Here is a 72,089-nt window from a genome sequence, read left to right on the forward strand (position 1 = left end):
ACTGGAGAAATGCCGGAGTACCTACCAGAAAAAGGAATCTTTTTTTTATTCATATAATTAAAAGATATTTAGTAATTAATCTGAGACTTAATACAGGTAATATGTTTTTAGAGAACCACCCATTGGTACGTTTTCTAATTTATGAAAATATTAAGAACGAATCAACCGTGGAACCAGTGAAAGAACACTGAGGGTTCGGTCTGTGCGCGATTATGTTGGGTTTTTCTGTGGTAGTTGGATGTGATTGTTTATTTTTATGGTTGTGTTTGTTTTGTTTATTCCTGGTGTTAGGTATAATGTAGATTTAAGTTAGTAGGCGGCCCAGTGGTCGCGATATCGGTTAGAACGTGCGCTGGTTCGATTCCCACTACCGCCATAGCCCGGCATCAGGCAACTGTGATGTCTCAAGTGAAAATTGCCTCTCGTGGGTATAGTTGCATATATATATAGTAATATACATAGCATAATACTTGTACAGATAATTGGTCATAATTGGATTGGACAACTACTGGGTTGCCATCCATTCAAGATCCATATAATAAAAAATCAAAACAATTACTGAATGCCCTAAGTGTGACAGATTGTAATTATAAAAAAGGTAAGTAGGTACACACAAATACTTGTATTTCTAGGCTTTTAGGCTGAAATAAATATATAATAATAATTTAAAGTAAAAGTAAAAAACCGTAAGTACTTTTTAACGGATTTGAGATATAAAATGCTTGAACGCGCCATCTTGAAGTGCTCAAGACCCATATTTAAATTTTTATAGTTGTTGAAACTAAACTTTAAAATTAGTACATCAGAATAAAAAAGTTTTTACTATAATATGTATAATTATAAAGTCAATATTTATATTATCGAATGATGATATTCTACTTGATATGATATGAATAAGAACTATTACGCGTGACCGTTAAGTGGTTGAATTGTAGGATTCTGCTAGGCTTTTCCACAATTAAGTATTCAATGTATTTATAGTTAAGATTACATTCCAATTATTTGCTTATTCTTACTCAACTCTATATAACATTTTGGATATTATATTATAAATCAATTAAAAAAAATTTTAGTGACACAAATGTGGCAAATTGACTATTTCATTTTGTAAAGTTTTTGACATCCTGTTGACTATAGTTTGGAAAACTGTGGTATATTATGTCCTCATCCTCCTCATTATATAAATTTTGCCGTAGTTGATTAAGAATGTTTGTTATTGCTTGTCACAAATTTTGATTGTTGCATTTTTCAGATTGTTTTTACAATGAACTATAATTAACTTTATGATTAATTGCACGACTCATGACGAAGAAGTTGAAAATCGTGATTGTGACATATGTTAAAAATTAGTTAATATCAAATGTGCACATTGATTTTATATAATGTTTTATAACTATGTGAATTTTTTAAATAAATTTTAATTAAAACATGGGTTGTTGGGAAAATAAAACATATCCATGCGCAGAACCCTCTGCTGCAAAATTTTGTACGGATATTTTTTGGTTATGTTTATATGTTTTGTTTTGGTGTTTAATGGTTTGTTTAATTTGGGTTATTTAATTTTCGATACTATTAGCTGAAACTTGTTAAATGACAATTTTCTATTTCAGATAATAATTGCCGCATTTGCTTTAGTATATGGAAATCCATTAAGGTTAATGAATGGTTATGATTCATTTGGAAATACTTGTGGTCAATTAAATAATTTAAAACTGTCAGGATCTTCCCTATCTGGAATATCAACTATTAATAAGCCTTATTTGTTTTATTTGGATCTTTTACATTTTGACAAAACTCTGAAAATTTGTGTAGAAAAATGCCCTGATCGTTTAATTGAGAATGTATATGATTTGATATCATTTTACGAAGATACAAATTCAAATTTATGTCGATATGATTTCAACATTAGTGCGTTGACTAATGATACAGTTATAAATTTTGGAGACAATGAACATGCCATGCAGTTAGACAACATTTTTAATGTGTTCGGCCCATGTCCAAATTTTCCTATTTATGAAAGTGAGCCTGTGTTACATAGATGTGTGCCAACTTCTAAATATGCGACTGAACAAATGATGGGATATGCTTACTCGGGTACACTTAACAATTGGGCTTTAACTGAACACTTACTAGGGGATTTGTACACAACATGGCATTATTTATTGGGATGTGTTATTTTAGCACTTGGTAAGTTCACCTGAATTTTTACTGCAATTATTAGTCCAGTCATTATAGTAAGTTAGAGATACCCAGCTGTAAGTCTGTAAATACTTGTATATTGAAACCTAAAAGTTGTCTCAAAACTTACATATGTTGCATACACCCTACCATATGTAGGTTTTGAGAAAACTTTTAGGTGTCAATATACAAGTATTTACAGACTTACAGCTGGGTATCTCGAATTCCGAGATTCTTACCTAATTTACGCTTAAATGACTGGACTAATAAAGAATATAGTGTGAAATTTGATGGTTGTTTTAATATATATCTTATAGACTATTTTAATATATAATTTAGAATACACTATATAAATAAAATAAGCTTCTTTAATCAGATTAATATGCATATATTTTCATTTTTTTTATAAGCATTTAAATTTATAAGCCTGTTTTTACTGGCTTGTTCTTGTTGTTGCATATAACTTTTGGAAGAAAAGTATACATTATATCTCACATGTTTTTGAAAGATATATATATATATATATATATTTTGTATGATTCTGAATTTGATGTTGACATATGTATTAACAAAGTCTAATAATCGGGCATAACATCAATAAAAAACATGAATTTCTTTCAAAAATTTATTTTAAATCCATACGTTTCGGCTATAATCCTAGCCTTCATTCAGTGGAAACTAAAAATAAAATTAAAAACTAAAACAATTGAATTGGAGTGAAAAGAAAAAAATAAAATAGTAATAGTTGGAGACAATATATATATATATATATATATATATATATATATATTGAATGGTAGAGTCTTGGATTTGTGTATATTTTGTAGAGTTTCGAACAAGAATCCAAAAATAATACAAAATAAAAAACAAGAAAAGTTTTTAAAAAACAATTTCTTAATTTAATTATTTGTTTATTGTCAACGTTTCGGAACTAGGTACGTTCCATCTTCAGGACATCTGTCAAGAAACATGATCTTGATGAGATTTAAGCAAACAATATGTTTAGGAATAGAAAATAGATTTTTCTTAAATAATAAATTAATTGTAACAAGTAATAATGTACAGAAATATGATAATATGATCAAAAAGAAAATGATAAAAATAAATGAGTGGATTATCAGAACAGGATATTAAAAATGATAGAAATTTTTTGAAAGTTATAGAAAATTTTTTTTTAAGAAAGACTTAATGATAAAGTTGAATTAATTACCTGTATGTTTGAATATACACCCTAACATGAAAAAACACACACATACAATCTCACAGTTCTCGTTTCAAGTGTTTACACGTGTTACATAAGAAACAGCAAATACAATTTAGTTCGTTTCCAAAAGCCAATAGTACAACATCGAATACAATATTATTTGTTTTCAAATAATAATTTTAAAAAAAGACAACACTTTTAGTAATTTTGATTTACAAAAGTTAACTATTCGGCGGAAAAATAACTCACAAATTCATTTTTTGTCAAAAATTCTTGTTTAGTGAAAAAGTGCTAACGTATATTTAAACATACAGGTAATTAATTCAATTTTATCTTAAGTCTTTCTTAAAAAAAAAATTTTCTATAACTTTCAAAAAATTTCTATCATTTTTAATATCCTGTTCTGATAATCCACTCATTTATTTTTATCATTTTCTTTTTGATCATATTATCATATTTCTGTACATTATTACTTGTTACAATTAATTTATTATTTAAGAAAAATCTATTTTCTATTCCTAAACATATTGTTTGCTTAAATCTCATCAAGATCATGTTTCTTGACAGATGTCCTGAAGATGGAACGTACCTAGTTCCAAAACGTTGACAGTAAACAAATAATTAAATAAAGAAATTGTTTTTTAAAAACTTTTCTTGTTTTTTATTTTGTATTATTTTTGGATCCTTGTTCGAAACTCTACAAAATATATATATATATATATATATATATAATAATATATATATATATATATATATATATATATATATATATATATATATATTACAATTGTAGTTTGTAACAATAATTTGTATATTTCAGTTTTATCTTTGATCATTATTAGTATACTGCATGTATTAACTTCCGTTATGTCTTGGTTCATATTAATACTGTTTGCTGCTTCGTGTGTGGCTGCTTCATTAGTGCTGTGGTCTACCTATTTTAAAATTAAGTAAATATTTTTATTTTAATTTATATATTTATTTAATTTTTATTATTAATAATATATATTTTTTATTACCCAACATTTTCTTTAACATAAAAATTAAAAAGTAAAAATCTCGCTTTAGAGTATTTGCAATCTGCAAGAATATATTGATAAGTTCAATTTTTTTCAATATTCTATTATTATTATTTCTAATTTTATATAACATATGTATTAATATATATTTTTATTCCATTGCAAGTAATTGAAATGAAATAAATTAAAAGTTACGCATTACAAATTTCTTAACAGTTACTATCAATAAAATTGCTTGATTATTAAATTAGTTCATTATTTATAAAATTACTAGCTTTACTCCATGGAAAATATCGTTAACATTTAATTAGAATTAAGAGACTTTATTAATCAATAATTGAATTTGATTATTAAGTTACCAATAGTAAATTTGGATTTTTTTTAGATTTTGTTTTACTTATGCTTTTTTCAATATATTGCTATTATTATTTTCTGTCTCTTAATGTTTTATTTTTTTCAGATATTTGTGTTATATCTGCAATATGTTTGTCATATTTAACAAATCTTTCTTATAGGTTTAATTTAGATACAATTCCCAAATTTCAATTGCTCTTGGAAAATATTCAAAATGAAATAGCAATCCTAGTGCTTGCAATAATGGCATCTTTAATTACAATAATGGTATTTATAATAATATGGAATTTGAAAGAAAAATTAAATGCGTTATTGACAGTGTTCAAGGAAACAGCCCTATGTCTCTCATCGTTACCAAGTTAGTAGATTATTATTTTCATTACATATCTTATTAACTGGTAATTGATCCTTTTGATCAATTAAATCAAAAATCATGAATTGATTGATTCAATTTCATAACCTAAATTTGTAATACATGTAATATAAAAAAATATTACTTTCATAGATTACTTTACTCAAAACTAGGAATCTAATATGTGCATTAGACTTATATAATGAGAATGTAGTTTTAATATTGTTTCTCTGATTCCTATAAAAAAACACATTTTAAAACATATACATATATATATATATATATATATATATATATATATATATATATATATATATATATATATGTAAAGGCAATTCACAATATGAACATTACTACAAAACTTTATTACAATTTTATTTTTTCTATTTATATACTATTTTCATATCTCAGTCAGACAGAGGTGCCTGGTATGTGAGATTAAGAAAAAAGTTTTCATATTTTATATATATATTTTATTTGACTATTTCATTATACATTAATATACTATTTATTATAATTAAAATATCTTTAAGTGTCTTTTTAATCTTTTTTGTCTACAATTTTTTTTATAATATTTCTTCATTTTCCTTTTAAAGTTTTAATTTATTTTATAACTGTAATTATTTATAAGATCTTTTTTAAAATCATGTTGAGTAATATCCGTTTAGTTATTATTTCAAAAAATTATTTGATTTTAGCTCTCTTTGGACCTTTAATTTTGGCTTGTCTTATTTTGATTGGATTTTTAACATTTTGGGTTGCTGTTGTTGTAAGTAATTTATTTTGTCATTCTTATTTTATGATTCTGTTTAATTTGATTTTAAAATATTGATTTTTAAAGAATATATTATATAAAACTAATCATGATTTTAGTTTTAGAATCTAATAAAGGCAATTTTTGTTCTTTGTTTTACTGTAATTTTTAAATTTTTAGTATTATACATTTATTTGGAATATTTTGTTTTATGTTTGTTGATCTCAAATATGATTAGATGATTTGAGTAATGTGTATATGATGATTTAACAGGTTTGCTTGGCCACTGCAAATTATCCTGGAATTAAGCCATTGCTTACAATTAACAAAAATATGATGATGGGTCATACCAAAATTAATAAATCCGATACTATGTTTAATTTTCCATATAATTATAATACCAGTGAGTACTTTTTAATTGAAATAATAAAATTTCATATTTTTAAAAATTAATAAAAACAATAATTACTAATTTCAGCATACATACTTGTAGAATATATAAAGACTGAATGGTTACATTATATGTGGTGGGTTTATCTTTTTGGTTTAATTTGGACATCAGAATTTATACTTGCTTGTCTAAATATGACAATAGCTGGAACTGTTGCCTTTTGGTATTTCAGGTCAGAATTTTATGTACTTATATGCAAAATTGTACTTACATATTTTTAATTTTTTGAGAACCTTATATGGATAGAGTTTATCAATATTTATAATATTTTAAAGTCACAAATTTTAAACATTAATATTCTATATTTATTTCAGAATGCCAAATTCGCGACAGTCTCCAGTTTTATATACCATTTCCAAAGTAGTTAAGTATCATTTGGGCTCCGTAGCTTTGGGTTCTCTGCTCATTGTCACATTCAAGATTCCTCGTTTAATTCTAACATATTTGTATACAAAGTATAAAAATTTATTATTTATACTGAAAAACAACTTACAAAGTGGTATCGCAATTTTTATTTTGCCAACAATATATAAGACAGAGTGAAATATGTGTTGAATTTAATATTCATCCATAAATTTTTTGTTAATTGAACTTAAGTACTTGTGCACATATTTGTGAATATATATTATTCATATATGCTTGTGGGTCTTTACAACTTTTTTAATCTTTATAAATGGTTGATTTAATCACTTGCATTTTATTTTTCATAATCTGTTAGAAAATGCTTTGTAAGTTGTGTCATATTATTATATTATATTCTATATTCTATATTAGAGATTTCTGAATATATGTGCTATTAACAGGCTAAAACAAAATGAAGCATCTTCAAAATGTGCAAGTTGCTGTTTGAAATGTGCAGTATGCTATTTTTGGGCATTAGAGAAATTTATTAGATTTTTGAATACGAATGCATACACTGTTGTAGTTATAGAGACTGTCGATTTCTGTGCAGCATCAACAATAGTAAGTTGCTCTTGCATTATAGAATATGTTCTAAGCTATGAAAAACATTTGGTAATTTACTTAATCCTAAATTTTACTGGTAATATTGCAAACACATCTTAATAGCAGCAATAACAGTATATGGTTTATGATCATAATTTTTTTTTCTTGATTATAATTTGATTTTTGAATTACAGGCATGGAATGCTTTAATGTCTAATACAATTCAAGTTGCAAATATGAATTGTTTGGGGAACTTGATGTTATTTATAGCAAAAGTAAGTAAATAATTTGATAGTAAACATTTTTTTCAAAATTTATCATTTATGTTTGTGATATAAAGTGAAAAATAATTTTGTATTAGAGCTACCAATTAGGATTTTTATTTATTTCATCCTTGAATAAAATTATTAAACATATTGAACAATTTACATATTATAAAGTCGAACTATAAATTGTTTTATACTCACTTAAAATGATACCATGTTTTTAAATATGTGTCTTATTTGATATTAAATATTAAACATGAATGTCAGTTTATAATTAAAAAAGCTAATTTTTGCACTACTTATCTTAAACTTGTTTTAGTTATGAAATTATCATAATATAAAATATTAAGATTGCAGTTACCGCAATATGTGGAATGGTTGGACTGCTTTTGCTTAGTCAACGGGATGATATTCATTTATATGCAATACCAGTTCTAGTAATAGCAGTGTTTGCATTTTTAATTGCCCATTGTGTTATTTCTTTGTACGAGGTTAGTGGAATTTTAATATCGATTTGCATATTAATTTGTTAGTTAAGTATTTATATTATATTATGTAATAAATATAATTATAAATGCATGCCAGAAATTTATATATATATATATATATATATATATATATTGAATGGTAGAGTCTTGGATTTGTGTATATTTTTTGTAGAGCTTCGAACAAGAATCCAAAAATAATACAAAATAAAAAAACAAGAAAAGTTTTTAATAAACAATTTCTTTATTTAATTATTTGTTTACTGTCAACGTTTCGGAACTAGGTACGTTCCATCTTCAGGACATCTGTCAAGAAACATGATCTTGATAAGATTTAAGCAAACAATATGTTTAAGAATATTAAGAAAATAGATTTTTCTTAAATAATAAATTAATTGTAACAAATAATAATGTACAGAAATATGATAATATGATCAAAATGAAAATGATAAAAATAAATGAGTGGATTATTAGAACAGGATATTAAAAATGATAGAAATTTTTTGAAAGTTATGGAAAAATTTTTTAAGAAAGGATTAATGATAAAATTGAATTAATTACCTGTATGTTTGAATATACGTTAGCACTTTTTCACTAAACAAGAATTTTTGACAAAAAATGAATTTGTGAGTTATTTTTCCGCCGAATAGTTAACTTTTGTAAATCAAAATTACTAAAAGTGTTGTCTTTTTAAAATTATTATTTGAAAACAAATAATATTGTATTCGAAGTTATACTATTGGCTTTTGGAAGCGAACTAAACTGTATTTGATGGATTCATATGTAACACGTGTAAACACTTGAAACGAGAACTGTGAGATTGTATGTGTGTGTTTTTTTCTCATGTTAGGGTGTAAATACTTAAATTATTGAACTTAAAATGAAGTCGATATTAATTGTTTGTCAAAAAGTGTAAAAAATTTAAATATGAATCATGTAATAGGTTGTGATCTGATCTAATGTTGACACTGTTAGAAACATTCAAGAGAATAAGACAACTCTCCGCGAATAATCTCCTAAAAATGCAACTTTCATGATATAAAATCTTTGGAGTGAAATTAAATGAATGGGCGTTTTCTATAGAGTGTTGTACTAGGGTACTTTTGAAATTTTTTGTTTATGGTGGACCACACTTAGTTCATGTTGTCTCATTCTCTTGTGTACATATTGCAATATGTACACAAGAGAATGAGACAACATGAACTAAGTGTGGTCCACCATAAACAAAAAAAATTTCAAAAGTACCCTAGTACAACACTCTATAGAAAACGCCCATTCATTTAATTTCACTCCAAAGATTTTATATCATGAAAGTTGCATTTTTAGGAGATTATTCGCGGAGAGTTGTCTTATTCTCTTGAATGTTTCTAACAGTGTCAACATTAGATCAGATCACAACCTATTACATGATTCATATTTAAATTTTTTACACTTTTTGACAAACAATTAATATCGACTTCATTTTAAGTTCAATAATTTAAGTATTTACACCCTAACATGAGAAAAAAACACACACATACAATCTCACAGTTCTCGTTTCAAGTGTTTACACGTGTTACATATGAATCCATCAAATACAGTTTAGTTCGCTTCCAAAAGCCAATAGGTTAACTTCGAATACAATATTATTTGTTTTCAAATAATAATTTTAAAAAGACAACACTTTTAGTAATTTTGATTTACAAAAGTTAACTATTCGGCGGAAAAATAACTCACAAATTCATTTTTTGTCAAAAATTCTTGTTTAGTGAAAAAGTGCTAACGTATATTCAAACATACAGGTAATTAATTCAATTTTATCATTAATCCTTTCTTAAAAAATTTTTCCATAACTTTCAAAAAATTTCTATCATTTTTAATATCCTGTTCTAATAATCCACTCATTTATTTTTATCATTTTCATTTTGATCATATTATCATATTTCTGTACATTATTATTTGTTACAATTAATTTATTATTTAAGAAAAATCTATTTTCTTAATATTCTTAAACATATTGTTTGCTTAAATCTTATCAAGATCATGTTTCTTGACAGATGTCCTGAAGATGGAACGTACCTAGTTCCGAAACGTTGACAGTAAACAAATAATTAAATAAAGAAATTGTTTATTAAAAACTTTTCTTGTTTTTTTATTTTGTATTATTTTTGGATTCTTGTTCGAAGCTCTACAAAAAATATATATATATATATATATTTGAATCTGAATTTTGCAATCTTCCATATTTTAATCCTTAGCTCAATTATATGATGTGTTATTAAGTTTATATTTTTTTCACACATTATTATATAATTATTGATCATTCTATTCTGTTACTATATTTTCATGTTTATCTAAATATAAACTCTTTGATACCATCGAGTCACTATCTATTTTAATCATATGCTATATAATTCACCGGAGTGTGTACCGGAATGTTCCAGTCTAATAGATTGTGAGAACTTGAATTTTCAATGCCTTTGAGAATGCAAAAATGATTATATATTTTTAACTGATCTGTTGTTGATGTAGGGCTTCTCATAGATTTTTATAGAAATTGTTGGTTAAATGACTAAATATAAGTATACAAATATTAATATTCAATTTATGATTTACAATTATTGAACATATGCAACATATAGTATTTCTTGAAATGTTTATCTTATAATTCATTTGTTAATTATTGCAGAATAATATTTGTTATGCATGTTGTATTTTTTGGTATAAAACTCGCTATGTACATAGCTGCACATTTTCACTTAAACATGGTTATTACCAATAAAATTTTCATTGTATTTCATAAGTATCATTTGGGCTCTGTAGCTATTTTTTATTGCATATGACTGATTTTTTTTTTTAATTTCTACAAAATCTTTTATATTTCTATAATTCAGACTATAATGGATACACTGTTTCTATGTGTGTGTGAGGATCGTATCATCAATGGTGATCGAGGTCGATGGAAAGACAGTGCCTTGGCAGAACTGGTGGATGGGCTACCGCCAGCTTGGTCACCTACCTCTGGAGAGCTATTGGAACTAAATTCTTTCAGCAAATGAACTATAATTATCAGTATTACAAATGCATTCCCAAAGGATTTTTTTATGTAAAGTATAACAGTTATATTATATTTTTATAAAAAAAATATAAATATATATTTTTTTATAAAATTGACTGATGATCAGTATTATGAGCATTGTGATATAATGATCATAAAGTAGCTTCACATTTGAAATTATTGCAAGCATATACATATACATATATATGTATATACATAATGATTTTATTTTTCTGTATTGAGTGCTTCCTTTTTTCAAAAAAAAAAAATCTTTAATTTTTAATTTCTAAATATTTTCAGCATTTTGAGGATATTGGAATTGCCTTTCTTCAGGAATTGTTTAAAACAAACAAAATATTTAATACATTTATACACATTTTAATTTTAATTTATTTGAAAATTGGAATGTTTGACTTTTTTGAAGTATTGAATTCTTTTTAAATTATCATTAAAATTGAATTACACATGCACTAAAAATTATAATTTATAATAGTATAATTTATAATAGTAGTTATAGCTAAATGAGGCTCTTGATTCAGTAAAATAATTTCACAAATAATATTAGCTATCCAGAAAAACTATGTAAAATATGTGTATATATATATATATATAATAGGGTGGTCCTTAATATGAACATTTTCGAATTTCCTTACTCCCTAGGGCTCGAATATTTCCAAATTGATAAAAAAACAATTCTCTGAAAGTTTTAGTCTTCATATACTTTTAGATAGTGCACAATTCAATCAAACTTTGTGTGGAAATAGCATGGAAAAAAATGTGAAAATTAAAAAATAAAAAATTTTAGGTGCAACTTAGCGACAAATTTTGAATAAAACTTATTCATTTGTTCACTAAATTATATCTAAAAACATTTTTAAAATTTTTGAAAATTTTTTCATACTATTTCCATACAAAACTTAGATTGAATTGCGCACTATCTAAAAAACAATATTAAGACCTAAAACTTTGAGAGAATTGTTTTTTATCAATTTGGAACCATATATATATATATATATATATATATATATATATATATATATATATATATATATATACTGTAAATTATTTGGCCTAACTGGGTATATTTGCAACTATTGGCCTAATTTGACTGCATAAATCTGACCAATATAATTTCATTTGTAACAAAAGTGGGATAAAACACTTGCTGGTTAATTGTTTTATATGAATTGATTGTCATACTAGTGACAAGGAAATGCAGTTTAATTTTCTTACTTTAACAGTTACTGAAGCTATTTTTTCAAAAAAAATTGTTAAAGAACTTTGCTTATAGCTTTTTTATGTAATAATAGAATAAAAATATTTAAACTCTTTGTGACTATTTTCAATATTCACAGAACTTTAACAATACAAAAAATCTGAGAGCATTGATATTACAAATTGATCAAATAAAAATCAAACGAGTGGTTGTGTCTTCATCACGTAACAGTTCATTTAAATATCAAACTTATTTGTTTCTTGAATAATTTGAATTAATTTTAAATATTTCTTGAATACTTTGTTTTTTATTTTAAAAGTAATTAATTATTTAATTAATTCAAGAAGTTTGATTACATTGAAATATCATACATAAAATTTCAATTTTCTATTTAATATTACTCTATATTCTGTTTTGTGTTGTTTTTAAGCAAACATCATTAAATAGGTTATATATTCCAATACTAATTTGAAGTTGGCTATTGGATGAAAACTAAGCATGTTGTTATTTTCTCAGATATTAATTAGTTTTTTATAAATTAATTTGTTGTAACTTCGAGCTCACAAATTTATTATATAATTAAATAAAATAACAATGTCAATAACAAAATAATAAGTTTATTGTTATATATATATAAATAAATTTTAGACATGATTTATAAAAGTCTGTTACAACTTTTTAGAGTTTATATCTTGATGAAATATATTATTAAAATCACCAATTGTGAGTCAATAGTGTAAGTAATTAAGAGCATCAAATGGCCATAGTGTGAGTGCTTATGAGAATATAATATTATAATGAGTAATTTTGCCCTAATGAAGTATAAAATATTGAATCATTTTTTTGCTGGAGCTGATAAAACAGTACTATTCAAAAAAAAATGCGTGTTATGCATTTTTTGTATATAACATGTGCACTCCCATATTCCATTTTTTGCCATTAGTACTTACGGTGCAATTGATAACTGGTGTACCATAAATCACTTATGAAAAATGTAGACAAAGTAGTATATTTATAAATTATAATTTATTATAGGTATAACATATATTGCCATAAAACTTACATTATGATTGTATACATTCATATAAATATACTTATTACATATTACAAAATTTTTAAAGAAAAGTTGTTGTAATATTTTGTTAGTTGTATCTAAAATTACTAATTACCTAATAGCATTTTCAGGTTTTCTGAGATTAGGTCAGTAAAAGAACAAAATAAGTCTGATAACACACAAAATTTTTTTTACATATCAGTATATGATTTTTTGTGGCAGATGGATATATTTGGATGATGATTTCCTTCATATTAATCGGGGTTTTGTGATTATAATTATATTGAAGTCTTTTGTTTTATTATTACTATTTTTTTTATAATGAAGAAAAAAACATGACAAGAGTCTGAAGTAATATTTTTTACAGTTTACTTATAAAAAATAAATAATAAATTAATAATAAATATTTCATTGTATTCGTCATTGTACTCGACCCCTTAAACGTCAAATGAAAGTCCGTGTGTTTGAAATTGTTGGGAAAATATTATATAGTACACAATTCATGTTGAACTAATGAATGTATAATCTATTTATTGATTTATTTAAGTTATACAATGTATTTAAGAAAAAATATAAAAAAATAAAAAAATATTTTATATGTTATAAATTTCACTAAAAATAAGAACAGTTGGCTAGAGCTATTATGGAAAATTACAAAGAATTAATAAAATATTTTTTTAAATGTAATATATTTATATATACAGTTGGCTATTAATAATAGGTGTTATTGCAATGGTGTTTAAAAAGCACAATTTTCGTGTGAAAGTGGCGTACGTATTTATCAACTTTGCTTTTTTATGTTCTTCATGGTTAAGTACATTTTTGTAAGTTGATAAGATCATGATAATGCTGGATAAATTGCTGGAAATGACTTGATCTAAAAAAAGTGCAAGTACCAAGTCAATCAACTTTCGGAGAATCATGCTATCATATGACTTTTTGTACATTAAATTTGAGAAATTTCGAATTATACATTCTATATATAAACATAAATTCAACATTTCATCTGAAGGATATGAAAGATATCCACAATTTTTATATCGATTAATGTCGAATTGCTCGGTTCTCCTACAATACTCGCAAAGCATTCATTTATTTAATCTATCTTGACCATTATTATTTTGTTGTCAAGGATCTTGACGTTTCTCGGCGGCCCTCGCAACAGAGAACACCTCATTTATCTATTATATTGTCTTTACCTATTATATTGACTCATTTATCTATTATATTGTCTATTACCTATTATATTGTCTAGGGAACACCTTTTTACATTTTGTATGCGCTTGACTAGCAGTCCATGTAATATAAGGTCTATGGCAAGCAATTTAATTGAATTAAATATCATATCGATATTTCATTTATCGATTATTTTGTTGACATTAAATTGTCAATGTTAGGTTAAGCAAGCGATAGTAAATTTGTATTTTGTTTTTTTGGATAGATATGATTGATTAATTTACTGCAGCGACGAAAAATGTTTTTAATTTAAGCGTTGTTTATTAATTGAATGTATTGAAAGAAACTCTACGTTTGTGTTAAAAAAAAATTAAAATGGAAAGGAATTTGGGCGGTGTTTATGAAAAACATTTGGAAATTGCAAAACCTATACATATTCAAAGATTAGAAGCAAGTTTAGATGTAATGCCATACTTCTCTTATGCAAAATCTATTTTAACTCAAACATTATCAGATTCAGATATCGATTCAGATTCTGATTTTCAAGAAGTACCAGAAGTATTGGTATATGGTGATAAACTTGTTCATGAGGTAGTTACAACAAAAGAAGGTAAAGATATTTATATATAATTGTTAAGCAAGACTATTTTCACATTATTAATGTTAGATATTTTTAGAACGACGTTCAGATAAATTCCGATTATACAATTTTACAAATGTTGGAAGGGAACGACAATGGCTGCAAGAAACTTTAATAAGTGATAGTAATTCTTCTGATAGCGATGTGGAATATTATAAGTCACATCATGAATATTTACAAGAAATGCTCAAGGTTCATGTTAAAAGGAAGAATATACAAGCACGCCTACGTAACAAATTTAGTGTATGTACATTAAATTATTAATTAAATTTTTTGTGTTTACAAATACTTCAGTTACAAATACGAAATAATAATGAAGAAAATCACTGAATTCATATTTCATTATCCATAATTTGTTATTAATATAGTTCAAATGTTGTAGATAATACAAATTAAAATTTGATTTAAAAGATGAATATATTGCCAATAGATTGCAAATTAAAATTAATGAAAAGTAAAACTATGTTTTAACTTTTTAACTACTTAGTTATTAGATGTTATTATTTGCAGAAACATAGGTATCAGTACTACTCTAGTGGTTTATTATCAAATCATGATAGATTTTCAGAACAATTAAAATCTAATGTGAATATAAAAAAAAGAAAGAGAAAACAGGACAAGAAAAATTTAAAAGTCAGTAACAAAGAGAGTAAATCAAATGTTTTTCGAGATGATAATCAAGGAGACTTCAGTTATGAAATGCACTCAAATAAAAGTGTATTGCGTAATAATTTCAAACAAGAAGTTCCTTATCAAGAGTTTGAATACCAATTGCCATTATATTCTGGCCATGCCAATAATAAATCCGCTTCTAGGTAATGAAATCAGAATTTTAATAAAATTTTAGAATAAAAACAAATTTAGAATATAAATTCAATAAAGTTCAAATAATTATAAAATATTCTAATTTCTACATATAAAATTCACTCACTGATCTTTAGACACAAATTAAACTTCTTTACATAAATGTTTACAAGATTATATATATATATATATATATATATACACATATATATATATATATAACATCCTTCTTACTAAATGATACAGATTATTATCATTTTTGTGTTTATGGAATTGTATATTATTTTGCTTTATTTATTTTTTTAAGTAATTAACTATTTAGAGGTAATATTGAAATGTCATTCATGTCCCAATAACTGCTGCTGTGTTGAGAGCTAAAGATATTTAGAGCATTATAGCAGGTTTAATAAATTTTCTTAATTTTCAACATTGTCACAGATTTTATGATCTATATTTTATTATTATGCTCATAATATTAATAATACTCATAATGTTCTACACTTCAAACCACTTGTTAAATTCAAAAGTGAGACTTGTGTGTTTAACACAATATATCAGGCTGATGATTTAGCTATGATTTCACATAATGTAGACCTTGTAATTTTTTATGTTCAAAATTAGCTTTACTCAAATAATGGTTTTCGAACATTGAAATTAATATCAGCAAATTGCATTAGCTTTTGATTTTGATAAAATAGCATAACATTTAATCTCCTCCCTTCAAATAATTGTTAATTCCACTATTTTTTCTATGATTTCACTCACATTTTGGTGAATCCCCAAGCTGAAATAAAAGAAATAAATCGAAACAGCCTTAAAATTAAATAAGAAATTTTATAATGATGAGAAATCATAAAAAAAGATCAAAGATGCCCAAATTAAATCTACTATAATACGATACATCAAGAAATGAATTGCGATTGCAAGTCCAACCATGTCTATGCTATTTATCGAGTGCCTGGTTTGAATTAGTTGGATACACTCATTACACTGTTTTTAAATGAGTTGAATAAAAATTATTTCACATTTTATTAATTATAGCTTATTAAAACTTAATTGAATGAATGTTAATGTTTAAAGCAATTTATTTATCAGATCGAAGAAAAAATCACAAATGGCCAAAACTCCAGAATTCATGGCTGCTAAAAGACGTAAAATGTGGCAACTAATGTCAAAAAAGGAATTGGGAAAGGTTCAGAGATCTAAAGTCAATAATCATAAGGTACATTATACATATATACTTGCATATATATCTTATATATATATATATATATATATATATATATATATATATATATATGCAAGTATGAGCACACCCAATAACAATAAACAGCAAATATTTAATATTTAACAGCAAATTTATCTTACATTATTCAACGAATTTTATTACAGGAAAATTTAACATCTTGTAAGCGATTAGCCACTGTGTGTATGAAAATATGTCGACAACGAGCAATGGCAACTCAAAAAGTATTAAAGGAAAATGTATGGAGAGCCAAAAGGTTGACTCGTGAAATGCAAGCTTATTGGAAAAGATACGATAGGGTAGAGAGAGAAACTAAACGCAGGATGGAGAAAGAAGCTGAGGAGCAACGCAAGGTATTGTTGTAAATAGTTAATGCAAATCTTTTAATGTCAGATGAATAATAACAATAATATAGTAACTTAAATTCTGATTGTTTCACAGCATAAGTAATTAGGGTATGAAGTACAAATATAGAGATCACTTTGTGAAAAAATAATAAGCTTTAGTAAATATATTATCTTATATGTAATTAATGAGTGAAAAATATGATAGATATGATGTTGGCCAAATATGTATGAACATTTTATATGATTTTGTGGAATGTATTTGACGCATTATATAGATAGATAGATAGATAGATACTTTATTTAAATTCAATATTTACAATTTACGTCAATACAATTATTATTTTCATTCATATATATATATATATATATATATATATATATATATATATATATTAGGGTGGACCTTAAAATGGTCATTTTCGAATTTCCTTGCTCCCAGGGGCTCAAATGGTTCCAAATTGATAAAAAACAATTCTCTGAAAGTTTAAGCTCTTAATCTTAACGTTTAGATAGAGCGCAATTCAATCAAACTTTGTATGGAAAGAGCATGGAAAAAATTTTGGAAATTCAAATAAAATGTTTTAGGTATAACTTAGCGACAAATGAATGAGTTTTATTCATTTATTTGTTCGCTAAATTACATCTAAAAACATTTTTAAAATTTTTGAAAATTTTTCCATGCTATATTCATACAAAACTTTGATTGAATTGCGCTCTATCTAAACGTTAAGATTAAGAGCTAAAACTTTCAGAGAATTGTTTTTTATCTATTTGGAACCATTTGAGCCCCTGGGAGCAAGGAAATTCGAAAATGACCATTTTAAGGACCACCCTATATATATATATATATATATATATATATATATATATTTAATTTTAATTAGAAGGCGATACATAAAATAAAATCAAATATTTATGAATTAATCTTCAATTTTACAAACTTTTTGACAAAAATTTTATGGCATCATCAGTGGATCTACAATGTAAAAAATTGATATAATCTATATATATATATATATATATATATATATATATATATATATATATATAATGCGTCTATATATATGTATATATATATTGAAGTTGAGATATGTAAGTTTTTTTAATTAGAAGGCGATACATAAAATAAAATCAAATATTTATGAATTAATCTTCAATTTTACAAACTTTTTGACAAAAATTTTATGGCATCATCAGTGGATCTACAATGTAAAAAATTGATATTAACTATATATAGAAAAAAGCTTTATCAATCAAAGTTTTTGATAGATCAGTTTTATTTTGTTGATTGATCAGTTACATTCCTGTTATAACTTATAATATACTTCCATATTTTAAATAAAGTTAGCCTTAATAAAATATTAATATTTTTGTTTTTAAACTGAATAATTAGCCAATATTGTATGACCATAGTATATTTTTGTCAAATTTTAATTTAACACTATAATGTAATACATTTTTTAAACTTAGAAATCATTTTGCTTTATATAGGTATGGGTTTCACCTATAATTCATAGTAATTATTAAAACATCTTGGTACATGTGAATATCAACTTAAATAATATTGATGTAAAATTACTTCACTACTTTCTTAATAACTGCAATATTCTTTTTAAGATGGACGTTGAGTTAATTGAAGCTAAAAGACAGCAGCGTAAATTAAACTTCTTGATTACTCAAACTGAGCTATATGCCCATTTTATGTCAAAAAAGTTAGGAAAAGTTTCTCCCGAGGAGCAGCTACGTATTCTAAGCCAACTTGATGAGGAAATAAACCCCAGGCTAGCTGCAATTGATGATTATGACTGGTTTGTATAATTTATTTCAAAGTGGGAACATATTTAATAGTGTTTTTAATAATGAATTTTATTATTATATTTGTAATTTGTAATGAATTTTATATTAATGTGGAAATTATTATGTGCAATGTTATTCCTTAAATTTTTGTTAACCGCCCAAAAAGAATATATAACTTGCTCAAATGGTTTGGGAAATGACTCTTAATACCCATTGTTCAATTACTTTGGACTTTTATTTAAGTTAATTATTTTAATATATGCATGGATAATATTATTGCGTTGTTGAGTTTGTTTTCAATTTAATTTCATATATAAGGCTATATAACATATTTTATAATTAACAGGACTGCAATATTTTGTGAAACACCATGCATATTTTAATATTTTCAATAATTAATTTCATGAGTATAATTTTGTCAATGTTTGTCAATGATATTAAATACTTTTTGAGTTTCATGAAAGTTTCTGTAAAATCACTAGATTTTATGATATTTGCAAGCCTGTATTTTAAGTAATTTAATAATAAAATCTAATAGAAGCACAATTTTATTTCATTCAGTTGATTTTAAATTTATATTAATGGAAAGACCATCATACAAATAGAAACTTGTAATAAGAAATGCAATATGATTGATTTTGTGATTATGTAATTTTGAATGAAATCTGTATTTAAAATATTTTACGTTTTAGTGAATCAATGAAGCAAAAAGCTAAGAAAAATGCGTCCGCTGCGTTTTTATCAGAACAAGCACGAACAAAGAAATTCGATAGTTCAGCTAGTGCTGCTTTATCATATCCATTAGATTCCAGCATTGAAGATCAACCACAACCAACAATTTTCAAAGGAAATTTGAAAGGTTATCAGTTAAAGGGCATGACGTGGTTGGCCAATCTTTATGATCAGGTTTGCTTTATAACTTCAAACATTTGTTTTTTAACTTTAAACTTTTTATAACTTTTAAGTTTTTATAATTTTTGCAATTGAATTTTAATTAGGGTTTTAAATCAAAAATTATTTAATAAATCTTGTTGAATTGTAATAAATATATGTTAGATTTTATGATTTTGAACATGAGAACGACTTTGCCACGACTATCAAACTTTCAAGTATGCACACACTTGGTAAACATTTTTTCAAAAAATATAACATTCAACTAGATTTTATGAGAGACAAAATTTAAACAACATTAGTGTACATTAAAATTTACCATTGATTTTAAAGAAAGATATATGCAATTTATATATAAGATTATATATATATATATATATATATATATATATAAAAGAAGTTAGTTTTGATGTTGAGAAATATGAGTAAGTTCTTCAAGGGCATACATCAAATAAAATGAAATTTATTTGATGTATGCCCTTGAAGAACTTACTCATATATATATATATATATATATATATATATATATATACACCTAAGTCTGTTTTTACACGGTCTTTTTGTACACGGTTTTGATATAACACGGTTTGAAAATTGAATATTTTTAATTTTTTTACACGATTTTATTCCATTTAGCACGATTTGAAATTTTATGTACTTAAATTTTTTTGTCAAATTTAATTTTTGCAAAGTATGTTCATATCACAAAAAAGTATTTATGAAAACAATTTTTACTGGTCAAAGCAAATGTGAATAGCACTAATTTAGGAGAATTTCCTTTATGTGCATACAATAAAATTTACTTGTCAGATTTAAGTAATAACCTATTCTTTTCGTTTACAACATAGTTTTTTAGTTCCTGAACTTGCCATACAATTAATTTATATTACTTTTAAGATTAGAGTGCATATCTTTTTTATCATTAATTACTATGCTTGTGAAAATAAGCATTATATATTTGATTTAATAAAATAAACATGAATTCTTGTTCTTAAAAATTCTTGTTTTTCACTAATTTTAATAGGTTTTAGACATTACGTACAAATCACCCATTTTTGTATAAGATCAATGTCTTTTTTTACACGTTTTTTTTTTACACGGCTTTTTCTGGAACCAATCTACCGTGTAAAAACAGACTTAGGTGTATATATATATACGATTATTTATAAATAGGAGACTTATTTAGTACAAGTAATTTTATTTATGTATTTGCATTTGTACATATATGATATTCTTAACATAGCAGAATCTTGCTGTTTTTTTTGTATTAAAGTTATCTTTTGTTTATTTTGTAGGGTATCAGTGGAATTTTAGCAGATGAGATGGGTTTAGGGAAAACAGTTCAATCAATAGCTTTTCTATGTCATGTTGCTGAACGTTATGGTGTCTGGGGTCCTTTCCTTATTATTTCACCAGCTTCTACATTGCACAATTGGCAGCAAGAAATGGCCAGATTTGTACCCGATTTCAATGTTGTAAGTTGGAACAAATATTTTACTATGAAAATATTATAAAAATTTCAAATTAAGTCTAACCTCTGAAACATTACTTATTTATTAAGTTTTTAATAATTACATTAACTCAATTTAAACATTTATTTAACATAACCAATTTTTAATAACTACAAAGAATTTGTTCTCAGGTTCCATATTGGGGTTCTCCACATGAGAGAAAAATTTTACGACAGTTCTGGGATCAAAAAGGCCTCCATACAAAGGATGCCAGTTTTCATGTAGTTATTACAAGTTATCAGTTAGTTATAAGCGATTACAAGTATTTTAATCGCATTAAGTGGCAATATATGATTTTGGATGAGGCCCAGGCAATTAAATCAAGCAGTAGTGTACGATGGAAATTATTATTAGGTTTTAATTGCCGAAACAGGTATATAAGAATAATATAATTGTGTAACTTTACCACTTAATAATTGTCAAATTTTATGTTCTTATCAATAATGAGTTTGAAAATTTTAGTATTATCTAGATTTTTTGTCATTGTTTCTCATTGATATTGTTAATGCAATTTAATGCACCCACAATATAATCAATGATACAGTTATATACATCATACAAAAAGGGTACAAGCCTATTGTTTGATTGGAATACGGTTTAGTTAAAAATTAACATATGGGGTTTTTAATTATATTTTGTAATAAAATTCAATTTGGTTATTACTGTTAAATTCGGAAGTTACTGAACATTTTTAAGTCCACATAATTTTTAGATATTAGACAAAATAATTATGGCTTTTTTGTGAGATGATGCATAAATATAAATTCTATAACTTTGTCAAGATGTAAACAGCATTTTCATACACAGAAGTGCAAACATTATAGGCCGTCTGACTTAGAAGTCACATTGATACCAAAAAATTCATTCAAACTGATTTTTTTGTTTTTGTTTTGCATATATAGGCTTATAAATACTTTTTTTTGTTCACCTATTTTTTTTCTAATGTAAAACCCTAATTCGGCCCATAGAGGTTTGATATAAATTATGGTTTATTATTACAATTTTCAATTAAAAATTAAAACTGAAATTGTTTTAATAGGTTATTACTTAGTGGTACTCCAATTCAGAACAGCATGGCTGAGCTGTGGGCTTTGTTGCATTTCATAATGCCTACTTTATTCGATTCGCATGATGAATTTAATGAGTGGTTTTCTAAGGATATTGAAAGTCATGCTGAAAATAAAACCGGCATTGATGAAAGTTTGTATTGAGTTATAATAATTCTATTTTTTTTTTATTAACTAACTTTATAATCCAGTAATATATATAGTTATTATTTTAATTGAAAATTTTGATTCGTAATTTTGTTAAATTTAGTTTTGAGTCGGAAATTTTAAATTATTTACTTATCATCTGTAACCATGCCATTTTGTGGACATATAATCTTTTGCATAGAAAACCATTTTTTTCTTGGTTGTGCTGCCTTTTCAGAGTATATAAAATAAATAGCAGTGTTTTAAAGAAAAAAATCTTGAATGGAAATGAAATTTTTATATCTTATGCAATTTCAGGTATTTTTTTGTGACAATTAAAATATTAAGTTCAACTTGTTTAAATGTATATTACATAATTTGAATATTCGAAATCTTTGTGAAACAATAAGAAACAATATTTTTATTCAAGTTAATTATTAACTACTCTCTCAGCAATAACAAATCATTATTTTAAATTTATTGGTTTTATTTTGCACATGTAATGTTATATATATATATATATATATACATACATATATATATATATATATATATATATATATTAATATATATATATATATATATATGTATTATATTAATGTGTAAAATTAAATATGTCATAATTACTTATAGAACACTTATCAAGACTACATATGATATTAAAACCTTTTATGCTTCGCCGAATAAAGAAAGATGTTGAAAACGAGTTATCTGATAAAATTGAAATTATGGTGTATTGTCCACTAACTACCCGGCAGAAGTTGCTTTATATTGGTAAATATATAATTTCTTATTGTCTTTTCTATAGTTTTTATGTTAATACTATCTGTGTGTATGTTCATATTTTATTTTATGTTGCATCATCATCGAAAGTATAGTTTTACAGATATAATCTATTTTTGAGAATTCAAACTTTTAGCTATAGGTTTCAATCAGTTCTATTTGCAGATATTTTAGGTATACAGGTGATTTTTTACTATAAAGCAAATTGCTAAGCTATTAGAAATTACATATTCTAATTTTTATTGTTATTTTTTTTATTTATTTAAACACTTAGTTTATTATATTATATTAATTATATTATATTATATTAAACACATAAAATTAAAAATAGATCTTTATATTTATATTTATTTTTATAGAACTGTCAATGGGTTTAATATTTTCTATTAACATCTACATATTATAATGTGGACAATAATGTAATAATATTTTATGGCCTAGAATCACTCATGCATTTTTGTTTATAAATTTTAATTTATGATCTACTCTCGAGATCATTCAGGTTCTGCAGTCTAATTACAAAATTCTGTTCTAGCTTTACGTCAAAAAATTCGAATAGAGGATTTATTGCATTACACAATCGGAGGAGGAGGAGATTCTGGTCATTTAGTTGATAAAAATTTTACATCAAATCTTATGAATTTAGTGATGCAATTTCGTAAAGTTTGCAATCATCCGGAGCTTTTTGAGAGAAGAGATGCTCGATCTCCTTTTGCTATGAAAACTAATGATTACGTTGTGCCAGTGTTGATATATAATGATGGCATTTTGAAGCAATCATTTCCATCCAAAAAACACTTACTTTACAATAAGTAAGTAACAACACAGAATTTAATGTATTATTTGACAAAAATTTGACATTATACTCTCGAAATATGAGATTTTACAGATTTTATAATTTTGTTCTGCAAATGCTTTCTTTGGACTGTTTTTTTAAATCTGTTTTCACATTTTTCAATTGTTTTTATATTATGCTTTTTAAGATACTTCTTATGATTTTTAGGTTTAATATTTTTACTGCCTCTAATATATGTACATCATTAAGTGAAACGTTGGGAACAAGTAAGAATTCTTCACAGTTTTCTACTTCTACATTTTCTTTTACAAGATTTATAGATTTGTCATATCAAGAAGTTGAAGATGTTTCTTTGGGAGGTATTATAAAATTGTGAGTGTTTTATATTATTTTTATTTAAATTTTTTTTTTTATATTTGATTTGCTATTTATTTATTTGACATTTTGTTTGTAGTTGGTGCAGTTTGTTATCAGAACAAAAGCAAGGTGATCGTGTTATTTTTAATCAATTGTGGTTAGAGAACGGTTTATCTTCATACAAAAGGTAATATATTTTTAATATAAATACAAATAATAGTAATAGTCGAGACAAGTTAGTTGTAGTAAAAATCATTGATTTTACTTTGCTGCAATATTTTTTAAAATTGATTTGTTATGCATTGCAATATCAAATTACTATTTTTTACATGTTGTGATATTATAAAAATGAAATAATTATTAAATATCATTTATTTTATGCCTCTTTATATACTTTTGATATAGAATATTTCCAATATTGTGTATTTTACATAAAATATTGACATATTCCACAAGACTAGTTTGAAGGTATATTAAGGTGATCATATTTTTTCATTTCAAATGATCTATATTTTGCTTTTCCTTTAAGCGTTGTAAATAATTCTGTTAATGTTTTTCATAATTTAGTTAGTAAAAATTATCCCTTGTACTAGTCACTCAAAACTTTCTATTTCACATTTGATGATTTTAAAATTCAAAATAATTGTTCAAAATTATTAATGTGAGAGAACTATAACATGCCTTTGGAGTTTTGCATACAGCTATTTTCTCATTAATAACATAACGTACATAACGTATAGTGTCATATAAACATACTCGTTATATATATATATATATATATATATATATATATATATATATCATTTTCAGATATTTTATGAGTAGTTGTCATTTTATTATTAAGCAAAGATTCAATATAAACCAATACTTCTTGCAAACTCAGAATAACCTGGGACAAATGATCTAAATCCGGGACAAATTTTGTTTCTGGAAAAATCGGGGACACAAGGTGAAATCCAGTATTGTCCCGGGCAAACTGGGACTTATGGTTATCTTAGGTGTATTTTTACACTAACTAATCTGTTTTAAACCTGTAAACTTTTAGAGCTCAGAATGCTGTCTATAGTAGTTCTACCCTTCATTAACTCCTTTTGTTTAAACACAGTGCATATCTACCATGTGTTACGCTCGTACACTCGGGTGACCCGTAATTCGTGGTACCGCTAGTATGTACACACACACACACACACACACATATATATATATATATATATATATATATATGTATGTATGTATATCTATGATATTGAAATAATATCTATTATTATCGATTGCGGCTTGCTTATGAATAAATAAATAAATAAATATATATAATATTGATAACTATCACAACACTTTTATTTACAGGCCACTGCTAAAGCTATATTTGGACCATAATTTGCATTCTTATTCAAAAAGAGCTAATAGTGAAATATTGAAATCTCTCTTATTCACCTCACCTTTGTCAACTGAAAGTTCAATCTATGTACATACAAACCATATTTACCATTACATGCAAGAAACCATGGAACACAGGATCATTAGGAGTAAAAATCAAGTCAATATGGTATTATCATATTAAAAACTGAATGTATTACTCTTATTATTTATGATTAGCTCTATTAATAGGTGATCTTATTTAGAAATATATGTATAAAATTAACTTCATTCTGATGATAATCACAATCAACCACATAATGAGCTGTAATAACATTAAACTTCCTAGACAATCTTATATTAAATTGAATCTTCTTTATATTAATTTAAATTGTTAATTGTATTGATTTTTCTTGCTGTATTGTATTTAATGACACAAAACAAGAAATTATTGTTACTAGAATATTGGAGTGTCAAAAAACTCCTACGTAGCCATATATTTGGGGAAATTATGTCTATGGGCCGCTTTTTTAATTTAGTAGAGATGTTACATTTTAATCATGACCTACCAACAGATTATGTTGGTGTTGTTAAGTAGCTCTTAAAAAATGATATGAGAAAATTTCAAGCTAATGTTAAGAGACGGAATAGCAAGCACCAAAGATTTTATATAACTGATATTAAACTTATTATTATGAAAATGTTCAATCTCTAAAAAAAAACTTTTTTCTTAGCAAGCAATTTTGACATATATTTAATATAAAAATGTTTTAATAAAATTAATGACAATTAATAATTTTTAAAAATTTACTCACATTTTATATTGTAGGATGATCTAGATAATTCCAGCTTGCTACATGAGATCATTCATAAGGAAAGAAAACCCAGAATATTTAAATGCCAGCCAACGAATATGCCTTTGTTTGTATATGGTTTATATCCTAAGGTAAATTGAAAAAATTACGTTAATTAAGGTAATTTAAAATTACGATTTGAAAAAAAATTACTAACTTCAGTTTTATTCAATTTTATTTTTAACCAATATAAAAATTATTTGAATGGATGAAGCAGGGAATAAAATTCTTATTTTTTTATTGTACTGAACAAGGACTTCAATACTTTAATAATTATATTATATTTTTTAATTAGGTTCAAACGAAATCTCGTGCTTTGTACTGTTCAAACAGAGCAGCACAATGGGCTAAAATAAGACACGATCAGTGCGAAAATTTAGCTGGTCTTCAATTAGTGAGTTGTGGATCAGCCCCTATTCTGGGATATTCATTTGAAGATATTGGAGGACTAGAAGCAGCAAAGCCTGGAAAAGGCTGGTCAAATATCATTGTTCCAGGTAAGAAGTGAAGCATAATAAGGTAGAGCGGGGATAAAAGGTTTGCGGATCTACATACCACCAGTATCTCAAAAATAAGTGGAATTAGGAATTCTTGATCAACATCAATTGAAAGTAGAAGGCAAAAGATGCATTATCAACCATCGTCTCAAATCAAGCAACGCCGCCGCTATTAGGAAATAAATGGTCATGTTTGAAAATCTATAACGATAGTATTTTCTTTCATTGTTAGTTTTTTTTTTTGCAAGAGACAAATTAATAGTCATTTCAACACTGTTGATGAATATGGTAGAGCGGTGCAAAAATGTCCACTTCAAGAGCTTAAAGGGTAAAAAGATTCACCACCAATATGTCAAAAACAAATGAAGTTAAGAATTTTTTAACAAAAATATTTGAAAGTAAAGAGTAAAAGATGTATTACCAGCCCTCACTCTGATTTGTTATTAGCGATGATATTACGACGTCGCTATCAGGGCATAAACGGCAATGTTTGAAAATCCATAACAAAAGTTTTTTCTTTTGTTATTAACTTCCCGTAGGGTAAGTTATTGTAATGGGCCGAAAATCGGAATTGAAAATTTTTACATTTCTCGACGTTTTGAAGGTTTCTGAACGTTTTGGCATACCTCAGAAAAAATGGATGTGTGTGTGTGTGTGTGTGTGTGTGTATGTATGTGTGGATACAAATTTCCAGTCACGTTTTAGGGCGCACGGATCAACCGATTTGAATGGTTCAAAAAACATTCGATTCCTATTGATAAGGAAAAGAGCTGATTAGTTTTTGGCAAAGGCAGGTCCAGCCGTTTCGGAGATACGGAGCAAAGTGTGCAGAAAATAGAAATCGAATTTTTGAGAGAACGGAGTATCCGATTTGAATGATCTAAAAAACATTCAATTAGTAATGATTGGGAGAAGTGTTTATTAGTTCTTGGCAAAGGCAGGCCCAACCATTTCGAAGATACGGAGCTAAATATGTAAAAAATGGCAGTTTTTGAGAGAACTAAGCGTCCGATTTAAATGATTCAAAGAACTTTCTGCTCGTCTTAACAAAATAATTTATTTTGGAAAAAAAAATTTTGTTCCAACTTTTTTTTTTTTTTTTTTTTTGGTTTTTTGCATATCGAAAATATTTCAGATTTTATTTTATTATTTTATATTAGACAATGATACAATATTTATAATAATCTATTTGAAAACATTCAGTATTCAACGGGAAGTTCCAGCAATTTGCCTTAAGGGGTTAGGGGTACTTGGGATTTTTGAAAAATCGATTTTTATTTTTTTGCATTTTCATTAAGGGTAACATCTTGAAAATATTCTCTGAAAATTTCAAGTTAATCCGATGATTACTTTTTGAGTTATTGGACTCTTACCAGCGCGTTGACGCAAGTGGAGAGCTCGATACTTATACTCAAGATTATTCTCCCTCACCTCCTGATGTTTTAAAAGCTTTTAAACCGATTTACGATGATACCAGCAATGATATTTTACTTTCAAGATGTGTAGTTCAAGATTGAATCCATAATCAGAAAAAATTAAAAACTTCAACCAACTAGTGTAAAAAATATACCTAGAAACCGTGAATACTAGTTTTACTATCGTACAAATTGCTGAATGTATATACATAATTATTATTATTGATTATGGATACCCTAGAACCTAATTGTGGGCATAATTCTCATTGGTAAGCTGAAAAATTGGATGCTGCACGTGTGAAAGTGGCAGATCAGCGCGCCAACGAGAATACTTAGGAGGCCAGAATGCTTTGTAGGCAACAGCAAATGGAAATTTTGGAAACTTGCACAATGACTGATAAACTATTATATGGCCCAGATATAGATGACTCGGTTTAAGTAATTCAATAATTCGAATTTCTGTACGTAAATCCAATGTGAAACTTTAAACGCGTTTTTCTCAAAACTATGTTTTTTGAAACGGTGACCACTGTAACTCGAAAACCACTTAGTAAATTTTAATGAAATTCATACAGCTTTTAGAATAAATAATAAACTCGTGCCTGATCGAAGGATTTTTATTTTTTCAAAAATTTGAATTTTTTAAGACCAATTAACTGTTGATTTTTTATCCAAAAATCTAGATTTTTTCTTTCTGATGCTGCCATTTTGTTAATTTTTGCAAAAAAAAGAAAACCTTTGATCCGGCCCGGGATTAACTATTCATAAAACTATTTTTTTAATTTGATTGATGTTAGATGAATCTCCAAGGAGTTATGATGGTCACCGCCAGGACCGTTTTTCGAAACAGGGTCAACAAAAACAGCTATAACTTTGGGAATATTGATTTTTTTTTTCTGAAATTTTTGTTATTTCAAGTCAAAACATTGTATAATAATGCTGTATTAATATTTTTGTAGAAAAACATCGTTTAATAACAAAAAAAAAATACTGAAAACACTCATTTTTTCGTGCCTGCAAGTACCCCTAACCCCTTAAGGCACGATGCCATAATTGCCTCAAGACAGAATTCCACTTACAGCTAGTTAGTTTTTTTGATTGTAAGGAGGATTTTCAATACCTGGATTCCGGCAATTTGGTACTACCAGTATTTTGTTAAAAATTGAAAATAAGCAATATGTTTTACACATGCCGATTGTTTATATTTCACGCTCTATTTCAATGAATAGAAGTCTTTTATAAAAATTATTATGCGTTCACCTGCATCGTCGTCGTATCTAATTTGTTATCAATGATTTTTATAAACAAAATATATAATTGACGCAGTATAATTCTTTATATCGTATATCTTCATATGAATCATTTATATTTATTTATTGTTATATAGTATGATAATCAATGATGAAATCGATCTCAGTGAATGGCCTCTTTCTTATACATTGTTGCAAAATTATATAGTAGAACCTCGATTAACCGGACTAATTGTTGTTGATAGGCATCCGGATAATCGAGAATCCGGATAATCTAATGTATGAATAATAATGATGTGTATTTATCAAAAATAACAAATCAAATCAATATATTAACGAAAATCAATGTTTAATAAGAAAATAATATTTTCTCATATATGTACATCTATATTTTCTTAAATTATATTACATACATATACTAAACTCTAGCATAAATCGTGAAAAAATTCAGATAATCGCAAATCCGTATAACTGATGTCCGGATAATCAAGGTTCTACTGTATATCCAAATCTTATATTAAAATATTGCAAAGACAGTACTTACATGAACTTACTAGAATAACACCTAATGATGCCAAATAATATGTAAGTAATTATTAATTGCAATAAAGAACTAATTGTCTGTGGTCACTTTTTTAAAAAAATATTTTTTGTAGAAAAGAATTGTAGAGAAATCTATCTCGGATAGTCATATATGATTATATATGAACCACGAATACATAGAATTAGCGTGTTTCTTATAAATTTTTAACCTTTTGCAGATAAGCAAACTTTAGTTTCGGATGCTGGAAAACTTGCAGTATTAGATAATTTACTCACCCGTCTAAAAGCAGGTGGTCATCGTGTCTTGATTTACTCTCAAATGACGAAAATGATTGATTTATTAGAGGTAATGATTTTAAGCTTGATCCTAATTACATGTAAAATATTAACTTTTAATTTATTTTCAATACAGGAATATATGTGGCACCGTAAACATAAATATATGAGATTAGATGGGTCCAGTAAAATATCAGCTCGTCGTGATATGGTAGCTGATTTTCAATCGCGTGCAGACATATTTGTATTTTTATTGAGTACCAGAGCTGGCGGCTTGGGAATTAATCTTACTGCTGCAGATACTGTAAGATTAGCATATTTAATATTTTGAATAGTAGTTTTTATATAGAATTTTATAAACAGGAAGTAAATATGATTTCTAGTTATCTTAACAAACTAAATCAAGAGTGCTATATGTCTTGCTGTAAGAATTTTGGAGAAAAGCATGTTTTTAAAGTATTCCTATGTTTATATTATTTGATGATTTACATGTGACGTTATGTATTGTTTTTTCAATTACAAGAGATCATTACTAGGGTTTATACAAAAACCGACATTTCAGAAAACCGGTTTTCGAATTTTAATTTTACTAAAAAACCGGTTTTAATCGGTTTTCGAATTTTATATAGAAAATAAATTTTTGCTCAAATATTCTGTAATTTATCCGCTAATTTAGTGTAATTTAGAATAGTATTTAACTGAATTTATTCATTGTTCAATTTTATTGATAGTAAACAAAATTATTTTAATTTTAATTAGTAGAACTAAAAAATAGTTTATCTTGATTAAATAATTTTGAAAATAATCATTTGTTATTCATGCATTATTTTACATATAAGAATGAAAATATTTTTATGATAGTGAAAGGAAAGTTTTTGAATAAGAAAAAATCATTAAATAAAAAAAATATTATATATATGTTGATAAATACTTGTTAATATCAATTTTAGTTTTAAAAGCAATTAAAGCTAAACTTTTATTTCTGATCCGAGCAATTTTAATTAATTAATTTTGAACATTCTAATTGTTTTTTGATTAATAAAATATGATTTGAAAACATTGAGAACGTCTATCGAATTGCTGTGTCCTTTGTTTACTCACAAAATTTCCTGAAATAGAAAATACTTTCATACTTGCGACCAAATTATGCCTAATTTTAAAGCCTAATATAATAATTCTAAGTTTTTTGTTCTTTTATTTGTGACTTCTATCTAAAGTTTAAAACTCTTTTTTTAAGTTTGAGTAGAGGACTTCAAGAAGAAGTCACACTGATTTAAATTAATATATACACTTGTATAAAAATCTAAATTATTATATACAAAATTTTTCTGGGAACCATTGCAGACTGATAAGATATCAAATGCTATTGAAACGATATGATTTTAAGAATCAAAACGCTTTCATCTATCTTTTATATATGGCTATATTTGTCATTTTCCATTTATACAGTGAAAACCGACTTTTTTCACTGAAAAACCGGTTTTCGAATTCCATAATTTTCGCCAAAAAACCGGTTTTTAAAACCGGTTTTTGAAAACCGACAAACCCTAATCATTACATTACTATAGAAAAAATGTTTCAGTGTTCAGTAATAATAAGTATTTTATACCATTTAGATCAAATCATTTGTTGATTAAATTATGATCTCAATGATAACATTTCTTTATCTTAACTTGAATGTAGAAAATAATACAACAACATATGTAAACTTCGGCTGTTTATAAGAAACCATTGATTTTCAAAATTACTTAGTTTTTAAACAAATAATACATATTTCATTATTACATTTACTTTGTAGTTCTTTGCTATCAATAATAAATTAATATATAATATCTATGTTACATATATTTTTTAATCAGTTTGTCGGTTTCTATATAACAGGTAGTTAGGACATATGAATATATAATTGCAGCTTTATATAATATTATTTTATTATATAATCATACTTTTTCAAGTCTTCGAGTGTTTATATATGATCATATGGATAATATTCTTTTTTTATGAGCATATTATATTTTGTATTTCTATCATGGAATTATTTCTTAAAGGTGATATTCTACGATAGCGATTGGAATCCCACAGTTGATCAGCAGGCTATGGATCGCGCGCATCGTTTGGGTCAAACTAAACAAGTAACTGTTTATAGGCTTATATGCAAAGGAACTATTGAGGAACGTATATTGCAGCGTGCCCGTGAAAAGAGTGAGGTATGATAAATTTAACTAAAAACATATCACAAATTTCATGTGTTTTTAATATGCAGCAGTATATATTTTTTAAAATAAAATTCCAATCTTATTTAAAACTGTTTTTGCACTTTTTAAGAAACTAATGTTACTTAAATATTACTTATAATCTGTTAAAAAAATATGTTTAATTATTTAAATATATTAACACTTAATACATTTTTTAGATTCAACGTATGGTAATAAGTGGAGGAAATTTTAAACCTGACTCACTAAAACCAAAAGAAGTTGTATCTTTGCTTCTAGATGATGATGAATTGGAACTCAAATGTGAGTATATACTTCTAAGATTTTATTGATTTGCAGACTGAGTAAATAAGTTTATTAAATTAATATCTTCTGTATAAAATAAATCATTAAAATTCATTCGCAAATAATTTTTGTAGAAACATCTTTTATAAAAATAGCTATAAGTTTTGACTAATTTAATTGTAATATTTTAATATTTGATATTTATGTTATTAGATCGACAAAAGTCAGATGAAAACTATGATATTAACAAAAAGCGAAAGTTATCTCAGACTTCAAAGGTGAGTTACATTTTGATTTCTTGTTGTTTCTCATTTTTTAGCTTTAAATTTTTTTGTACTAAATCTTTTTATATACAAAAGAATACACTTGTGACATTATATAAATGAATATCTTGCTTGTCAAGTCAATTAACATTTGTTTTACATCGTTAATTTTTAATATTGATTGAATTATAGGACTAATATTTCTAAATCACAAAATACTTTTTTTGTTACTGAGAAATAAATAATTTACTTTAAAAGCTGATTAAATTTTAATGTTTAATAGTTATTGCAAGATCAAGATGGTTAAATGATTGTATTTATGATCATGTATAGGGCAAAACCAATATATGAAAACGGTTATTAAATTTAATGAACCAAAATAGAAATGAAATTTATAGCGTTACATAATTACTTAAGACCCATAATTTACTGTTATTGAACTTCAGACAAACATATTCCAGAAAATGCTAAGTTTTAATATTGAATTCAATATCTTAGCAATAGTAGATACTACTGTGGCCAAACGTGATGGGAAAGATATAATGAACGTTTGTGAGTGCAGTGATATTGAGGATTTGCAAATTATGTTTGATGTTTTATCAACTTGTATTATTATAAAAGATTGTAAAGTATCTACTACATATGAAACGAATGCATATTTAAAAAAGAGAAATTTATTCACAAATGTTTTTTTCTGTAATAAAGCATTTTTAATCATAAAATTACTCTTATAACTTAAAAACAGCATCCTGAGGCAAAACGTGGTCGTCCACAAACACCGGATATTACAGAGAATTCTGCAAGCCAACCGCCAGAGCCCGAGTCGTCCGTTCCAGGTAGTCCGCGAAGCGAATGCTCGGGTGCCCTCACACTTGGGAGTTCGGCATCTAGTTCAGGATACGGCGGGGAAACAGATAATATAATAGTGGATGCTGAAGAAGCTTCCCGAAGAGAAGAAAGTAGGATATTATTGTTTTCCTTATGTTAAGACACAAATCATTTTTATATATTTTTTGAATTTTTATATTCCATGCTTTGTCATCTCTTACATAAAAAAAAGGTTAAATAATAATAATACTATTGGTTACATTGAAAAATAATAATTGCATTACTCTTACTATGCCACTGTAGTAAAACTGATACGAATATGTTTACAGCTACCTTTGCAGGGTTTTCGCTCGGATTCAATCCGCGTAGACGACATCATCCACGTGGTACGAAACGGGGACGACCTAGGGGTTCTCGTAGAGGTGGTGGTAATGGCGCTCCTACTTCTAGGCCACCTGGAGCAGAGCAGACGCCGGGTCAGTTTTACTATTTCGCGTTGATAAGTTTTATAACTATTAATTTTTTCTAGTATTCACATATTTCGATTTCTATTGTTTTTTTACTAGTTCATATATTAGGTGAAGTGAAAAAAAAACATTAGAGAAAAATACACTATATTTCACACTTTTTGTTCGATGAAGGCGAATACGCCATTCAAGGTTTCCATGGCAAAGGCATAATGATATTATCTTCAAAATGGCAACAAGTTATCGAACAACGGCGCATAATTGACCTAAATAGGACCATTCTAACTGTAGTAATTAATACTTCAATTTCATGCTAAAATGATGGATTTCTTTTTACTTTACCTAATATTACTCACTCTTAGCATGCAACCATCAATCTTATTCAACATAAACTGAATTATAATGTATTATGCAGCCAATTCTACTCTTGATGCAACGCCGATGGAACCTCCCAGTGCTGGTACTTCTGCTGGTATCAATGTGAGTGCTTCTTCCACTAGCGACGCTTCACCTGGTAGTAATCCTCTGTCACCAAGCTCAAGATTATTACAGGGCTCTTGTTATAGACGTGGACCTGGGCGACCACGCTTGAAATTATCTGGTCCCGCACACAGAGGTGTGCGCAGGCCTAGAAGACCTCACGGCCCCTTACCAGTACCGCTTGGTTCTCGATTTGCACCATCTCCTCCAGCTACTGTGGAACACAAATTTTAGATGTGAAATAATACACAGAATTATTTTAATATACCACTGGGTGTGTATTTAATGGAATAGAATTCAATAGAATTTCTAAAATTTTTAAAGACTTTGGATATTTTAATGTGAAAACGAAGCAATGAACAACACTAATTATGTTTTGTGTTTTAACAAGACTCGGCTAGTTTCTTGATATACCGCGTTACCATAAACAGCAACTTCAATTGCAAATTATCCCAGTCACATATTTATATTGATAGGGAGGGTGCGTTCATTAATCACGTGATCGATTTCTAAGGTTTTGTGGACTTCCCTCCCCCTTGGTGATATTTCAAATTACCCTTCCTCCCCCACACAAAATCACTTGTATTTTTAGTACCTGACAAATATCGTAAAATATTTGACTTTTTTTTAAATATAGATTTTTTTTTAATCGAGGTTGAAAATAAATGCACGTGATATCTTACTAGACTCTCCCTCCCTAACGTGATATTTTGTGATCTTTTGTCAAACCCGCTCCCCTTTGACGCTCACGTGATTAATGGACGCCTTCATACCATCTACATTGATATGTGTCACTGCAGCATAAGTCTATCTAAAAATAAGATACGAGGTAATCACTTATTTACTTAAGTGTTCATTTATATTGTTAGAGTGTGATCTCTATTGATAATATGGTATTGGTAATATAGAATTACTGACAATGACAGTGTGGTATTTTTTGCAAGGTGTGTTTGTATATGAGATTTGGTAACATCACCAAATGGCAGGTGTATTGAAATGCTGTATATATGAGGAGAATATAAGTATATGTTGTGGACTGTAATTTATAATAATTTATTGCATGAGATGTTTCTTTCTGGAGTGGTAATTAAAAGTAAATTTAAATAATTAATTTTATATAACCGAATAATATTTATAGTTTTTCGTCTTAGTAAAATATTGTTCAGATTATACTTCCTGGTATATTTTGGACAGTTTTAAAAAAAATCACATATTTTTATCTATCAAAGTTAACAGTATTTTTGATGTATAGTTTTTATGAAATAATTTAAATATATGTATATTAATAGATTTATTATATTTTGTATTAAATACGTAATAGAGAAATATGTTATGTCAGAAATATGTAAATAAATGCGAAATGTCGCGACAGGACAATGCACAAGATTGTACTGTTTTTATTAATTTTCTCAAGGAGATGTTTGTTTTGTCGACGTTTCAAGTCATTCTGAATCGAATAAGTCCAAATATGGAAAAAGTATTAAGTATTAAAGTACAAGCGAAATCTTGGTACCAAGTTATATGGTAAACAAACTGCTGCGACATATAAGTGATTTTGTTTTTGCATTACATACTTCTGGTTAAATGAAAATATTTAATTTTATGCCAAACAATCGTTATTTGCGAGAAGTGTTTCTTTTCTTCCATTCGAAAAAAACCCGGCAGCTCAAGTGCATCGAGAGCTATGGAAATGCTGTTCTGAGTACAACATGCCATGATGGGTTTCGTCGCTTCAAAGACGGTGATTTCGCTGTAGACGACCCCCTCGTGAAGGAAGGCCCATAATCTTCAAATCCGCTATATTGAAGACCTTGCTCGAAGAGGATTCGTGCCAAACTCAAGAAGAGCTTACTTCAGAATTAGGAGTTACCCGTCAAGCTATTTCCAAGCGATTGCTTGCGTTGGGTATGATTCGGAAGCAAGAAACTTGAGTTCCTTGTGAGTTGAAGCCAAGAGACGTCGAGCGTCGTTTTTTTGCCTATGAACAACTGCTTCAGCGGCAAGAAAAGAAGGGTTTCTTCATCGCATCGTGACAGGTTGAAACCGTGCGAAATCATCACTGGAGAACGGCATCGATTAATTGATGCAATTTAGCGCAGCACTGCGCGAAAAACGGCCACAATACGAGCAGAGTGATTTTACTGCATGACAACACTCGGCCTCACGTTTCCAAGCCTGTTTAAACTTATTGGGAAAGCTCAAATGAAAAGTCCTAACCCACCCGATATATTCCCCAGATATTGCACTGTCCGATTTTTACTTGTTCCATTCGATGGCACATGGCCTGGCTGACCAACTGTTCAACTCATATGAAGACGTCAGAAAATTACTTGATTCGTGGATAGCCTCAAAAGACGAACACTTCTGGCGTCAAGGTATTCGAGCTTTGCCAGCAAGATGAGCAAAAGATGTATCTAGCGATGGGCAATTCTTTGAATGAATTAGATGCAAGAGTTTTTTTTTATAATAAAGTTACATTTTTATCGAAAAAATAGCGAGAACTTAGTTGCGCACCTAATATGTGTGTGTATGTATGGCTGTATTTTTTCGTTTAAAAACAGCTGAACCAATTGAAAAAAATTATTAGCCGTGTCATTAGTTTTGCGCGAAGACAGGCCGAGCTGTTTTCATAATTTGCAGAAAAGTGTAAATATTCTGTTCACGTTTTTAGCCCACGATTCCTTAATAATTTTAAAAATTCATAACGGTTTGAAAGGCATTGGTTGGAAATCGTGCTGATTAGTTAGTGGCCAGGCCGTTTCTTCGTAATTAAATATTGCACTTTTTTCGACTATTTTTGACATACCGTAGGGTAAGTTCTAGTAATCGAAAATGAGAACTTTTATATATCTTTACGTTTCAATGCCTCCTGAATATTTTGGCATACCATGCAATTAGAAAAAATGGTTGTATGTGTGTGCATGGATACAATCTTTCGTTGACGATTTCGAGAACAGATTTGAATGATTCAAAAAACATTTTACTTGTACTCACATAATGAATTGATGAAAGTTTTGTGAAGGCAGGTCCAGCGGTTTTGGAGATCCAGAAAACAAACTTGAAAAAAGCTATTTGGCGGTCAAAAATGGCCATTTACAACAAATAATCAGATATTTTATAGAGATTTTAATAATACAAATGATGTTTCCAATTCTTTCGGTTTCGTAACAAGATTTATGTTTGGAGTTGACTTATATAGTTCGAACAAAATTTCTCGACCTTTTCGACGCTATGGATCAACCGAATTAAATGAGTTCCAAAATTTTCAAAATTTTTCAAAAATTTCAAAATGCTCAAAAAGTCTGCTTTTCGGCATTTCAAAGCTATTAAAAATTTTAAATTACAGTGCGGGAAGTTACAGCTATAACTTTTTTAGCCTTGGAGATCAGGTCTTAAAGAACATACGTGTCCTACAAAAAGTTGTTCAATTATAAATATTTATTAATATTTGACTTTATTGGCCGCGCTTTTAGAAAATACTTGGTGCATTAAATAGAGGCGCGTTTTTCTTAATGTATAATTAAAAATTGTACAAAATTGAGTGTTCAATTTTCAATAGTTTATAACATTATAAGCTGCTCTATAAATCACTCATAAATTAATATATTGATTTCTTATTGATTAAGTCGATTATTTACACATGTCGGAAAGTTCATGCACCTTGCCTTAAGGCAAAATGCCACTTACGAGTAGTTCTATAATATGTTATAACTAGTTTTTAACATATTATATGTAACATCTGCATAGCTATTTTTAGAATGCGCGTGATTATTACTAAATTATAAGGTATGTTTATTAGTTATTTTTCTCATTGATGCAGCCAATAAATAATGTTGTATTAGAGCACTACAAAAGTGACTTCATAATAAAAGAAAAAAGTATGTAAAAATATGGAATTTAATGTTCTTATTAGATACAATTTTTTTTTTTAAAAAAAAAAATAGATATTTTCAAAAAAGTAAACGAGTAAAAGTTCATTTTTAAATTTTGTTTTCTATTCTCAATTCGTTTTAGTCTTATTGAAGGATTCCGGTAAATAACTATCTTTTTTAACTTATCACATTGGAGCTTATTATATTAAAAAAATTAAGTCTCGCTCCTCAAGAATAATATTAAGATTTGATGGATGAATACAATATATGGTCAGCGTTGGAAAATTCGGCAATTATAATTATTATTGCAAACGCTTATAAAATTTTATTATACACAAACAAGAAACAAAATATCGTAAACAGTGAATTTATACAATGCTTGCTGAACGAATGTATCTCAAACAAATATCTACAGTGCATCGTTCTAGAGAACGAATTTTGTAAGATTTCTGTGATTTATATTCTTCATTCAATTCCCATTTCCTGTTGCAATAGTAGTTCCTTAATAAAGAATTCTTGAATATGTGAAATTTGTAATACAGTTGTCGGTCTTCTCCAATTTCAAGAAAAATATAAAAAAATGGAAAGACTACAACTCAAAATAACGCAAATCAGACGACGTACAGTGAAAATTGGTTCTAATTAAGCAGCGACGCAACTCAAAAAAAAGCGCCAAAAGAAACGACGTAAATCGAGATTTATGCGTTTTATCAACTTTTACAACTATTGCAGCAGTATAATTATTTTCAAAAAATCAACTATTGTAAGTATTTCTTATATCATTTTTAGGTTGCGGACCGGAACCACTTACACCTGATAGTTTTACGAGTATAGTGCCGATAGTAATGTACGTTTTGATAATTGACGTCGACTTCAGTTGATAGTACAAGTTATTTTGCGAGCTTTTAGGAGAGATTGAGATATAATTTGAAGTTCTTTATTTTATAAATTTCGATATCATTATTTCCAGTCTTTATGTTACAATTTTCATCATAATTTATTTTAATTTATCATAATATTAATTTTATCATATTTTAATCAGAATTTATCTAATAGCACTGACTCATATATAAGGAATAGAAGGAAAGATTGGGCTGACTTATTATTCAATTTGGCGCAGCAATGCCCGGGAAGGGTTATTTTCACTTGAAAACTTATTTAAGGTCTATATTCCCAAGTGAAAACTGATATCGCTACTGCTCGATCAATCAATTTTTCAATTGATTTCATTTTAGGATTTGCATGCATCCAGCGCATCCAACTTATTTTGAAAAATTAAGCTTCTGCTTTTTATAACGTCCGCTACTGTATTTATTTTTTACATAAGGAAACTACCTCACTTATTTTTGAGAGACTTTTTGCTTATTTTTTGAACGGGATGATTCGAAAGATGTTTCAGGATACAGAAACTTTTGCACATCTTGAATTAGGTACTGAAATCTTAAAAAATAATTGATTAGATGATAATAACCCCGATTTTATTATTTAGATTTTGATTATTGGCGGTTTATTGGACCGATTTTGAAATTTCATAACCCATTCGAAGTATATTAGTTGAAAATTATGCTGATTAGTTTTTAGATCGGCCAGGCTATTTTATCATCATTAACTATTAAAAATTATTAAATTATTTAAAATACATTTAAATAACGAAAAAAAATATCAGAAAAAGTAATACATTCCTCTAAACTTGAAAAGAGCCTGAAATAATATCTATTATTATTGATTACAGCTTGCTTATGAATAAATAAATAAATAAATGTTTGTTCCGGTTCTTTAGGTATTTAGGAAACTAATTTACAAAATGAATAATTTATTAATCGATTTAGGTTTAAAGGGTTACTATTGGACTTCAGTTTATCAATCCAATATTAATAATAATTTGATTTCATATTCAATAAATTTTAATGAATTTACTTTATTTGGGTTTGATGTTTGTTTTACTTTACTTATATTAGTTTTTCCAATGGATACGAAAGTTTAATCATTAGTCAATTTTTATTACTAAATTGCGTGAATTAACTTCAATCGTTTACAGCTGATGACACTGAAACAAAAATAAAACAAAAAAAAAGTAAAAAATTGAAATTCTGCGTTTGACAAAATCAGTTGATTTTATATAAATTAAAATGGATTTGAGCTATTTTATAAATAAATTGAACATGTCCTAATTATGGACAAATTAAAAATGCGAGCATACAGTGACAAGAGTGTATTCTGTGACGATGGATTGTTTAATCAGTTAGGCGATGAAATTGTCACCTGCTGCCCGCCACCTCCTCCGATGCCACCGCCTGTTTTGCCCTCGGTCGAGCCGTCACCACTCGAAAAATCCACGAGCAGAAGGAATCCCACCGTTAAAATTGAGTGTGGCGGCAGAAAATGTCAAGTGTGCGAGCATTGTAGGTACATGCGAAAATGTGCAGGCAACACAAAAATGTATACTTCGACCAGCAGTATTTTTCAACACGATAATTTGACGGTAGTCAGGAACAGTTGGGTTAATATTGAAACAAACACTAGCACAATTCCTCCCCATTCAGACTTTTTTGAAGTTAAAAAGAGACCCAATTGGACCAACAGCTCGAGCTCGTCCGATACCAATAACACCCGCGAGTGGGAGCCTTACTCCGTCAGCAGATCAACCAGTAGGCCGAGCACTCGCCCGAATAGTCACCGACCATTGTCGCCCGATCAGGATGTAGGCATCAGTATCCTTGAGATGACATGGGAAAAGAAACTAGGCACTTACACGTACCGATCGATTCATAAATACAAGCCTCCGCCTCCAAAAATACAGTTTTGGAGGCGAGTCCTATACAAGGTGATCATTTTGAGCTGTGATTTATTTAAAATGAAATATCCGCCAGCAGTTAGACGTCAATACGAGAGGGAAAAAGAACAAGCTAAACGTACGCCAATGATAAAAGAAAGACCACGTAGAGATTATCCTTGCCAAAACGTTGTAATTAACACTTTACAATTTTTTTGCACTTTCTATTCGCATATTTTATTAAGAAATTGGCTCACGTGTTTGCAATCATTGAATGATCATTTTAGATATCAACATTGATTTGCGTTTTAAATGAAAGAAAAGCAAAATAAATGATTTAAAATATATTTTTTATTGTTTTATTTTTAATTATTAGTTACATATGCTGAGTGTATAGAAATCGTATAATCATAGTTGTGATCTATTTGAATACCACAAAACTCAAGTCGAGCACGTATTGTTGGGAATAAGTAATTCTTATTCAAGAGTTTTGTCAATTTTTTTACTCTGCAGTTTCTTTACTGTCAATTTCTTCTTTATAACTTTCTCTTTTCATTGTTGCTTTTTTGACTTTGTGTCATTTGGTATGTTTTTCTTATTTCATGCTTTATTTTTAATTTTTATGTTACTCATTTTTTTTTATCCACACCATAGATTTATTTCCGATTTAGTTGCTGTTCTCGCTTTAGTTCATTGCTCAATTTAATTTAGTTTACTTTAAAATAGGTTAGTTATGTAGGATCTAAAATCCAAGTAAATAGGTTTAGTGTTTCGATTACTTTTCTCGATCTTACGCATAATTTCAAATACTGTTTCTTTTGTATATAATGAAAATAATTCGTTAAATTTTATGTGAGATTAGGTCAACATTGTTTTCATAATTAATGTCACTGAAAACATTGACCAAAAAGTAATATAATTTTGGAATTATCAGGATTTTGCTATTCTATGTATCTGTATTATCAGAAATCTTATCAAATGCAATCGTAGTAGCACATAACATTTTAATGATACATTTTATAATTATGATGATCGATTTCGTAATAAGTGCATCTAAATATAAAATACATAATAACTTTTTACGCGCAGTATAATCGATTTAAAGCTTTCCATTTTTAGATTTGATACCGAAAAATAATAGAGAATAACGAAACTTTTAAACAAGAAGTGAAAATATTTGGAACCATAATATTTCAATTCGCTAGTAATATCAGTTAGTTAATTAGTAGCTACTATAAATAATATCAATATGCAATTGATAATAATGTTTATGAATAGAATTGTCGATGCGTGTGCATAGGAGGTCGGTTCGGTATAGATGTGTCCATTACATCTTATGCTTTTGAACTAATACGAATGCGAGCATTTATATCTATAATGTAGACAGAATCCAAAATCCCGATCAATATGATGCAAAAGTTGGCGCATGCGAACACACCACGCCCCATACGATGTTCGCACTCTTCCGCTAAGCGCAAAACCCAGTACAACACGATAATAATTTTCTTTTCCAAGTGATGAAACTGGTGCTATAACGACTTTTGTGATAGGAACGGTGACAGTGAACAGTCACATGTTTATTCTTTTAGTCGTTTATTAATTTCTTCGTTTTTAGTGCCGTTATTTTATGTGTGTAAAACGTATTAATATTAATATCTAAACATATATATATATATATATATATATATATATATATATATCAACACATATATATTTAAATTTGTGTGTGCTTGTTTGTATATATATACATATATTTGTACAAAGATATACCAAATAAGATTTTTGCGTAATATTTTTGTGTCAGTTTTAAAGTGTTTAAATAATTTTGTACCGGATTATTTTACTAGTATACAAACATCACACGTCAACACACATACACACACTTACACAACCACATTTGTATAAAAATTTAGGAAATCTGAAGGCAGAACGGACCAGTAAACAATAAACTAATATAATTTAATATTAGTCTCCTTCGTCAATTTTCAACAGTAAGTACTTTGAGCATGTTGTTACTGTACATAATGATAATGTTTAGTCGAATCGTTGATATTGATGACATTGCGTTTACTGAAAGCTAAAATTCGGTCCATTTTGCTTTCATGTGTAGAATTAATGGACCAGAAGATAGAACAATTCGGTAGCAACGTATGTATTTTGAACCAGTCGCGCCCTAATTTCAAGAAGCTTTCTTGTGACCCAATTTCCCGGAATGACCTCTCAGAATACGTTTTCACCTTATCTGCTTCCTGGAGGTTTTAACTGGATTTCATTGCATTGCAATTTCGGTAGTGAAGATTTAGATTGTTGTGTATGTGTCGACAGCTCACTTCTTTTGTTTTATTAAAGAAAATCGATGATATTGATGTAGTACATCTTGTAAGACTCCAGTTTGACACATGCCAACTTCTTGCTCATTCATTTTATAAAACTGTGACAAAAACAAAAAAATCTGTTCAAGTTGGAATATGTTTATTTATTCAATACTTATAATGTGAAATGTAGTTCAATTTCTCATTTATAGAAAAACTATCTGTAATTTCCAAAACATTAAAACGTGCAATCGATTTTTTGTAGATTTTATATTTATTTTTGTGTGGAAAAAGCGCAGTGAAACGCATTTATGAAATCAGTTAAAAGTTTCACTCTGAATAGTTATTACATGTTTGAAGCTCTACCGGTCTTTACCTAGTGACATTTTGTGATTTACATATTATATTTGTTTTAGAAAACAGTATTCGCATATAGCTTTTATACGAAATTTTTATATGTTATTAAATTTAAAATAATAGATACTATAATATATTTTTGCTTGCATTATCGAACGCATGAGCAAAATGTCAGATGTGATAAATCAAAAATAACCCAGCAAATGAAATCAATAAGGCAGAATTGTTACCTATTTAATTCGATCTATTTGTGCCCTTTATAAAGTTTTATTTTACATTTATATGATAAAATATAAAATATGTTGTTAAAATCAATAACATCAAAATATTATACTATTTGACATCTTCTGGTCTGTTCTGGATATACAATTCCTGTAGACTAGTAAAAATTTCGTTTTTTTATGAAGAGATCATTTTTAGATATACTCATAATCATAGCAATTCACGTATTTACATTTAGACGAACATGGAAACATAAAAACACGAAAACATGTATTATATAAACTGTTACATGCACATATGACACAGTACAAATACTATAAGTCTTTGCGTTTGCAATAATTATCGCAAAATGCCTTTTCGATCATTTGCATCAGAAATCATTCATATGCCTGTTGATATAGCTGAATTATTTTAAGTGCTATGCTATTGATTTCTTAATTTTATTTTTGAATTGCTGTATTAATAATTTGTATTGCAATTACTTCACTCTCATTATGTTGCTTCACTATATTTACGCTGCTTCAATTAGATTTTTTTTCTTATTTTTTTTAGTTAAACACAAATGTCAGTTTGTAATCGTAAAAATAATTCAATATTAAAATAGGTAATATGACTCTAATAATTATATAACATTAATTTGTATTAAAACAATAAGTTACATTATTTTTCAAACGTACGTGCATCGTAGATAATCAAATACAATATTTTATAAAATATTATGGGCGCCAAAGGTAGTAGTGAATTTTCTAAAGAGAACTGGGAAAACTTCGAGGTAAGTGGCTTTGTCTTTATAATAAATGTTTTTAGTATAAATTGAATTCATTTCAATTATTGATCAAATGTGATATATATATATATATATATATATATATTATATATATATATATATATTTGTGTTGTGCCTGTAATGATGTTGTGTGGGTTTGTTGCAAAGATGTAAATTAATTATTAATCATTTATGTTTTCTCGACAGCGCGGACGTTCCTCTCATAAATATCTGCACACACGTTCCCAGTCTTTGACCCGCACCCATCAAGGCTGGTGACATACGAATCATATTGGTGAGCAAATTAATTTATATCAACATTATGTAGAATAGATTATGAAAACTGAAACATCTTAAACTATTTTTTTATTACATTTTGTCAAACCTGACAGAATGTGGTTGTGCGTGGTGTGACTTTTATGCCATTCGCTTGTTTGATGAGTTGCCACATCAAGGCTTGAAAAGCACAGATAAATAAAAGAGATTCTCATATATTTTTAAATGCATTATAGATTTTATTGTAAATAAAATATAATGCAATAATTGAGCTTCACTAGAGCGGATCGATCTGTATGGGTCAAAAAAGGCGCTCAGGCACATATGATTTTTGGATACTAGGAACCAAAATAAGATACTTTGCTGAAGAAACCATACCTCTAAAATGAATTCTGATGACCCGTGCATTGACTCAAAGATAAGAGTTAAAATTTGAAAAATACCATTTTGATCAATCCATGCCCGTGGTTTGCCCTTTGGGACCATCTCTGAAAGGTTTTTTTAAATTTAACCCTTATCTTTGGATCAATGTACGTGACATCAGAATTTATTTTAGAAGCATGATTTCTTCAGCAAAGTATCTTATTTTGATCCCTAGAATCCCAAAATCATATGTGACCTAGGTGACTTTTAAATCGACCCGTTCTAGGTTCACCATTCTTATTCACAATTTAAAATAAATTAGCATTTGTTTGTTCATAAATATTTATAATAATAATTAATTTGCAAATAGAGCATATTTTTGTTTTTCCGAAATTCAAGAATCTTGAATAGAATCTTTTTTTATACATATATACTCCCTTTGGTGATCTATTTAAAAAATATATATACTTAACAAAGGAAGCAGATAGACCGATTTTTATTTCATAAATTCATGTAAGGACAGATAATTATATGAAATTTAATAATCTTAAAACCAAACGCTTGGGACGGCCACATATATTTCTGGATTTTAGAACTAATAATCATTAACGTTTGTTAACAACTTTTGAATTGATAACTGAAAGATAGATAAGGGATAAAATAATACGCTAGAAGATTAATATCACAGTTTTATTAAAATGAATATATCTTGAACTCCACGGATTATATTTCAGATGGATAATTGCTGTAGATATTCATCTACCAAATCAAGTAAAAATAATTCCACAACTGATCATTATTTCACAATTGATCAATTTATAGCAAAAGAGCAGTGTCACACCTAACCTCGTATTTGTGGCAATTTGTAACATCTACCGGGACAAGTAGTAACGACAAAAAATGATAACAATATCTCTGATAACTTACTCTTAGCTTATTTTTAAATAAATTGACTTGATTCTAAGTAATTCTTTCCATAAATCAACGTAAACCATAATTAATACAATAATACAAATAAAATATGTAAAGTCTCCTGTAAACTACAGTTATAGTCTAAATACGAATAAAAGATATGCTGACTTCTATAACACAATTTACATATGCCCACATCTTGCAAACTCTAAATTCCACCCAATCTTCTTTACTTCAATTTCTATATAATTCTTGTATGTTACAACTACCCCAAATTTGGTCAACTTAACCCCAGGTGCAATTTGTTTAAATTATATAATCAAAAGGACTATTCAAATAATTTAGCAATCACAAATATTGTTACACATTTTCAATAATTAATAAATTTGAAACAAAATAAGATATATAAAATTTAAAATTAGTCTATAATAATAACCGAAACCGAAAGTTTATGGTAGTACAATTTTATATTACTTGATAAAAATGACGGTCCTGCACAGTTTTGTACATTGCGTCGTCCTGCGGGACACTATAACAATATTATGCAGGACGGTTTACATGTCTAATAGAGACAGAAAAATATTTCAATATCGTTTAAGATCCTATTGAAAAACGTCTGTTACTAGTCACCCATGTTATAGATAGCTCCTAGTTCTCATACTTATTTTTCAAACCTGTATAATTTAAGCAAATCACGTTTAATTCAATACTTGAAATTTTCAATTTTCAATTTATACCGTTGCAAAATACGTCACTGAGCAATAATCAACTAAATATTTTTCTAATTGCAAGTTTTACTAGTAAGTAGTAAAGTTCATGTGGTACGATTTTTACGAAATTATTTTAAATTTATAGCAAGTAAATGTTGCAATGATAGTAATAAAAATTATCGTAAAAATGCAACTCAATAAAAAATTAGACGCTTCTATGAATGAATCTGTTTTGTACATATGGGGAAAATTATCATAGTGTCATGATCATTCGATATATAATATTTGATAGATTTAAAATTAATTATTTATTTTAATTTAAATTTGATTATTTTATTTGATTAAGTTAAAAATTAATTATTTGTAGATGCATTTATCTACCCGGCAATAAAATATAAAAAATATTTCAAACATTAGTTTTAACTTTCTTATATGTATACTGATATTTATATTATTAATTTTTTAATTTTATTCGACTCATTGGTTGTGTTTAAAATGCATTCGTAAATTTGTTGTTGAGCTGTAGTCGACGTTTTTTAAACAGTTGCACCTATTTCAAAAGTTAAAATCATTGATGAAATCTTCCTGGCCAAGTCATTTTTTTTACATTGGTTAACAAATACGAGCAAATAATAATAATGATATAAGCTGGGAATCGCGCTGATTAGTTTTTGTAAAGATGAGCCGGCCGTTTCTTCGTTTTTAATTGTTGATTTTTTTTTTGTCGATTTTATTATGATGAAAGAAATCGTTCTTAAAGAATATATTGAAATATTATGGGGTTGCGACTAAGTGATTTAATTTTAGATATTTATTACCGTTTAGAATAATGTATCGCGTTTTTAGGATTTATGAGCTCATTTTTGTTAGGGTAGAGCGCGGCTTAAAGGTCCACGGGCAAATAGGTCTACCACCGATAATTCAAAAACGAGTAAAGTTAGAACTTCATGAAAAATTCATGTTGATTAACGGTAATGTTTGTAAATTCATAACAAAAGTGTTTTCTTTAGTCGTTATTTTTTTTGTTTTAAGCCCTATTGTCTAGTTTACGAGACCTTGATATAACGTTTAGGTACACGCTATTTAATTGTTTTATAAGATGTATTGTTATTTTTAAATTAGATTCAACAGTTTCTGTTCATACAAACTTTATAAAAAGCTCACATGTGAGTGGGGTAAAAACGACCAACTGAACCTTTACCCTGGCAAAGGTGTAAACAATGAAAAACAGTAAATAAAACAGTAAATTAAGTTAAGAAAAGTAATTTTACAGGAGATAAGCTAAATAAATACTTATTCTAACTATGCGGATGATTGTTCCTGACGAAATATTAGATATTAAATATCACTGAAATAAATGTACCCATAAAATTTATGTTTTGCGTTGGTTGAATAATGTAGCTATTATTACGTAGAAATAATATATTGTATCTGTATGCCCGATGGCTGTTCTTTTGTACCCGGTCTATTGAGTATAAAGAACCAAGTAACAATTTTTTTAAAAACAGGAAAAACGTATTTTCACAATGATGAATTAGCTGAGAGTTTTACTGAACATAGTCAGATAGTTTTTGGTTTGATATGTGTAACTTGTTCCGATTTAATTGGTTCATAATATAATTGTTCAAAGTCAAATTGGTCAAGCTTTGTTGCACGCACTACCCGACTATATCTGATTAATAGATATTAATTGGAAATTGAATTGATTAGTTTTTAATGCAAAATTCTATTTAAATAGCTAAATCTTAATTATTATTGACTAAGTCAATTATTTGAAGGCAAGTTCATCCAACCTGCCTTCAGCCAAATGTCACTTATTTTTTATATGGGCTTAGTTTTCCGTTTTTAAACTAAATTATATTTGAAAAGGCTGGTTTAGTTACGTCTGGTTACGTCATAGAATGAGTTTCCCCGTCGCTCCTTTGCGATAAATGTGCGCGGGTAAATATAATATAATCAGCATCCCATGAACGACACCGGCAATGCGCTTGCGCTCGAGCTCGTTCTCGTACTTTGGCCTATTGGGATAGGCCATATAACTACTATTATTATTTTTTACAAGTATTTTATCTGTTTTTAACTTGGCCAAAACGACTTTTTTTAACTTCCCGTAGAGTAAATTATAGTAATCGCAAAAAAATCGAAAATGAAAATTTTTACATAAATTTACGTTTCAAAGGTTTTTGAACGTTTTGGCATAGCTTATAAAGATGGATGTATGTGTGTGTGCGGATACAAATTTTTGTCGACGATTTCGGAAACACGGTCAACCGATTTGGATGATTCAAAAAACATTTGATTCATATTAATAAGGAGACGTGTTGGTTAGTTTTTGAACAAGGCAGGTAAAGTTGTTTTGAAGATACGGGGCTAAAACTACCAATCGAGCGGTTTCGGATCGAGTAGGAAAAGTAAAAAAAAATTTGGCGGTCAAAAATGATCATTAAAAATATGCACATCAAATTATCAGATATTTTATAGAGATTCAAATAATAAGTATACATTTTTTTACATTTCTATGAGTTTCGTAACATTGTTCATCCGTTATACTTCGACGCGGCGCTTATGCGCTTCGATATTCCATTTCTACGCAGCTAAAGCAGCGCGATTGCTTTGAAAAAAAGTATTAAGTTTACAAAACATTTCAAAACATTTTTTTTTCAAAGAAGTGAATTTTTTTTGCAAAAATTTCAAGATTCAAAAATGTAATTTCCAGCAATTGTCTTAAGCACGATGCTATGCACCACTAGTTCTTTGTTATTTTATAGGAGTTTTTCTAAAGCTGTTGTCGAAAGTGTGCCAGTTCGTGTTGATAATTTAAACAATAACTCTGATAAATTTGAAAAAAATATTATTTTTGATTGTGATTATATAGTAATAGTTGAAAATTTGATTTGACTTATTATTAATCAGAAGTTTGTGAAATATTTGAAACATATAATTTATAATTTTTATATATCTGCACATACGTTGTGTTTATGTGAAAATATAGAGAAAACAGATAAAGATGCAGGCTTTTTTATCTGAAAAAAAACTTCTTATTGTTCTAAGTAATTGATATTATAGTTCTGAATAATCAGTTTTGAGTTGCAATAATAAGTATAACTTTGATTTATGTAAAAAGCTCAAAACTCAAATAAAATCAATAAATAGATGTGCATGTGAGATTATATATTTCAAACGCGTTATATATTCAAATAAAATTATATCCATTCTGTTTTTGAGAAAAAAATCATATTTTCTGTTAAAAATTTATTAATTATTATTCGTATGAAACTAGTTAGAACTCTAGATAATGGTAACAAAAAACATTATATATTCTACAAACCGAATTTGATTTTAATTTTATATAACTTTTATGTCAGTTACTATGTGCGAATAAATAAAAATGAAAAATATCGATTATACATCGTTGCCATACTTTTACTGTATTTTTACAGATCAAATATTTCACAAACAAAACAAAATAAAGAGATAAGAAGGATTTTGCTAATTATATTCTGTGAAATATAAAACTTAAAACTTAAAACTTAAAACTTAAAACTTAAAACTTAAAACTTAAAACTTAAAACTTAAAACTTAAAACTTAAAACTTAAAAAGTGCATACTTGGTTAGAGTAGAGATTGAATAAAATATTGAAATCGAACTGATAATTAATGGCGGGACACAAAAGTCCAATTTGGCTTTGAACAATTAAATTATGAAAACCAGAACAATTATATCACAACAAGTAACACATATCAAACAAACAACTATTTTTAGTAAAACTCCCAGCTGTTTTTCAAAAATTTGAAACCTGGTTCTTCATACTCCATAGGCTTAAAAATTACATTAAGGTCTCGTAAACTAAAAAACAGTGCTCACAACTTAAAAAAAAAAAATTTTTTATGGATTTTCAAATATTGCCGTTTATCTGTTGATATCAATACCATAAGAATCAAGGCGATGGCTGGTCACACATGTTTTTCCCTCTACGTAAATATTGTTGCTAATTCGTAAATTTAATGGTAGAAGCCCCGCTCCACCCGCGCACCACGAAGCCCTCCTCTACCCTATTACGGAATTATTTTGACTACTAAACTATGATTTCATATTTACAACTAGGAAAATATCATTGAGTATTTTTTAATGAACACATTGCCTTGTATATACCTACTGCTACATTGAATATATTACTAGTTTTATTTAATCAGATATATGCGATTGAAATTAATCACAATTAATTTCCAGGCTCTGAAGGCTGCAACTGTAATTCTAGTGGCGGTACAATGGGCAACAAACTTGGCTGTTCGTGTGCTCCTCTTATACGAAAAGGATACAGGTACGAAGAACATTACGTTTGTCATTTTCATGGAAATATACTATATAAAAAGCAATTCCATCTATTAATCTAATTTCAACGTACTTATAGATATGAAGATTCCCCTTGGCAAACCTCCAGACGGAGGGATGGTCATTTATTAAGGTAAAACTTTTGAGAATGAATTAAAATCTTTCAAAAATAAATACTTTTATAAAACTACACGAACATTATATTATTATTGCAGACTGTGGGCTGAAGTTTTTCATGTGTCAGCAAGTGGCGCGGGAACTGTAAAATGGCAGCAGGTAATAAGAATTATATATACACGTTTAATTTGTAGTTATAATGATATGTAATGAAACTTTTGCTTTCTTAGGTTTCCGAAGATTTAGTGCCAGTAAATATCGCGTGTGTGCAAGACGCGCCAGAAGCTGTGTTTCACATTACGGCTTACAATTCACAAGTTGATAAAATTTTGGATGTTAGACTTGTGCAACCTGGTGAGTCAAAAAATTAATTATTTTATCTTAAACCTCCTGCTACTTATTGATATTTTATATTTATTCTAACATATGTGTATAAACGTGTTTTTATGAATGTTTGTTGAGTTTATATTTTTGGTTTACCTGATACTATGTTGTTGGGATGAATCGGATCATGATATCTTTTTTGTTTTTATTACAACTTTTGTATTATTTATATCATAGATAAGAAAATTTATATTTTCTTATTAACTTCCCGTAGGGCAAGTAATGGTAATAGCAAAAAAAAGAAAATAAAACATTTTGCATATCATTACATTTCAAGACCTCCTGAACATTTTGGTCTACCTTAGAAAAAATTAATGTATTGTGTGCGTCTGTATGTTTGGATGTATGTATGCATGCATGTATGTATATTTGGATACAAATTTTTGTCCACGATTCCGAAAGCACGGATCAACCGATTTGAATGATTAAAAAACATTTGATTTCTATTGATGGGGAGACGTGCTCATTAGTTTTTGACAAAGGCAGGCCTAGTCATTTTGAGAATATAGGCAAAAATGCAGAAAATGCCAATTCAGTTTTTGAGAGAGCGGAGTGTACGATTTGAATTGAAAAACATTCCACTTGTAGGAATGAAAACATCTTAAATTTTTGGGAAGGCAGATCTAGCGGTTTTGATTATCCAGTAAAAAAGTTAAAATATATTAAGTACAATTTTTGGGGGCTCCGTACAAAGATTTATAATGTATAAACTTTAGACTGGGACGCGGCGCTTACACACTTCGATAGTTTTTCCCTAAAAGTTCTGCGCAGGACGAACGCCTTGAAATTAGTTCAAATTTAAAAAAAAAATCAAAACTTTCAAAATTTGTAGTATTTAAAAAAGGTTAAAGGTTTTAAATATTTCAAATTACGATACGAAAAGTTACAGCATTTTGCTTTAAAGCACGATAGTCGTAGGGTAGCCGAAAATCGATAATGAAAATGTTTGCATATCATCACGTTTTGAAGGTTTCTGAACATTTTGCAATATCTCAGAAAAAATGGATGTGTGTGTGTTTTGTATGTCCGCATTTTTTTGTCCACATTTTCGGGCGAACGGATCAACCGATTAGAATGGTTCAAAAAACATTCGATTCCTATTGATAGGGAGATGTGCTGATTAGTATTTGGCAAAGGTAGGTCGAGCCGTTACGGAGATATGGAGGAAAGAGTGCAAAAAATACAATTCGAGTTTTTGAGAGAACGAAGTATCCAATTTGAATGATCTGAAAAACATTCAATTTGTAATGATTGGGAGAAGAAATGATTAGTTATTGGCAAAGGCAGGTCCGGCCATTTCGAAGATACAGAGCTAAATGTGTAAAAAATGGCAGTTTTTAAGAGAATTAAGCGTCCGATTTGGATGATTCAAAGAACTTACTGCTTGTTTCAAAAAAATATTTGCTTTTGGAAAAAAAAATGTTTCATTTTTTTTTGTATATCGGAAATAATTTAGATTTTAATTTTAATTCTGTTCTAATATACTTTAAATAAATAATTTCAACTTTGCAATTATAAAATTCTTATAAATATTAGACAATGTTACAATATTTATAATAATCTATTTGACAGCATTTAATATTCCTCTAACATTTCATTACGGTATGGGAAGTTTCGGCAATTTGCCTTAAGGCACGATGCTATACACCATTAGTTTTATTTTTCTGTTGATTAAATATATCTTTTATAACGTTACATTAAATATTAAATAGTATAATGATTTTCAATAAAAAAGTCGATGTCACACAGACTGCACTGAAAAAATAAATAAATACATACATATATTTACATGATACTATATATTGAAATCATTTATTCTAGGAACACGAATAGGACAGGCGAGCGAATGTTTTGCATATTGGCGTGACCCCGTGACTGATGACACTTGGGGGCTGAACTTCACGTCGCCGCTGGATGCTAAACAATTCCGCGAGTGCTGCGTGAGTTTGGAATTCATTGGCTTTCGTGCATTAAAAGTCGCACAACATTTATTGCAACTTCATCTTTATTATAAAAATCATATGCTTATCTCAATTATTAAAAGAAAACAAATGAGAAATTATTAAAAGAAACAAATTATCCGATTTTACAGAAGTACTTTTGTATACGCACACAATTTTTTATGCGTATTTTCAGTAGATGCTTAACAAATTATTTAAAAAAATTAAGTAAATACTTTGAAACTGGTTCCAATTTAGAACAAATAAATACCGCTACACTTTTCAGCACATAATGCACTATTTTACGTTTCTTTACTATATTTTTATGCTTATTAACGAGTAGGGTAGAGCGGGGCTAGTTGAGTATAGGGGCAAGTTGAGCAATCAAAATATAGAAATATCTCGAAAACTATTCACCGTTCGTTTAGGCATTATATGGCGGAAAGATAGAGGTTTGGGAGAAATAAACATCCCGCGATCGCTAGTGGCCGCTGGAAAAATGAGTGGGGCTCACGGGCGTTTGTTTCTTTTGAGACCAAAAAGTAAAAACGTAATTCATCACGAGTTTTCGTCTGGTTTAGTCAAATGTTATTTATTTTTAATCAGGTAAATGTTATTCTTCAATATAATTATAGTACTTTTAATATGCACAGAGATTCTGGCTATAATTCTCACGTTTTATTTTATAAACTCACTTTTATTTTGAAATTCCGAGTTGGGGTTAGTTGAGCATAGTTGCTAAACTTGTTCTGTCACTAAGACAATTATCATTAAATTCCAGAAATTGATCATTATTTTCAAGATTTAAGCTAAGTCTATGAGTAATAATATAAAGAAATAATGATTTTAAACAAAAATACTGAATATAATGGAAAAATAATTCCTAAGATACGATATTGTTCTGTTGATTCTACTTATTCGTTAATTATTCAAAGCAAATTACTATAAGTATTGTTTTCTCTGTCAATAAAGACTATAAATATACAACTGGTTATTAAAAACTTATTTTATTTCATCACTAATCGACATTGAACCTATGATTTCATTATACTTTCTTAGTGCTCAACTTGCCTCACCTATGGGGTACATTGAGCATACTTTACTTTTTGCATTTAAACAGCTGTAGCTTTTAAATTTTACTTATTACCAAAAAATAGTATTAACACTTTTGTTAAGCGATAAACAACAAATCCATTAAGCCGTATAGCAATTTATTGAGACTTTTCATTGGGGTGCTACATCCGTTTAAGTAAAAATTTGCTCAACTAGCCCCACCCTACCCTACCTGTATATCTGATAAATGCAGAGCTTTATCATTATTATTTATGCGTGTGATTACTTAGTGTGTGTATTGTATATATGTTTGTAGTTTAATTTAGACCCTTCTAACTAACTAACCTATTAATACATATTAAATTTCTAAAGATAAATAAATAGTCAAATGATGACAAAATATATAGTGCCAGTCGCGGAACTTATATTCATTTTAAAATTGGTTTAAAAAAGAATTAAAAATATTCACTACATCATAAGTTATTACTTACGTGTTATACAATAGAATGATTTTGTTTATAAGTAGTATACAAAACAAATATAAATTATATTAATAACATTATACTAATATTTGCTCACGTAGGTCATTAATTTCATTTACCTTTCAAACATTGATCAATTTCTCAGTAATAACTTTTCAAAATTAATTTTTTTTGCAAATCTCGGAGAATTTACATCAAATTATATATGAACGGAACTCGTTGAAGTTTCCGTAAAAGAATCTTTGCGTTAATTTTCCGAGTTCGGTAGTTGAATGAACCAGTTCACGTCTGGCTCCAACCCCTTTCGCCTTTATAGTGCGACGTGTCCTTGCAGTCGCCGCAGTTCAAGTTCGCTCGGAAAGCGTCCTCCTCGTATTCGCTGAGGGACACGCCGACAGGACAATCGCGCTCCAGGAGGCAGGGAACTTCATCCTCCAGGGCCAACGGCAATCGAGCCACGGGCGGACGGCGAGCGAGGTCCACGCCGGCTTCGCCTAACAACTCCACCAGGCGAGGTAGTACATTATTTTATTACAAAACCATACATGTAAGCCACACACCACTCAATCAATCCGTAGGATAACTAAGTAGGGACGACTGGGTACGGTTGTGCTACTTTTTTTGGATCAACCATAATTTTGTTAATTTACCAGTTAGCTGGGAAAAAAGTAAATCAAATGGTAATTTGAACATTTGTCTACGTGGAATTACTGAAATACTGCCCTTAAATACGATGTATTAGTCTTAAAATCAAATAATACAAAAAAAGCTCCAGTGGCACAACCGTCCACATCCGAGGGACGGTTTTGACAGCAGTCGAGGTCAGTGGTGACAGGCATAAAAATAAATTAAAAACAATAGATATAAACACCAACAATTTGGTATTTCCAAATCAGTATAGTTTAGCTTTTATGACGACTATCACTACCGTACCCTGGCACAACCGTGTGTACAATATATGTAATATCGTACATATGCTGCTTATGTTAATGAATATGGACAGACAACGCCAATGTCTGTCCATGCTCACATAGCATATCTGAGTGATGGGTTTCGACGCTAGCCCAAATTTGAACATCGAGTATTTTATTCACTAAAGAATTAGCAATAACAATACCAGTAAATTTCACCTATTGCTATGTTACAAATTCTTTTTACAAAAAATAAATTTTTTGAAATAGTCTTACAAAATTGATGTTAATTAGGTCACTTTTTTGTAACTTACGTCTTAATATTGGAATCTTACATGGTTATTCTAGACAACCCAGTGACTTAATTTATATTAATAGACATTTTTTACTACCTTTATTGAGAGATTTTTCTCTATGTAATTCAATAAATAATATTTGTTATTATAAAAAACAATACAAATTATCTTCATACAACACTATTCTCAATTTATATCTGCCGTAAAGATATGCATCTGATTATTTTTTTAAATTATTAATGCAATTGTAACAAATTTACAATAAATTTGTAATATATTTAAAATATTATATAAGTGCAAATATTTTTATGTATTTTGACTTTAATATTTCAATTTTATTCTCTAATTATATAAATATAATATTTCAGAACCACAATGCACTTGCATGAGCGTCGAGCAGTATAATAAACTTCGTTTACAACAACATTATAGAGGTAATCATTCTTATTTTAGAGAAAAATATTTTTTAGTAGTTAGAAGTATTAGATTTTAATATGGCATTTTATTATTATAATATATTTTAATTAATATAATTGTCTCACAGGATCATCTACTTTGCCGAGGGCACAAACCAGAGCGACTGAGACAGGTGAGTTGATAATAATAATCATATTAGGATTATATATGATATTAGGTTTATTTTATGTATTTAAATATATTTTACATTAATAAATTCTACGAATTTATAGAAATGTAGATGCTTGAAATAGTATTATTATTGCGTTTTGGCATACTAATTTATTTTTCAATATTAATTTCAGATAACAAAATTAATATTGCAACGTCAAGCACTTCTTTATACGATAATGTTGCCCAAACAGTTAATCAAAATATAAATCAAGAAATCAATCAAAACGTTGAAATTATTAAAGATATTTCTGCACAGGTAATCTTAGAAATTTATAATTTGAATCAGAATTTCAATTAATTTGAATTGGAAGTTACATCATTAAATAAATATATAATGTTTTAGTAATTTTCTCGTTTGTATTTTCAGGAATTGAATAAATCAGAAGCAACGACTCAGATAGGAAAATCATTTATTGTCAATAAGCCTCAAACCACGGTCAGTAAACTTACGAATACTGTTAATACCGCAACTAACTCTATGAATACATCAAGTATTGCGAACAACGCCACGAATATAAGTAAAACGAATCATATCGCAAGTAATACAATTAGCAACGGAGTAGAAAATGAAAGCATCACCGATTCTAAGAAGATTTTGAGAGCTAAGAGTTTTGAATATCAGGACTGTGAGATGGTATATTAAAAATAATGTTTTAATTTATTATAAGTTAAAGTTTTATCTAAAGCATCAAATCAAACAAAATTAAAGTTGATACTTTTATGTAAATCTAAATTAGATATTATGCAACTTAATAGTTGGTGAATAGATGTTTCGTATTATATTGAATAATTACTAAACGCACGAGTTCGTTTTTCGGTCAACAGTTGGTTCGTCAAGTCATCGCAAAAGTACATGGCGTCTCCACCGGATTCTTATTTCTATGATTACAATAGTGATTGAGCTTTTTATTTAAAGAAGTTTAACATTCAAATTAAACTAGCTATATACAAATCGAAATAAAAATTATTTATTATTAAAAAATAGAAAAAATTCAAAACTATTTTACGAGTTACAGATAGTTCTACTCTAATATTTAACAATTTACTTTGTGCACTGCATGTAAATTGCTTTTGAAAATATATGTACGTGTATTTATAAGTTTATATTATTGCAATTATATTTTACTGGATGTTTTTAATGCTTCAGAGCGATTCCCAGACATCAACCCAGAAGTTTTCCAAATCAAGTAATACACCACGTAGTAAATCCAAATCTACAGAAGACATGAACGCCGGTACGATTAACATATTAATCAATTCATGATTCTAATTGATATATGTATTCAATAATATTTGTGCGCATAATTTATGAATAATTTTTCTTATATTTTCAATTTGATAGTTTTTCTAAAAAAAATTAAAATAACATACATTCTACAGGCCGTTCTATTGATTCATCAACATTGAAGCGAATGCTTAAGCCGGTTCCAAGCGATAGAAGTGATTCTATAATGAGAGGTAACTATAGTCAATGTCTGTAATGTCTAATTTTACTGTCACCTATCTATTCAGATTTATTTTAATTATTTCAGTATACAAATAATAGTTTGATTTTTCATTAGAATTTATATTTACAGGTGAAAGCCCGATGACTCAACCACACTGCTATAGCATGATGAGGACAAATTCAACTCAAAGTTCCAGGTTAGTTATTATAACCAATATTTTGTACGTTCTATAAATTAATGCAAAATAATATTATTGAAAATTATATAATAATAATTTATTATATTACGTTATCTATTTAAAGTTTTTAAGTTTGTTATTTGATCGCAAATAGTACGTAAGCTTATAATTTATAATCAGTTTATAATTGTGTAGAGGTGTAGAATTTGGTTGAGAAAAATAATTTTATGTTATTAATTTAAATAAAACATACAATAAAATCCAATAAAAAATTATGATAATTATAATTACAGTGATACCTCGCATAACGTACTTAATTGGTTACGGAAGAAAATTCGTTAAAAGTTTTGTGTGCAAAACGCATTTTTCCACACAAGAAAATAAAATTAATTTGTTCTGTAGTTTGAAATATGGTCATAGCAAATGAGTTATATATTTTACATATAATTAAAGCATTTAAAAAAATATTACTAATTTACGAAGTAAGTTATTATCAGGGTGGTACTGCCCTCTTAGCTCATTAATTTTCAAAGAAATTTTCGATAGTTGTTTCTTTTACTCTGAAATTCTTAGCCCAATGTATGAAAAGTAAACATTCACGAATTCTTGCATTTTTTCCCATTTGATCAAAAAATACTTTAGGGACTTTGCGCACTAGAAATCTTTTGATTGGTCTTTTCTTTCTCGGTTTTTGATCATTCACTTCCAAAATTTTCTCTAGACCTTTGGGAATATGAATTATCCAATAATGAGATGGCCGCGTGTAGCAGGATTAAGAGTGAGCTTTTTCTCCAAGTATACTTTCACAGTGGGAAATTTTTTTCCAAGATCCACACTTTAAATTAATTTGAACAGCATATTTTTGACTACAAGTTCGTTTTCTTGAACATTCACGATCGAAAAAAAAGTTTGCTATGCACAGCGTCCATTGTGCGAAGATATCACTGTAATAAAGCCGGCACCAGACGATACTGTATAATTGCGCAACCTGTGACTTGCACGTGTATTCTGTAGCGTCTGTGGGATGCTTTTGCGCAACTTAACATACCGGTAGAAGCGAGTAGACACGAGCACTTTTCGATTGTTTTAATTGCGTTGGCCGCGTGTGGCGGCACATGTCTCGTTTTTGTTTCACTTTGTAGCGAATACATAATTCAAATTTATGAAGTTATTAACTTTTGAAACTATTTAAATTAGCCTTCTGAACTCTTTGAATTCTCTTCTGATTGCTGTGAATATATAAATTAGTAAGAAAGATATATTTTTAGGTTAGGTCTTGACGTTTCTTAGTTGATATTTTTTATATGATTGCGCAAATACTTGAGCATAATCTTGAGACGTCTGTGGGCACTGTGAAAATACGCTTTGCTGCGTTTTCATTCAGTTGCATATGTATGCAGTGACGTCTGTGGCCGGTTTTAGTATTTATGAAACTATTTGGATATAAGCCCGTCTGCAATCGTTAAAAATATTATAGTTCAAAGTTTTTGATGCGTTGATGATGAAATATGGTCTTTTGTAATAATAATAGTTATTTTATTAATCTTAAATAAAACAGGTCGTCGCATGACGGGCGCAGTTTATATCTGGACATAGAGAACGAACGAGATAACGGAATGTCGTACCGCGGACGGATGGACCGCGACTCAGGCGCATACTACACACATGAAAGCGACCGCGACCGCGACCGCGAGCGGGAACGGGACCGGGACAACGCGCGGGACTCGTGCGACGATGCTCTGCTGTTTGATGCGAGGTGCTACGCCACGACGCCCACTTCCAGCAACAACAATTCCGATCAGGACAACTACTGCTGCGAGAACAATGTTGCAGCTGTCAATCCTGCTCGGAGATATCACACGCATGTACGTTATTTTTTATAATAATATAATAATTATTATTATTATACTAGTTGAAATTGGCATTTTGCTATAAGGCAACTTGCACGAATTTCCCGACAGGTGCAATAATTTACTTAATCAACCGAAATTGAGATTTAGATATTTAGATAAAATTTTCAACTGTTTAATTCGAAGATAAAGTTTTTGCTTTCACATGAATCTAAACATTGCGATTTCCAAATGTTATCTCTCAAACACATTTAAAATATCTGTAATTACATTAATTAGACAAACACGTGCTTATATGTGCTAAAATTGTAGCTTATTATTCAACTTTTTTTTTAAGAAACTTAATGAATTATTTTGTGAAATATTAAGCATCCGCGATAAAAAATATAGGCACGATTACATGTATCATGTACAAAGTCCTTAATATTAATTAATGATTTAAATTAACGGTGATCAACACTTTTGAAACAAATTTTGACTATCACGTTTTTTCAAACTATGATGATTTTTTGAAATTAAACGACTTATCGTAGGGTCGAAATATTTTAGTATGTTTGTTAGGACTACTATCTATCAATGTAAAAAATTTTATCAATTTTTTTTCAACTTTTAATTACTAAGAAATGGCTCGACCAATCTTTGTTCAATATAAATCATCACGATTCTCATCTAATATCTTTCGAAAGGTTTTTGAATTTTTAAAATCCATTCAGTATTGTGAGTTAAAACGTGGTCGAAAAAATTTCCACTTTTCTGTTGTTAACAAAGAAACAGTTTTGCAGATCGTCGCGTAACTGACAAACGTTAGTCCTTATTGAAATACATCGAATGGCTTTTATATTTTTGAAAATGATCCAGCCGTTTTTGAGAAAACGTCGACGAAAGGTCAAAATTCGGTTCACACACACACATACCTTTTTGGTTTACAAATTTATCTCATTTCATTCAGAATGGCTTAAAACGACGAGAAAAGGTAACGTAACATAAAATTTGGGAACATAAAAATAACATACAAATCTGATTTTTTGGCAAAAACACAAACTTCCCCTTCGGGAAGTTAATAATGTATAAATTATGTTTTAAATAAATTATTTTTTAAATAATGTATATAAATATATACGTTCACTAAATTTTCATTTTATCATCAACTGCATTTCTACCTGATTTTTTCAGGCATTGTCAACCCCAAGTTCTCGTGCAAGCTCACCGACCTCTCGTCTGTTACTGGAATACGAGCTCCATTTACGCAACACATTGGCACGAGGCTTGGATGCGGAAAGTTGCAGCCTCCACACATTTGAAGCTCTCCTTCGCCGAAGTCAGGAGGAACTAGGTACATTAAAATATATTAATATTTTATATGAAGTTGTTTGTTATAGTTTGGTAATAGACATTTGATTAAATGTATTCAATAATTGATTACATTTATGTGAAATTTCAACTTTTGTATATAATATAATAATATGGGTTGTGTAAACGATTTATATATCGTGTAGAATGTGGAGTAACTATGACATTTTAATTAAAATGCTTCAGTATTTGTTCATTTTTGTTAAAGGCCGAATTCCGAATCTTGTAATCGTTTCGTGTTATCATAAAAATTTTATTGAGTTAATCTACATTTAACAGTTTTCAGTGTTTTGTCTATGTCCATTATTGAAAGAGGACAAATGATTAAAAAGTCAAGCTTCTAATACACGATCATTATTATTAGACACAATCGATTCGAACAATATTTTAAAATAGAAGATGAATTTTTGATATAATATTATTTAAGATTAGTTAATAATACGCTGTTAACTTTTTTATATTTTAATTACCTTTAACGATAATGCATTATTATTTTTAATAACATTAATATATTATCATTTATTTTAATTATCCTGAAAAATTCAGCCTTCATTGTTCTGAATATTTTCTTTTTCATTTAATTTACAATTATAGCAAATAATTAGTTATTAATAAGATAAAAAAATGTTCAATTTTTATGTGAAATTTTTATATACGATACTATTATTATTATATGTCATTATATTATTATATACCATATATTATTATTATACGATATTATAATTATATACTCCTATAGTATAATTTGACACGCTGAGATTCTTTTAGTAGTTTAGTAAGTTAGTTTTCTGATTGAAGGTCCAAATCAAAAGTAATTTAAATTACTTATAACAGTAATAGTTTAACTAGTATAGTAATATTATATTATTATTATAAGTCCAATTATAAGTTGCTTATGCATGAAATATATTTCAGAATTTGCAGAAAGTTTGCCGGGATCTAATCAAAGAAGTCCATTTGCTTCCAGAAGACGTAAGTTGCATTTATTTATAGTTATTAATTATTTTTGACAAATTTTTAAGTTGTAATTAACTTCATTAGGTCTTCCACCTAATAACAAGAGCTCAACTTTACCATTACCGATGGCAACAGGTTCTACAAACCGATTCGAGCGGTCTTCAAGTCTGCCACGGGACAGGGATGGTTATTACAGGTGACTTTTATATATTTATTCAAACATAAAGATTGGAATAAAAATTATTATTTTATAATTAAAATTTAATTTTATTATTTTACATTATTTTATGTAATGTATATGTAATTTTTTAGCGATCGAAACGAACTAATACGAGAAAGAGAAAGGGATCGAGAACGGGGTTACCTTAGTGATCACAATACGAGGTATTTGATTCATTGTTATTAGTAATGATATATAAAAGTTTTACATTAGATAACGGAAGTGATTTCAATTTACAGTCAGAAATATGCAAGATGTTCCCAATGCGAACCTGGACCTGGTATGCCTCAGCCTAGATCACGATCTCAGTCGCAAACTAGAACGTTGTCACGGGGATATAGTGGCGATAAACGGTAGGATATCTGATAAAATACATCTGATAAATTCAAATGCCGCCTTCAATAGTAATATTTACGGTTACGGTTTTACGAATAACACAAATACTTGTGATTTAGAAAAACGTGGTACTCAGATCTTTTTTATTTTGACCATGATTCACAAAATTTTTACAAATTACAATTTATCTATTTCAAAGTTGTGCGTAAAATCTATGTATAATTTATTTTTTATTTAATTTTGTATAAAAGTAATAAAGCAATACTAATAAAACATAAAAAAAATCATTGATCTTGCTATATTTTTTGAGAGTGATTAAAAGTTTTCTTGGTAGACTTAGGTTTATGTATGATTAATTTTACTATTATTTATGCATTAATTTTAACAATAATTGAAAACACGATCTAAAAATTGATTTTGCTTGTAATTATCGGTTTCAAGTATTTAATGTTGAATGTACTTTTGATATAATTTATTAGAAATAGAATAATATCAAAGGGTTTTGGCCCATTGCCACACAGAATCGGCTCCATCTTGGTATTTAAATAATTTATACACCATTATAACAACAATTAAATTGCAATTTTACTACATTTTTTATAGCTAAATGATTATTTGGCATCGATTGTTCTATATAATGTGGTCTGTCTAAGACAATGTGAGTAGAATTACGTTTTTTTTACGGGCGGCCGCTTGGCATATTTTCAATGATATCTCGGCCATAAGGTGAGATACGAATTTGAAAATTGGTATATCAGATTTTTTCAAAAAGACTTTAAAATTGCGTATAAATTATTTAAATATCAGGGTGCGGCCGATTTTGTATGGCAATGCGCCCATACCCTTGATTGATTTCAAATTATTAAAAGGCATAATTCATGTTTTTTATGAAGTAATTAACGGAGTGCAAATTTTAACAATATTTATATTTACATAATAGACAAAGCCCTTGGGATTCGCTTCCTTCACTACGACATGAGGACGCAAGTCTGCATGATAGTGGTTATGCGAGATCCTACAGGGGCGACAGTTTTGAACAGAGGTAAATTATTATATTCAGTTTTATTTATTAAACCGGATTTTTATTAGTTTTATTGAAAAGCTAAAAATTTATTTTTCCGAAAGAAATGCTTCTGCCTCACAGAAAATATCTAACTATTATATGCCTCACAGAAAATATCTATCTATCTAAAATAGTTGATTTGATTGATTTCATTTTTCAGTTGATTGATTTTCATTAGGCGCGTTGTATAGTTTAAAGTGTTAAGTAAATAACTAACATATTTTATAACTTTTCATTTGTATTAGATGTTGTAAATGTTGGCTTTCACATTAGGTCGCAGGTATCGGACGGTGCTATCTCGGATTCGAGGCATTCGATAACTCAGCAGCTTTCTGTGGAATCGGCCGACTCTAGGTTGTGTTATTTGACAAGCAGCGAGGTATGAATTATGCTATTTTATAAAGAATACATATTTATACGATTTCAGGTTTATATTCACTTATTAAATAAATTAATAATATATTTCACATTTTATATAGCTCTACTGAAAGAATATAGTGTTACGTACACATCTAAGCTGCCTTTGGCGACCCTTTGAAGATTTGACAATAACTGATCAAAAACAACAACTACAAAATTATATGTTTTTACTCTTATAGCATTTTTAGAATTGTCGTGAACAGAAATTATTGTGTATTAATTTAATTCTCTTATTTATCTATAACTACGTTCGCTGTGTTTTATAATTTAGTTAATCATAGCATCATTATCATTTCGCTTTTGTTCTAATTGGATTTTTATTAGCCATATTAGAAAGCGTGAAGGTATATGTGTGAATATTTGAATTGCTTGAAGTGTAGGTGTCTATCATTTATAAGCACCTATATATATATATATATATATATATATATATATATATATATATATTTACTATCGACATGATACATATTGTGCGATTTTAGCGGATATAAGAAATTGCATAACAAATATCTCTCGCAATAGATCTCTGATGATGAAAGGATGAGCTTAACGACAGCTATTTCCGATGAAGAACAAAACAATTGTACAAGTAATTGCACAAATAATTGTACAAGCAATTGCTCGAATAAAAATGAACGCACGGGCGCGAGGGATGCGGAACAGGGCTCATTTAATTGCACGGGCGCCGTACGAAAAGCTGGGTAAATTTTATTCAGGAATACTAGTTGTTCTACTGAATTTTTATTCATCAAAATGAACACATTTTATTTTGTTACTAAATTCGAGTTATACTATTTGAATGTAAATATTATAGATATCTATCGGTGAAAAAGTGGTTGCTACGTAAACGCCATCAAATAGAATTAGCGAGGAAAAGAGGTTGGAAAATGTATTGGGTTTGCCTAAAAGGCACTACCTTACTTTTCTACCCTTGCAAGGATGAAGGCGATGGAGGTTTGTTGAAAATCTTTAATTTTTGAAAGTTCTATATCTTCTCGAAGGATTTCATTGCATTTATGCCTGATCTTTAGCAGAACTAGTTTTTCTTATTATCTTGAATATACAGCTTAACGTAACTTGTAAATTTTAAATCGAAGCTTTTTAGATAAAACTTACAATAACATTATTTTTGAACCAACTATTCATTTTAAGATATATTTGAAATATAAAATTAGTTTGTCAAAATATATCTTATCTTTTTTTAACCAGGGTTATTGTATTCTTATCTTGTGATTTTGGTATATTAGTTATTATTAAATTAAATATGGCTTATTGTTTAAAATTTGATAGTAACTTTGGTATATTAGTTATTATTAAATTAAATATTGTTTATTGTTTATTATTATGATAATAAGCATCAGAGCAAAGTAATAAAAATAAATTAATAAATATAAATATCAATAGTAACTTTATTATTTGTATAGCACCCGTCAAGCATTTAATCATCGTGGATGGCGCAATCACTCAACCAATTCCTGAACATCCCCGGCGAGAATTTGCATTTTGCTTGAGTACTGCGTTCGGCGATGCTTATTTGTTCCAAGCACCTTGTCAGGTACTATAGCATTATTAATTTTCGGAATATATAATTTTTCAATAAAATGTTAATTTTTGTGATCAGGTTGAATTAGAACAATGGACCCGCGCGGTCCATTCTGCTTGCGCAGCAGCATTTGCGCGCCACAGAGGTAAGACTGGAACGCTTCATCTTGTGCAGGAAGAAATATTCCGGTTGGATAGATGTATCGCCGAGGTAATTTATATTAAAATTCGAGTAAAAGCGAATATTCGGTCTTTATTGACAAAAGGCATTAGCACGTCATTAGATCAATTTAAAACAGTTTATCGTCAGATGAATTATTAATTCGATGTATAGGTTCAAAAACTCAGAACAATAATGAATCTCTAAAGTCGTTGATTTGGATTTTTGCACCGAAACATATTCATTCCCGATCTCGGGTAATTGAAATAGCAATATTTATTGCTGTTTGATATTCAATGAAGGTTTCTTTCCGATTTTAAAAATGATGACCCTTATGGTAATGCAAATTGGGCCAGAAACTCATTCATTTGCTGACAACGGCCGGATTGAATGATCTGAAATACGTACATCCAACGTCCAAAGGAGGCTTCGATTGCAAGAGAGAATTGCAGAAAACATTTTTTTTGAAGTAGAAGAAGGTCCGATGCATGAAGCAGGAAAGGCGGATTAAATAAAAGAAGTATAACAGCAAAAATTTCACGCAAAACTTTAAATGCGTTTTTCTCAGAACAGACTTTTTCAGTACTGTTGACACGATTTCTCGAGTTCTACTCGACCGATTCACTTGAAATGTTCAGAGAGTCGAACTAGCATCATCCCCAAATTCCAATTTTTACTATTTTTAAAAAATACTAGAAACTGAAAAAAAAACAATAAAAAAGACACTTTTTTCAAACAGTCGCCAATTTGTAAAAATAATTTTTTTTATTCATCGCTAGTTCGGGCGATTGCGAAATCATTGTAGATTAATAATCTTTTTATTTCTTTTATTGCGGATGGTTAGGAGGGCTGAAATCATGTCAAGACTGAGGTGCCAATTTTTTGAGATGCCTCCCTTCATCAGCTGCCTGTTTCTTTAAATTTCACCTTTTTTTTAATTTTTTGTATTGTATATTAAAAATATTAATAAACAAGTGGTAAAAAAATGGACATTAAAAACATTCATTGCTTTCTTTTACGACACTTTAAAAATGACCTAAAATTCATCGCTCTACACTTGAATACCCCCTTAATGTAACACGACAAATTAGTTTCATGATTTTCATTTAGCCCAAACACATAAATAACTTATTTCATTACGATTAAAAATAAATTGCTGAAACGTACTGATTAATTAACAAACACTATCTAATTAAACTAATAGACAGGTGTATATATTTAACGAATTTTTGAAAACGGAACGAAAAATGTGCTATGTTCATTTTTAAGGTTATATGCGGTTTCTTTAAAATTCACAATATCAAAATTTATAGTTACAGAGAAATTTTATAGATAAAAATAAATAGCATTGGCATATCTCATTACTCTCGTTTACTCTTAATTATGGCAAGTGAAAAATTTAATTTTTTTAATTAATTTTTTTTAATGAAACATTTGATTTATCTTATAGGAAAATAAATTACTAATCCAGCAGCAAATTCATTCGCATCATCCACATCATCGTCTGGCATCCCGCGCTGAAGATTTGGAAAGATTACATTGCGAACAGTATCGGCTTAGATGTTATATGGCTAGTTTGCAATGTGGTGAATTGCCTAATCCTAAAGTAAGTAGACGTAAAGTAAAGTAACTTACTAAAGTTAATTTGCATATTGGAATCCGTAGATATAAATAATAAATAGAATTTATAACAGCTTTAATTATTTATCAGATAGCGTATATTGCTTTGAGATATATATTATATATAATCGTTTATTTTATATATTAGCTAATTTTTTTTCATATTACAGTCGTTATTGGCGCATGTTTCGCGTCAAACAAAGCGAACGCTTTCTGAACTAGGAGTATTCACTGTGTCTTCACTGCATGCCTTGATCTGCGCAAGGTATATAAACAATATTGTATATTTAGCATTGATACTTTATTATACGAAATAATATTTATTGCAGATCACCTTCCTTATTATCTAATTTGTTGGCTGGAAGAGGTGCTAGTAAGCGGCGTTTATTGACTCCTAGTGTTTCTTTACCGCCGCGTCAACTTGGATCTATGTCTCGAACTGGTGATCGTTCTGGAAGTTTGTCAGGAGCCAAAAAGGTAAATAATACAAAATTAATAATTTATTTTATCATTTTCACTATTTATTTATCAATTTGCCCGTACATATGATAACACTAATAAATTTGAGGTCTCTAGAAAGAGATGCGACAGTATTATGACGACTTTGGATATTTTATTTTACAATGGCTGATAAATTGTTGTATTCATGTTTATATAAACTCAAAACTCTTATTCATTTATAAGAAATATTTACCAAAAGATACTAATTAATATTTAAGTTCTCATCGACTTTCTGCCTTCATATTAGCATATGTGTTAATAATTGTAACAAAATTCCTGTTGAATCATTCTCAGATGATGCAGGAGAATGCTCGAGTGATCAAGGTCTCCCTTCCCGAAAATCGAACAGCTTCGGTAGTGTTGAATGATGGCGCAAGCGTGGAACAGTTCTTGCTTTCCTGCTGCCTCAGCAGAGACCGTGCAGGTGATTGTGCTTCCGGACAAATCGCAGGCGAAATCGGAGAGGACATGTACGCACAAGCTCAAAATGCACAGAATGATCAGGCAGAACGAATTGTATTGGAGCCCCAAGAGCATTTTGTACGCGTCAAGAAGCGGCGGGACATGGAAGATTCCAACTATTTTGTTCCCCATCGAAACGATTTGATAGAAACATACGTAAGTCAAATGATCTATTTATATTACGAGTATTTGAAATGTACATTACCAAGTTTGGCTGCGTTGTTTATCGATTCCGATAAATTGTGGATGCTGAGGCGCAAAAGCTTTTTAGTTTTTAAAATATTCAGCGATCATCATTTGCATCACAACAACAATTTGAAATCTTTTGTTTTCTCACACTTACTAAAACAAGTGTACAATTATTAATTTTTCTATACATATGACATTAGCAATTATGTATTTGAATAGTTTTAAAACTATGTTTATTGCATTTGTTTGTCAGGTGTAATATTAATATAGTTTCATATTATTATAAACTAGTGGTGTATGGTATCGTGCCTTAAGGCAAATTGCTAGAACTTCCCGTACCGTAACGAAATGTTCGAGAAATATTAAATGTTTTTAAATAGATTATTATAAATATTGTAACATTGTCGAATATTTATAAGAACTAGTTGGTTATGGTATTTTGCCTTGAGGCAAGTTACATAAATTTCCCGATATGTGCAAATAATCGACTTGATCAATAAAAAAATAAATTAATTAATTATTATTATAAATAAATTAATTCTCAAAATCGATTCAGAATTGCGGGCTAAAACGTAGACGAAAAAAATTTTACTTTTCTGCGATTTACAAAGAAAAACGGCTCGGCCGATCGTTGCACAAAACTGAGGAACGCTAGTCCATATCGAGATACATCGAATCGCTTTTAAATTTTTGAAATCGGTGGTCCAGCCGTTTTTGAAAAAACGTCGATTTACGGCAAAAAATCTGTTCACACACACATACACACACACATACTTTTTCCAAATTTGGTCTCGTTCGATTGAGAATGGCTTGATACGTCGACAAAACATAAAATTAGCTAATCTGAATTTTTTATGAAAACATAAACTTCTCCTTCGGAAAGTTAAAAATTAGTAATTTCATATTATTATTTTACTTTTGCAGCTTCAAACTCATGAAATAATTGAGATCTGCGCCAAAGTTCGGTACACATGCGAGCTCGTTAGAAAGTCGTTGGATCACATGTGGGGTTTCAGTGTAGAAGCGGAGCTTGTAGAGAACTGTAAATATACATACAATATATATTAAATTTTGTTAAATTTGAATATATAGAATATAAATATTGATTCAAGAATAACATTTTCTCAAAGTTTTGTATAAAAGTTGGTGATATCATTGAGCATGAATATAATGTTTATGTTAAGTTTAATGATTACTTTTTGTTAATTATATATATGCATATGTATGTGGATATTATATTGTATGACTATAATAATAATAATATTTTATGTTAAAGGCAATAGACAAGATGAATTATGCTGTCACGTGAGTCGTGTGGAAGATGGAAGTGTAGCTATGAGAAACGGTAAATTGCATTTTAAGCAATCAGTTCGAATTTTGCTTTATGTATTTGTTTGTCAATAATAAATATCTGCTCACAGGAATTATCAAAGGCGACGAAATTTTAGTCATCAATGGAGCTGTAGTTTCAGATTTAGATATGATGTATTTAGAAAGTGTG

The 72,089-nt window shown here is 28.3% G+C and overlaps 3 protein-coding genes across 3 annotated transcripts in view; all 3 read left to right on the forward strand.

Annotated features, from left to right (window-relative positions):
* The first annotated feature begins 1,218 nt into the window (after nt 1-1,218).
* Nucleotides 1,219-11,077, forward strand: LOC113377608 (CTL-like protein 1). Its single transcript, XM_026617981.1, has 12 exons — nt 1,219-1,536; nt 1,611-2,187; nt 4,203-4,332; nt 4,917-5,113; nt 5,806-5,876; nt 6,135-6,264; nt 6,340-6,484; nt 6,627-6,767; nt 7,116-7,275; nt 7,452-7,532; nt 7,874-8,014; nt 10,882-11,077. Exons 1-12 carry the CDS (start codon nt 1,429-1,431, stop codon nt 11,044-11,046), a joined length of 2,046 nt encoding a protein of 681 aa, XP_026473766.1. The 5' UTR covers nt 1,219-1,428; the 3' UTR covers nt 11,047-11,077.
* A 3,683-nt stretch (nt 11,078-14,760) lies between these two features.
* Nucleotides 14,761-36,640, forward strand: LOC113377478 (chromatin-remodeling ATPase INO80). Its single transcript, XM_026617818.1, has 25 exons — nt 14,761-15,101; nt 15,169-15,374; nt 15,642-15,946; nt 17,031-17,157; nt 17,328-17,534; nt 19,146-19,336; nt 20,018-20,231; nt 21,512-21,691; nt 21,859-22,100; nt 22,767-22,927; nt 23,554-23,694; nt 24,239-24,515; nt 24,707-24,871; nt 24,954-25,043; nt 26,204-26,402; nt 27,042-27,158; nt 27,362-27,563; nt 30,990-31,117; nt 31,184-31,351; nt 33,096-33,254; nt 33,461-33,563; nt 33,759-33,823; nt 34,554-34,767; nt 34,966-35,112; nt 35,519-36,640. Exons 1-25 carry the CDS (start codon nt 14,867-14,869, stop codon nt 35,815-35,817), a joined length of 4,542 nt encoding a protein of 1,513 aa, XP_026473603.1. The 5' UTR covers nt 14,761-14,866; the 3' UTR covers nt 35,818-36,640.
* A 15,775-nt stretch (nt 36,641-52,415) lies between these two features.
* The window catches only part of LOC113375424, a 29,504-nt gene continuing 9,830 nt past the window's right edge, over nt 52,416-72,089 (forward strand). Inside the window, 33 exon segments of the mRNA XM_026615362.1 lie at nt 52,416-52,468; nt 52,559-52,612; nt 52,695-52,755; nt 52,827-52,950; nt 54,802-54,920; nt 56,772-56,970; nt 58,031-58,096; nt 58,207-58,251; nt 58,424-58,506; nt 58,660-58,926; nt 59,440-59,527; nt 59,673-59,750; nt 59,870-59,936; nt 61,477-61,783; nt 62,942-63,101; nt 64,034-64,090; nt 64,160-64,271; nt 64,388-64,459; nt 64,535-64,648; nt 65,572-65,673; nt 65,968-66,073; nt 66,637-66,815; nt 66,929-67,068; nt 67,539-67,669; nt 67,736-67,867; nt 69,267-69,422; nt 69,607-69,701; nt 69,766-69,913; nt 70,241-70,361; nt 70,470-70,555; nt 71,513-71,630; nt 71,865-71,933; nt 72,010-72,089. The exon segment at nt 72,010-72,089 is cut by the window's right edge and continues 35 nt beyond it. Coding sequence (XP_026471147.1) covers nt 52,416-52,468; nt 52,559-52,612; nt 52,695-52,755; nt 52,827-52,950; nt 54,802-54,920; nt 56,772-56,970; nt 58,031-58,096; nt 58,207-58,251; nt 58,424-58,506; nt 58,660-58,926; nt 59,440-59,527; nt 59,673-59,750; nt 59,870-59,936; nt 61,477-61,783; nt 62,942-63,101; nt 64,034-64,090; nt 64,160-64,271; nt 64,388-64,459; nt 64,535-64,648; nt 65,572-65,673; nt 65,968-66,073; nt 66,637-66,815; nt 66,929-67,068; nt 67,539-67,669; nt 67,736-67,867; nt 69,267-69,422; nt 69,607-69,701; nt 69,766-69,913; nt 70,241-70,361; nt 70,470-70,555; nt 71,513-71,630; nt 71,865-71,933; nt 72,010-72,089 — 3,789 coding nt within the window.

The sequence above is a fragment of the Ctenocephalides felis genome, unplaced genomic scaffold (genome assembly GCF_003426905.1).
Source record: "Ctenocephalides felis isolate EL2017-DRISC unplaced genomic scaffold, ASM342690v1 CF-g0.4_SCAFFOLD_01886, whole genome shotgun sequence".
NCBI lineage: Eukaryota > Metazoa > Arthropoda > Insecta > Siphonaptera > Pulicidae > Ctenocephalides > Ctenocephalides felis.

Excerpts from the sequence above, each read along its gene's own strand:
- LOC113377608 (XM_026617981.1), top strand. The coding sequence starts at position 1,429 with ATGGGTTGTTGGGAAAATAAAACATATCCATGCGCAGAACCCTCTGCT. Across the intron at positions 6,485-6,626 it reads GTTGCCTTTTGGTATTTCAG|AATGCCAAATTCGCGACAGT; the intron begins GTCAGAATTTTA and ends TATTTATTTCAG. Across the intron at positions 7,533-7,873 it reads TGATGTTATTTATAGCAAAA|ATTGCAGTTACCGCAATATG; the intron begins GTAAGTAAATAA and ends TAAAATATTAAG.
- LOC113377478 (XM_026617818.1), top strand. The coding sequence starts at position 14,867 with ATGGAAAGGAATTTGGGCGGTGTTTATGAAAAACATTTGGAAATTGCA. Across the intron at positions 15,102-15,168 it reads GGTAGTTACAACAAAAGAAG|AACGACGTTCAGATAAATTC; the intron begins GTAAAGATATTT and ends AGATATTTTTAG. Across the intron at positions 27,159-27,361 it reads TATATGGTTTATATCCTAAG|GTTCAAACGAAATCTCGTGC; the intron begins GTAAATTGAAAA and ends TTTTTTAATTAG.